Source organism: Hypomesus transpacificus, chromosome 3, assembly GCF_021917145.1.
Source record: "Hypomesus transpacificus isolate Combined female chromosome 3, fHypTra1, whole genome shotgun sequence".
Classification (NCBI taxonomy): Eukaryota; Metazoa; Chordata; class Actinopteri; order Osmeriformes; family Osmeridae; genus Hypomesus; species Hypomesus transpacificus.
In genome coordinates this window covers 6,884,940-6,953,449 of record NC_061062.1, presented here as the reverse complement: position 1 = coordinate 6,953,449, position 68,510 = coordinate 6,884,940, and the positions used below count along the sequence as shown (strand labels likewise).

At 49.8% G+C, this 68,510-nt stretch overlaps 1 protein-coding gene across 1 annotated transcript; it reads right to left on the bottom strand.

The window, feature by feature from the left end:
- Positions 1-8,136: 8,136 nt before the first annotated feature.
- On the bottom strand, positions 8,137-62,252 carry gfra4a (GDNF family receptor alpha 4a). The gene is made up of 8 exons (XM_047016972.1): positions 61,849-62,252; positions 18,956-19,234; positions 18,728-18,808; positions 16,671-17,010; positions 15,102-15,211; positions 13,816-13,950; positions 10,396-10,565; positions 8,137-9,535 (listed from the first exon to the last, which is right to left on the bottom strand). The coding sequence occupies exons 1-8, from the start codon at positions 61,904-61,906 to the stop codon at positions 9,401-9,403; spliced, it is 1,308 nt and encodes a 435-aa protein (XP_046872928.1). The 5' UTR covers positions 61,907-62,252; the 3' UTR covers positions 8,137-9,400.
- Between the last annotated feature and the right edge of the window lie 6,258 nt (positions 62,253-68,510).

Sequence of the window (68,510 nt, the reverse complement as noted above, 5' to 3'; positions counted from 1 at the left end):
TAGAACCCCACTCATGTTCTAGAACTCTTCTCGTGTTCTAGAACCCCGCTCAGGTTCTCGAACTCCCCCTTTCATGTTCTAGATCCCCTCTCGTGTTCGAGAAACCTTCTCATGTTCCAGGACATCTCATTCCTACATCCGTTTATGTTCTAGAATCTTTCTCATGTTCTAGAATCCTTACCATGTTCCAGAACTTCATGTTCCTCTCCCTCCTCTGCCTCACAGCAACTGCTCCGGGAGATGCAGCAGATGGCCAGCCGGCCTTTTGCCACCATCAACGTCGCCTTGGAGACGGACGAGGAGCCGCCCGACCTGATTGGAGGAAACGTCAAGGTGAGCGTGTCATCGTGGCCAGAGGCTGACGGCCCAGGGAGCCCTCCCTCTCTCCTCAGTCCTCTCCTGTCAGCATGTACGCTACACCACCTGAATGGGTTCCAGGGAGCATCCCCCCCCCCTGTAAACCTTGTTAGGAGCCGAGAGTGCTCGATGACTTCAGTTCGCGGACTGAGTTTCCTTCCTGTGTTTGGTCGTCCCTGTGTGAAGCTCTTCCTGTGTTCAGTGCTGCACGTGTATGGGACTTCCTGTGCAGCGGGGGCAATGAGGGTCTGTGCAGGCTCGTGTGTCTCAAGGGCTTTGGTGGACTGAGGAGTGCAGGGCCTGGGGGGGGGGGGGGGGGGGGGGGGGGGGGGCTGCTGAGGCTGTGGCAGGGCTCATGCATCTCAGGGGCTTTCGGTGGGCGGGGGGTTCTCTACAATCAGCTACCCTGTGGAGCATATCCTTCTGTGTGTGTCTCTCCCCTCCCTCTGGCTCCTTCTCTGTCCCTCATTCCCCTCCACCTTCTCTCTCTCCCTTTCTCTTCTCTCACCCTCTCCGAGTCCTCTCCCTCTCTCCCAATACCTGTCAGTCTCTCCCTCCCTCATCTTTCGGTCTCCAGCTCTCTCTCTCTCTCCCTCCCCCCCCCCTACTGTTTTGTCCTCCTTTCTCGCTCTCCTCTCATGGACGAGCGCTTCTCTGATCTCATCTGCAGTCTGGCTCCTCCGCTGCCGTGTTATCTCTGTGTGCCACCGAGGCCAAGTCCTCCATCGCAGATTAGCCTCTCTTCCCCTTCCCTTTTCTTCTTTCCCCTCTCCTCTCTTCTCTTCCCCCCTCTCCCTTTCTCTTCCTCCTCTCTTCTCTCCCCCTTCCCCTTCTTCTCCCCCCCCCCGCTCTCCACTCTTCTCTTCTTCCCCTATTCTCTTCCTCCCCACCTCTTTTCTCTCAGGAAACATCCCTCTTCCATCTCGCCTTCTCTCTTCTTCTCCTGGGGGAAGACCGGCCCTGGAGCAAAGATCCAATTTAGATCTCCTCGCCCTCCCTCCCCTCCTCCCTAATGTGCTCTATGCCATCTCCCCCCCCCCCTCCCTAATGTGCTCTATACTATCTCCCCCCCCTCCCTCCACAATGTGCTCTATACTATCTCCCCCCCCTCCCTCCACAACGTGCTCTATGCCATCTCCCCCCCTCCCTAATGTGCTCTATGCCATCTCCCCCCCCTCCCTAATGTGCTCTATGCTATCTCCCCCCCTCCCTAATGTGCTCTACTATCTCCCCCCCTCCCTCCCTAATGTGCTCTATGCTATCTCCCCCCCTCCCTCCCTAATGTGCTCTATGCTATCTCCCCCCCTCCCTCCCTAATGTGCTCTATGCTATCTCCCCCCCTCCCTCCCTAATGTGCTCTATGCTATCTCCCGCCTTCCCTCCACAATGTGGATCTCTATGCTATCTCTCCATGCCGCAGCTGGTGGAAGATCCTCCCTGGTCTGCATGTGGTCCTATCAGGAGACCCTGCCAGTCTATCATCACCTGGGATTGGACCAGGCTGTGCGTTGAGGGATGATCTTTAAAGTTGTGTTTAAAGGCTAGGAGGAGGAGTGTTGGATGTGTGATGAAGGCTAGGAGGAGGAGTGTTGGATGTGTGATGAAGGCTAGGAGGAGGAGTGTTGGATGTGTGATGAAGGCTAGGAGGAGGAGTGTTGGATGTGTGATGAAGGCTAGGAGGAGGAATGTTGGATGTGTGACGAAGGCTAGGAGGAGGAATGTTGGATGTGTGATGAAGGCTAGGAGGAGGAGGCTGCGTCGCCCACACACAGAGCTAATTCCTGGAGCTGAACCCCTCTGAGGGCCGCCTGGCCGGCCCAGATAACTCCCCCGGGGGTGGGGAGGGGGGGTGTGTGTGTGTGTGGGGTTAAACAAAAGGCCTGCGCTGAGGAATGTCATTACCACAGTCCCTCTGAAGACTGAGCAGACAGACCTCTCTACCTGGTAGGAAGCTCACAGACAGCATCTAAAGGAAGGTATAATTGAATTTTCGACGGTGTTCTATTTCATCTGTTTTCTTTCCTCTGCGAGGGACGGCGTGTCTGTTTCTGAAGGCTGTTCCTTTCTTCTTCTGTCCCTCACTACTGTCCCTCACCGTTGCCTATGTTCAGCAGCCTGCAAAAGAGGAGCATGCTGTTGCAACGTGCGTTAACACAGTTTGCATGAACGCAGGTGGATGAACACAGGTTGCATGAACACAGGTGGATGAACACAGGTGGATGAACACAGGTGGATGAACACAGGTGAATGAACACAGGTTCCATGAACACAGGTGGATGAACACAGGTGGATGAACACAGGTGGATGAACAAAGGTGCATGAACACAGGTGGATGAACACAGGTTGCATGAACACAGGTGTGTGAGAGCCTGGCAGTGTGTGATTGCTTGTGTGACATGTCAGCCTCTCTCCCCAGTGAGACTGTTGTCTAAATCTGTACTGTTCCATTTCTGAGTAGACCCAGAACACACAGGCACACACACACACACACATACAGGACAACACAAGCCGAACCCCCATGGCTTGTGCATCTCCAGCAGGTAGAAGAGGAGGTGTGTGGGAGGGGGGCGGGGGGGGGGGGGGGGAGGGGGGCAGAGACAGAACCGGTAATAAATGTGTAAATTGGGTCAGAGTTTGAATATGATTACTGTCTCTCTCCCTGTGTTCTTTCGTGTGGTGGGTATGCATGCGCAAGCACACCGGTGGGTGTGTGGGCGGTGCCACACTAGGAGCGGTGTTTGACTCCCTCCTTGGGGGGCGAGGTCACGGCTTGTAAAGGCCAGGCATGGGGGGGAGGGGGGGGGGGGGGACTGAGAGAGAGGACTGTACTGAGATGTTTGAATTCCTGTTTGTGTTTGTGTGTGTATCCTTGTGTATCGTGTGTGTGTGATGTAATGGTCAGAGGTGCCGGGCAGGCAACGCGAGAGACTTGAGAGATCAAGTCTCGATCCTGTGAACCATACACAGGATAAGAGAAGCCGTTTATACAGCCTGTTTTCCTTTCCCCTCGATCAGTCACCATGTGGAGTCACCTTTTGGGATCTGGGGTGTTTCTTAATCTGTCAAAAGCTAAATATCATACAAAATAATCACTTATTTTCTAACAGTCGAACGCTAAACTTTGACATGCAGCCTCGCCACAATTTATAAACCATGAATGCAGTCACAACAAAATTATGAACAAAATATGCAAGGATCACAATCTTTACATCTCAAGAAATCTAAAAACTCAAAGCCTGTCCACTTTCCCACGAGAGTCTGTCAAACTAAACATAAAGACCATTGGCCAGTTCATTCATTGTAGTCATTGTGTCTCATCCCCCTCCAACACCTTCAGCGCTTCACATGCACGGGGGCTGTGCTTATAGCAGCAGGCTTAGGCAGGGCGGAGATGTGACATTTAATACATTATTGCTGTGGGCCACCATAGTGTTTGTATGTATTCCCGTGTGTGTATGGGGGTGGTTATTCCTGTGTGTATCCCCTATATTTCTATTTCTGGAGGGCCTGGCTGACTGATTCTTCTCTCCCTCCAGACGGTGCCCAAGCCCATAGCTCTGGAGCCGTGCTTCGGCAACAAGGCAGCAGTTCTCTCCATCTTCGTGCGATTACCCAGAGGCTCCCGGGGCATCCCCCCCCCAGGACAGTCTGGTGAGAGTCCCTCTCCTCCCCCACCCACAAGGGGCCAAGTCATGTCCTGTGTTGATGACGTGTGTGACGTCATATCCTGTGTTGATGACGTGTTTGACGTCGTATCCTGTGTTGATGACGTGTGTGACGTCATATCCTGTGTTGTTGACGTGTCTGTGTGTATGTGATCTGCAGGCCTGGCGGTGGCCAGTGCGCTGGTGGACGTGTCGCAGCAGATGTGCGTGGGCTTCAAGGACAAAAGCGGAGGACTGAGGAGCCGCAAGCAGCAGCCCAGCGCCCAGCCCTCCACCTGCATCTGACCCTGACCCCGGGCCCAGGGAGAGGTGCATGCAGGGTCTGTGGGGTGGGGAAGGGGAGGAGGGGGATGGTGGACTGATTCCTCTCCAGCTGCCTCCACCCAGGAGAACTTGGTGGTTTTTGGGGAGGACTTCCAGCCGTGTTGGGGGGGGGCTCCTCACGCCTGAGGAGGGACGGAGAGACACACCCCTCCCGTCTCGCTCTGCGTCACGTCTCACTCTGGATGTTTAGAGACTCGACCTTACCCGGTAACACAAGTCATGTACAGAAACACAGACTCCTGTTGGTCCAACTGACTTCTGGAGGGCCTGGACCACACCCCCCTACCCCTGCTCTCTGACTCGCTCTGCATCCATGGAACCCCACAAACACACACACACCTAACCCTGCTCTCTGACTCGCTCTGCAACCATGGAACCCCACAAACACACACACACCTAACCCTACCCCTGCTCTCTGACTCGCTCTGCATCCATGGAACCCCACAAACACACACACCTAACCTTACCCCTGCTCTCTGACTCGCTCTCCATCCATGGAACCCAGACAACCCCACAAACTCGAATGAGGAGCTGGTCTCAGTAGATGAATCCTGCCCCAAATTCTGTCTCTCTGTATAGCTTCATTGTAGATACTGAGAACGTAGTTTGTTAATATGTATAATTTAGCAGCAAAGCTGGGGTTTTTTTGTAAATAATGAGAAAGTATTGTGAATGACATTTCTTGAATGGTTTTGAAAATTACGTATGGCAAACTCCCGAGGCTTTTAAAATGTGAGCACAGTACATAGCATATTTTGTAAGATGGTAAACGAACAAACATAAACACTAGCTGATGGAACTACATGTAAACCTTGAGGATACTAGCTACATGACCTTGTAATTACTGATGTACATAAAGAATGACAGAACATTTTGTCTATAATTAAATGTTATAATTCACTCCCGAGTTGTATTTCTTTACAGTGTTGTTTCACTTTAATGGCCTTGTTTAGGGAGCCATACAGGAGGTCTGCTCTGCACTCCTCCAGCCCTCCTCTCCCTCTCCTCTCCCCAGGAGGAGGTGTGCTCCCTGGACTCTCTGCTGCCTCTGGTCTCATGGCCAAGTCCAGACATCCAGACAGGGATGCTCAGACAGGGAATACTCATCTACTGAAGTTAAGTCCTCAAATGACTTTCTCCATTGAAACAAATTAGAAGCCATCAACGAACTAGGTAACATGAACTTGGGTATTCGCTCTTGTCTTGTTTTAAGGCTCGTCTGTCATTTTTCTATGACAAATTCAGAAAGAAACGTCTCATCTAATTACATTCCGGCAGCTCAGATGTGGGTTTGTTGGAGGAAGCTGCCACAGCCAATAAAGAGTGTAAATTCTCCTCAGCAGATTTTAAATATGCTGAACAAAGGTTATGAGGCAAAACTTAATTGTCAGAAATGCTGAATTTGTGCTTTCTCAAGTGGTTTGTTTACAAACTCTGTCCGCATGAGACAATCACATGAGTCCTTAATTCTCCCAAAACCACCTGCTCTCACACTTCCTGTCCTGCTAGTGGTCGGTCGAGGGGTCATACAGTCCATTAAGCTGCTCACAAGTCTGGGCGCTGGACTCTGCTGTGCCCATCTCTGGTCCAGTTCCAGTCTAACCCCACTCTACAGCACTGCGCTGGCATTCAAGATATATACTGTGATAGTGGTGAAGACATGGTTATATACTGTGATAGTGGTGAAGACATGATAATATACTGTGATAGTGGTGAAGACATGGTAATATACTGTGATAGTGGTGAAGACATGGTTATATACTGTGATAATGGTGAACTCATGGTTATACACCAAGACGTTAGCAGCCGATCCTCTAAGTCCTGTAAGTTGGGAGGTGGGGCCTCCGTGGATCCCACTTGTTTGTCCAGCACATCCCCCAGATGCTCGATTGGACTGCGATCTGGAGAGCTGTGAGGCCAAGTCAACACCTTGAACTGTCGTGCTCCTCAAACCATTCCTGTACCATGTTTGCTTTGTGGCAGGGGGGCATTATCCTGCTGAAAGATGCCACTGCCATCAAGGAATACCGTTTCCATGAACGCGTGTACATGGTCTGCAACAATCCTTAGGTAGGTGGTACATGTCAATAATAACATCCACATGAATAGCAGGACCCACGGGTTACCAGAAGAATATTGACCAAAGCATCACTGCCTTCGCCATCTTGCCTTCTTCCCCTGTGCGTCCTGGTACCATGTGTTCCCCCAGTAAGCAACGCCCACACACCTGTCCATCCACGTGACTCGTCAGACCGGGCCACTTCCTTCCATCGCTCCGTGGTCCAGTTCTGATGCTCACATGCCCATTGTAGGTGCTTTCGGCAGTGGACAGGGGTCAACATGGGCTCCCTGACTGCCCTGCAATGTGTGTTTGGATACCTTTTTAGTTCAGAACCAGCATGCACTTTTTTTTCTTCCACCCAGTTATCTAGCCATCACAATTTGGCCCTTGTCAAAGTCGTTCAAATCCTTACGCTTGCCCATTTTCCCTGCTTCTAGAACATCCATTTTTAGGACAAAATAACCTTTGTCCTAAAAAGATACGCCCCACTGGCTGATGAGTGTATACTCTGATTGTATATCACCATGTGTTCACCACTCTGATAGTGTTGAAGACATGGTTATATACTGTGATAGTGGTGAAGACATGGTTATATACTGTGATAGTGGTGAAGACATGGTTATATACTGTGATAGTGGTGAAGACATGGTTATATACTGTGATAGTGGTGAAGACATGGTTATATACTGTGATAGTGGTGAAGACATGGTTATATACTGTGATAGTGGAGAAGACATGGTTATATACTGTGATACTGGTGAAGACATGGTTATATACTGTGATAGTGGTGAAGACATGGTTATATACTGTGATAGTGGTGAAGACATGGTTATATACTGTGATAGTGGAGAAGACATGGTTATATACTGTGATAGTGGTGAAGACATGGTTATATACTGTGATAGTGGTGAAGACATGGTTATATACTTTGATAGTGGTGAAGACATGGTTATATACTGTGATAGTGGTGAAGACATGGTTATATACTGTGATAGTGGAGAAGACATGGTTATATACTGTGATAGTGGTGAAGACATGGTTATATACTGTGATAGTGGAGAAGACATGGTTATATACTGTGATAGTGGTGAAGACATGGTAATATACTGTGATAGTGGTGAAGACATGGTTATATACTGTGATAGTGGAGAAGACATGGTTATATACTGTGATAGTGGTGAAGACATGGTTATATACTGTGATAGTGGAGAAGACATGGTTATGTACTGTGATAGTGGTGAAGACATGGTTATATACTGTGATAGTGGAGAAGACATGGTTATATACTGTGTTAGTGGTGAAGACATGGTTATATACTGTGTTAGTGGTGAAGACATGGTAAATTGTAAACTATAACATGTAATAGTATATCTCTTCCCTACCACAGACAGCAGAACATGATGCTCAAGGCCATTGCACACAGAGTCCGAAATTCGTGTCCGTCAAAAAAAAGTTTGGATCGGGTTCGATTTTCTGCGTTTTTCGCATCCATAGCCAGCATTTGGATAGGTTTTTTGGCAATTCAGAGCCACCGAATGGTTGAGGCTGACGATGGCGAAAAAACGCATATGGAAATGTCGCACTCAGTGTGCAAGGGCCTTGAGACTTCTGCGTGACTGTCTCTCCACCCATCAGCTGAAATGTGGCGTGTTCATTGGCCGGGCTTGTGTCACACACGCCATCCTCAGTTCTACACCCACACAGATACCAAGGAAGAGGACTGACAGATTCACTTCCCTTTTTAATCACAGAACAAACCAGAACATGACAGAACTGGGCTGGTGTCACCCAGTGATGGGAGACCACGTTCACAGGGCCCTCAGGTCTAGCTGTAGAAGAATGTTTTCATTTAGCTCATTTTTTTTACTTACATGAGGGGATTTTAAACTGCAACCTCTAAATCTGCAGTCAAACTCTCTAACCACCGAGCTATACCCCCATTCTATCAGCCTCTGGTTCCAACAGCAGCCCTGTGATGGCGGTGAGTCAATGTGGGTTCTCACTGTGTAAAACCGGTCTCCTATCACCAGGGTGAACCAGCACATTGTCTCATAAAAAAATGTGTGCTTTTTAATACTCAGATACTCCCATGTCAGAAAAATGCTCCAATGGGGGGCAAGCTTTCTTGTCATATGATACAAGTTCATCCAGTCTTCATGGAGACACTTCCTCCCTTGCGCTGAACATGATTGGAGAGCATGATTGATGACATCATAATCCATAGATATATATATTTGGTGTGGTAAAGACCACATACATAAAAAATATATACTGTATAATCACCCCCTGGCCTGTCATTAGAATCACGTTACCTACAGTAGCGGCGCCCCAGGACACCCTTCGGGGCGACTCATCCGTCCTCGAAGCGTGGAAATCAGCACTCACGTGGGTTTGTCCTCAGAGATATCTACAACTGAAACACGACAGCGGGTTGAAAATAAAAAAAATTGTTCTGTTTTGGCTTGATGACGTGTGCCTCAGACTTTGTGTGCTGGTAGGAAAACGACTTATCATTTCATTGCGACACCCAGGAAAGTAACATTCAAATAAAACACGAGTGAAGAGAAATGCTGCCTGTGTGCGAAGGGAGCCGTCTTTGTGGCCGTCTTCACGCACCGATCCTCTCAGCCGTGTTTTCACATGGAATATCTGTACATCAAGGAATGTTCTAGAACCGAGTCCTCATTAGAAAAGAGTACAACTGCGTCTCTATTGGATAGCAGTGACCCCTCCCCTTCTGTCTGTACACCTCCAACGCCTCGCTTAGGGGATGGGGAGGTGTGTGTGTGTGTGTGTAGATGGGGCATGGTGTTCCAGGTGTTTTCCAGGTGGGCAGGTGTGTACGGTACGTCCACTGTGAGTCACAAAGAGAAAAGTGATTTAGTGAAAGGAGGGAGGAGGGGGGGGCAGGCACGTAACCCTGCCCTCTCTGTACACACTTCCCCCCTCCCCGTCAGTCCCCCGGGGGCGGGGCGGGGCTGGGGGGCGGAGTCTACAGGCCCCAGAGCAGCAGCGCGGCGAGGAAGCAGGCCAGGGGGCAGGGCTGGAGGGGCTGGGCGTGGTCCGACAGCCCAAGGGAGGGCATGGTAGAGTCCCCTTCACTCCACAGTCTGTCCTTCTCATCCAGCTGAGGAGACACAACAACAGCGGGATGTCAGGCTGGCCTCTCGCCCCACGCCTCTCCACCCAGGCCCAGGCATCTCACCACACACCACCTAGATCCATACGCCTCTCCACCACAACCAAAACCAAACACCCCACCCAGAAGCAGACACCTCTCACCAACCCAGACAGGCTGGTGACTCACTGTCCCATGCCCTTGCCTCCCCTGCTCTCCTTGTGGACAGGCTTTCTCCACTGGGATCTGTTTATACAAGCAGGCATTCACCATCAACAGTTTTAGACAGAATATGGGGGGGGGGGGGAGGGAGAACAGCGCTTGGTATCAGAGTCAGATAAGCAGTACTTCACAGGTAGAAGAAGCACCTTAGAAATATGTGGAATCAACTCTTCAATCATAAAACTCAATCTCCCAAATTTCCTCCCTGACCTAACTGGTAAATAGAGTAAATAGAGTTGCCTAGCATCATTCTTTTCATCCCAAACTGGTGCCCTCCCTCCCTCCCTCCTAATCTGCTCAAGGACTTTCTCTCCACTCATCAGTCCCTCTTCCCTCCCTCTCCTCTCTTTTTGCAGTGGGAGATGTTATCATTCATGATTGCAACCCCCTCATCTAGTCATGTGGCGGGGCTTGGTCTCTGGTCTCCCTCCCTCCTCTCCCCGCTCTATCCCTCCCTCCCCAGCCTGAGGTAGGTGCGATGAGGGCAGACCCTGGAGGAGGACACTGGAGGAAGGAAGTTAACTGTTGATCATGTACTTATCTCAGCTCTCTTGGCCTCTAATAAAGATCGACGGAGGGAGAGTTAATTAATGTGTCCACCTCGCTGTGCAGAGAAACGCTCACACGCACACAGCTCTTCTCCTCACCTGAGTGGGTATCTGTGCTCTCAGGATGCTCTGCTCGGTTTCCATGGTGACGCCAGGGTTGGTGGTTGCCAAGTGCTGGATGCGGTTGTCGGGGGCCGCGCTGGGCGTCCCTGGTTGGCTGGCTCCTGGCTTCCCTTCGGTCCCGTTCCCAAAAGCCTGGATGGCGTTCCCTGGAACATAAAAGAGCCGTCACGCGCGGCAGACCAGTGGGTGGGGGACAGCTCTGCCCAGAAGGCTGCTCCAGGGTTTGTCCAGTTTAACTGTGAGCCTTCACCAGATCACGTGCTTCTCACTGAGGAGCCGAGATCCTCAAGATGACATTCATCAAAACCAAGATGACTTACTACATGGTCATGAGGGGCCATTAATATTCCACAAACGTTCATGAGGCTAATGGGCTGCCTCACAACGGCTACTTTAGCATGAAAGTCACTCCAGTTAGACCCGGCTCAGAAGCAGGTGGAAGAAGGGTGATTCCTCACCTATCTGATGTGATGGATGTGTGTAGTTAGACCCACTGTACAATCACATGCTCTCCCTGCGACTGGACATTTCCAGAGCAACAGTCCCTCAGACTGAGGGACTATGGACTGTCCTGCCGGTTCACTCCTTCCTCACTTTAGAAAGGGGAAACGTTTGCCTCAGCAAACAGACGCCTGCAGAGATCATTGCGGAGAAGAACAAAACTCGACATCCCAGGAGGCAGTGCGTCCTGGGGCTGGCGGTAAACCAGTCAGCATTGAGATGCAGACCCACATGCCCAGACAGGAAGAAGCGCCGGGCACTAGGAAGCTGCTGCTCACACCTCATCAGAGGACAGAGGAGCAGTATATAGAGGAACACATGGTGAGAGAAGGAAGGGAGAGGTCTAGATTGAGGCAAGCAGGTGTAGAGGGAGGGAGAGAGGGAGGGGGGAGAGGTTGGAGGGTTAGAAGAGGGGAGAGGAGAACAAAGGAGAGAAGGGGAGAGGAAAGGAGGGGGGGAAATGAGCATGGCAACATGCCTGGATGCAACTGTCACCAAGGAGATGAACCGCCAATGGATGGTAAGCTTTTGCGACAGATTCTTTATCAATGTTTGGACATGGCTATTTAAGCACAGTTAACTCATCCTGCCGCACACACCTCTGTGTGTGTGGCTGTGGCGGGCGGGGGGGGGGGGGGGAGGAATCACTGCAGTAGAACTCCAGTCTTTCCTGCAGGAGTGGGACGATCGGCACAGGGAGCTCCTGCCAGCCCAGGAGAGTAAGAAGACCAGGAGAGACCAGGGAGACAAGGGAGGAGCTAACAGGAGAGACCGCGGTAGCGCAGGCGTTCTGGATGCAGGTAGATGACGACTTCTTAAAAACATCCACCCTGAAGGACGATTGCAGCTCTCTCCCTCCTCCTCTCCTACTCCCCCTCCCCTGTCTCCTCCTCTCCCTCCCTCCCTTTCTCCTCCTCCTGTACTCCTATGCCCATTGCTGTCATCCCCCTCCTCTCCTCCCCTCCTCAGTGCTGTACACTCTGTCCAGCTCATTAGCTCTGCAGCAGGAAACCAAGTTGAGCTCAATTACACAGTCATCAGAGGGCCTTGTGAAGTCCTGTCTCAGCACCCAGGCTCCACCACAGCGCCCGGGCAGAACCAGCACAGCAGAAACTGTGGGGGGCTTCCCGGCAGCTCACAGCACCAAGCTGCCTCCCAGACACGCTGGACTGTACGATCTGTTTGGGTAAGGCTTCCTATGGGCCAGTCATTTAACAGCAGCAGGCATAAAGGGGAGTAGGTGGAGCTCAGTGGTGGAGTGTTTGACTGCAGATTAAGAGGTTGCGGGTTTGAATCCCCACCACCACCGCCGCCACTTTAGTTAAAAGTGTCTGCTAAATGGACTCAGTGTTTTATTCAACCTCATTTCTCTGCCTGCAAGTCATGGTCTACTCTGAAGCAGGTTCTGTCCCAGTAACAGTGACAGTGGGCTCTCCTGCTGGGCCAGGAGCTTTACTGGAGCAGGAGGCTGTCACCTTCACAGGTGTCATCTCTATCAGCACTGCTCTCTCTATCCACAGACACGGAGAGAGAGAGACCAAGGGAGAGAGAACGGCCAGCAGAGCTGAGACTGCATGGCTCTGTATGTGACTGTATGCAAGACAAGGGGAGTTCTGACTTGTATATAGTTAGAGGCATTTAGAAATGCGCCCAGTCACATGACCCACCCAGTCACATGACCCACCCAGTCACATGACCCACCCAGTCCTGTCTGCAGACCAGGTCCAGCTTCACCTCTCTGGACCCAATGAAACTCCTTGTTGAAGCTCCACTTTGAGACGGCTAGATTAAGCCAATTTGCCAACTTGGCACTAAAGATCTCTGGTTGCTTGAAGTTACTCAACACTATCAAACTGCCTTGTTTGGAAGAATTCCACATTTTATAGGCAATTGATTGGGCGCTGAAACTTTCCAGAAGCAGCATGTTTATTAAGCAAACTTGACCAGTAACTGATTTTTCAATGCATGCACTGAATAACAAGCTTGGGTAGTGTAGTCGTTAACTAGCTAGCTGATAGATCAACACGGCTATCTTGCTACCGTTATGTTAATTACGTTAGGAAAGTATGCATTGCGGGTTGCACATTACAGCATTAGTCATGCGTATGGAACTTGTTAATAGAGCCCACAGGGCTAACTAGTTGTTGCATCGTAACACCTGTCTTGTGGTTATAAATAAGACTTAGATATAAACATATGCCCAGTTTGTTATCAAGTGAAGTACAAAAAGAAGACATTATTAAAGCTAAGACAATGTCTACATATAAGCTACTGTAAGGTTATCAAAAAGTTATGCTGCTATCTTGACCGACTATAACATTAAAGTGAGCCATTATTATTTGCTAGCTAGCCAGCAAATAGTCGTCAAACAAAAGCTATCGTGCTTACTTGTTTACTGAACCAGCGCTACCATGCTGGGTGATTTGGAGTGGGACTGGACCTGAGCTGGGGGTGGGGCTGGATCTGAGCTGGGGGTGGGGCTGGATCTGAGCTGGGGGTGGGGCTGGATCTGAGCTGGGGGTGGGGCTGGATCTGAGCTGGGGGTGGATCTGAGCTGGGGGTGGGGCTGGATCTGAGCTGGGGGTGGGGCTGGACCTGAGCTGGGGGTGGGGCTGGACCTGACCTGGGGGTGGGGCTGGACCTGAGCTGGGGGTGGGGCTGGACCTGACCTGGGGTGGGGCTGGATCTGAGCTGGGGGTGGGGCTGGACCTGACCTGGGGTGGGGCTGGATCTGAGCTGGGGGTGGGGCTGGACCTGAGCTGGGGGTGGGGCTGGATCTGAGCTGGGGGTGGGGCTGGACCTGAGCTAGGGGTGGGGCTGGACATAGACCTTGTCCAGCTCCACCCATTTGGCCCAGCAGCACCCTCTCATCCCAGCAGCTTGCGTGTGACTCACTCAGGCAGATGTTGTCGTGGAAGAAGGCCAGGAACTCAGAACACTGCTCCCGGTGGTTGCCACTGGCAGTGCAGGAGCACCAGGGTCCAACATTAGAAGTCGAGTTGTCCAGGTAGTTAGGGGTGATGGTGCTGCCTGGAAGCAGAGACAGGGAGGAGCAGAGTGGGGGAGAGAGAAAAGACAGTCAGTCCAAAAAATTGAATGACAAATTCACAACCCTAACAGGTAGCCTATGCACATTTTCGTCTCTATTTAACCAATTCCTTTTATTTTTCTACGTAGTTTGTGTGTTTTGGGCGAGTAGCTTTGAAGCGAGGGGATGGGATCTTTTGGGCTGAATCCTTACGAACTCAAGCCAAAATTGCTACGTTCGCAACGTTTTCTGATCTAGCCATATATTCAACTGTAGGTGTGTTTTTGCTACACCCAATTCAATTATTAGCAGACAATTTTATTGAAAATAATGTACAAATAGGGCATATACAGGGAAATGTCTGCGGTCTCTGGGGGTACAGACCCCTTGAAGATGGCCTTTTAAAAGGAAAACTAAATTGTAGTGCTCTGAGGTCCAGTGATTTGGCTGCAACAGTGATGTCCAAAACAGGTCATCCCTGTCGTCATCTATGTCGATGTTTCCAGAGTTCCCGAGTATGAACACAGACATTTAACAGTTATGGCTGTCACAGCCAATCACCCAAGGGTCTCTCTAACAATCTCTAACAAACACTCTCGCTCTCTCTCTCTCTCCCCCATCCCCCTCTCTAGCTCTCTCTCTCTAGGTCGGACTCTCTCGTTCCCCCCTCTCTAGCTCTGTCTCTCACCCCTCCAAGGACTGTTCTGGTACAGTGGCAGTATTTATGAATATCCCCTGAGCTTTGCCACTTTCATCTCCTTTCAGACCCCTACTTCTCTATATCCAACACACTTGTTTAGGTAGACAGTCTCCTTTCAGCAAAAACCAAGCCTGTCATCTTGCCTAACAGCAGTCAATACGTGTAATTGCTCCACTTAAAATGTCTGCCTCAGGCTTAGAAACACACCACCATTAATCAACGCCTCATCGATCAGACCTGTCATTCCAATCTTTCATTGCGTCTTTCGCTTCTTCTAAATGTGCTCGTCTCATCCCTTTCCTCCTTTTCCTCCCCCTCTTGTTGTTCTTTTCTTCATTGTTTCCCCTCCTCTCTCACTCACTCACTCTCTCTCTCGCTCTTTCTCTCTCTCTCTCTCTCTCTCTCTCTCTCATCCCTGAGGAGTTGCGGGGGGGGCGGAGCCATGGTTCTCACCTATGAGGCCGGTGTACGCCAGGAGACAGGCGGCATGGTTGTCGTGGTTACAACCGCTGGCGCTGTCCTCCGAGGGCTGGCAGTCGTACTGGAACTGAGCCCAGCGGGACCTGGAGGGCGACAACAAACCATCCATCACTACCTCGGGTACACACACACACCCAAGACCAGCCACGCTAGGGCTCTTCCCTTCTCCTCCTCCCTCCCAACCTCTCCCCTCCTCCCGCCTACCTCCTCCCCTGCCATCCTTACCTACCTACCTACCCTCCCAGGCTAGCCCAGTCTTTGTTCTGGAAGACTGACATTGGAGATGAAGTGAAGAGAGAGAAAGAGAGAGGGTAAGATAAAGCGTGTGTGAGAGAGAGCGAGAAAGAGAGCTGTTGGGCTTGGCTGTGAGAGATGTAGGAGGTAAGACAAATATATAGATTTCCCCACTCCCTACATATACATGGAGTATATACTGTGCTCAACGTATACATATATACTGTATGTCCTGCTCAAACCCTCCTTCCCTCCCTCCCACCCCCCCAAACCAACACACACACACACACCGCCTGTCTCATCTGTCTGCCGCTGTGCAGAGTGACAGTGGGTCACTGACTCTGGGAGGCAAGTCCTCATCACTGCAGTTATACCATCTGACTGGCCGGGAAGGAGGCCCTGAGGGGGCCTGGTGTTGGGGGGGAGGAGGGCTGGACACCTCCAGACTTGGTGGGGGGGAGGAGGGGGGGGGGGCAGACCTGATCGATAGCTGTGACTGATGAGAACTTCTGTCTTCCCGACATTCGAAGAGGAAGTAGATTAAACGCTGGCGACCATTTCCTGTCAGCGAGGAGAGGGGAGGCAGAGTGGAAGGGGCTCGTGAACTCCATCGCTGCACATCCGTGACGGCGATTGAGCGCTGGTTGAATTGCAATACCTCCATCTGCTCTCAGAGTGTGTGTCACTGGGACCAGGCTCCGGTCATAAATAAATGTCCTCATCATACACACACTGATTTAAGGGGCCCTCCTTCACCCGGTGGCTTCATTTCCAATAGGAGAGTAGCTTGCAGAGAGACCCGGGTCGCGTCTGGACGAGTAGCTGAATGATGCTGACAGGTAATGAGGAGGAAATGCTATGTTGTCATCAGGCCCATGATCCCATTACACAGAGCCAGGTCTGTTCCTGGTACACACAGTCTGGTCTGGTCCTGGTACACACAGAGCCTGGTCTGGTCCTGGTACACACATAGTCTGGTCTGGTCCTGGTACACACCCAGTCTGGTCTGGTCCTGGTACACACATAGTCTGGTCTGGTCCTGGTACACACACAGTCTGGTCTGGTCCTGGTACACACATAGTCTGGTCTGGTCCTGTTACACACAAAGTCTGGTCTGGTCCTGTTACACACAAAGTCTGGTCTGGCTCTGTTACACACACAGTCTGGTCTGGTCCTGTTACACACACAGCTTGGTCTGGTCCAGATCCATGTTCTCACGCTGCTCACAGCTAAACCTGCTCCCCGGTAACCAGAGTTACCAACAGGTTCAGTAAGAGGTGGACCAACGACTCCAGTCACCGTGGTTACCTGCAGATGTAGTCGGCCCTGCAGGTTCTCAGCTGGGCCAGGCAGTTGGGCTTGCTGTCGCGCTCCTCGTAGGAGCAGGCGGGGACGATGGTCTGGCGGCGGCGTTCCGAGCACGCCGTGTCCGAGCACGGGCAGAAGAGCAGCTCGTGGGTGTAGTCGGGCGGCACGCGGTCAAAGAACTTCCTGAGCGCCTTGCTGCACTTGGCCCGGTTGCAGGGGGAGCGCGCCGACGGCTGGATGCACGAGGACACGTACTCCGTGCGCTGCTTCTGACACGCCTCGTCCACGTTGCACGCCTTCGCCGCGTCCAGGCAACGGTTCACCGTCGTGACCTCCGACTCTGGAACAGAACAGGAAGCTGTTACAGCTGTGATGTTGTTAGCTGGGGCGGGGGGAAAGGGTGTTAGCTGGGGTGATGGTGTTAGCTGAGGTGATGGGGATAGTTGCAGGCAGGTGATAGTTGCAGTTGGCAGAAAGTACAATTCCAAGAACATTTCCTCTTTTGCTCCTGAGAATGTCCCATGCAAGGACATTGCTGTTTTTGTTAATGACGGGACTTTCCTACTGTAGTTTATCAACTGAATTAAAGATAGTGTGATGTTCTGAAGCCCAACCATGAATAGAACATGACTGCCGGGTGAATGCTAAATGACGCTGGGCTCATGGATATTTCACTGTTGAGGGTTAATGCACAACTTCGATGGAGCACCACTTCTAATTACACCTCTCCTCCTCCCTCCTTCCATTCGCCTCTCCTCTCCTCACCCCTCCTCCTCCCCTTTCCTCCTCCTCCACCTTCCTGCTTTCTCCTCACCCTGCCTCCTCCCTCCTCCTCCCTCCTCCCTCCTCCTGCCTCCTCCTGCCTCCTCCCTCCTCCTCCTCACGTGTAATGAGACTCAGCAGTGCCGTCTATGGAAAACAACATTATCTCCCAATCAATATTGCGATGCTGATGCTCAGGCCCTCTGGCAGGCGAAGGGCCTCGTTAGTCAGTCCTGCATGATGGAATCCTGGAGAACTCACGCTGAGCTGCCACGTTAAGTATGGATGCTCTTTGGGAGTCGCCACTGCCACACTCAGCCAGGGTGGCTGTCCCAAGTGTGCTACTGGGTCCATGTTTGGGAACTGTGACATGCGCGAGTGCGTGTGTGTGTGACATGTGTCACGTATGTGTATAAGTAGTAGTAGGAGAGCTACTTGGAGTGGAAGTACCAGGTGGAGGGGATGGATACCAGGTGGAGGAAAGCAGAACAAGCAGAGAAGGACCAGGAGAAGGTTTATTTTTATTTTTTTAAGCTTCCAGAAAACAGAGAGAGAAAATAAGCATCAATCTTGGGATGGCTGCATTGACAGACAAGCTGACAAGCCAAGGAATGACCTTCACCGTCATGAACAGCATACAGGTTTGCTAAAGTTCTCAAAAGCAGCCGCACGTCTGTGCATTACTGTGCTCTCTGTATGAAGAGCCAGGATGAAAAGGCTTGAATATGTATTATTAAGGCTTTGCTCTGGCGGGGTTGGTGAAGGAAGACTATCATTAAATAGCATGGATGAATACCTCACGTCCTGATGATAATGAGACACTTAAACCCCTCACATTCTCAGTCTCTTCACATTCCTCTGAATGGAACAGCTTCTGACTAAAACAGAAGGCCCCCCTGAACAGCCAACCCCATCATCCCCCAACCCCCCACCCCATCACTACCCCCAGAGATGGGATTCTGTTTTAGAAAGCAGTCATTTTCCCTGAAACATGGAGCTGAGCTCACAGCTGCATTAAAGTAAATAGGTGATTCAACTCTGGTCTGAGATAAAGCTGCCATCTCTCTCTGCCTCCATCCATCCATCTCTCCCCCCCTCCCTCCCTCCTCCCTCCATCCATGCCTCCCTGCTTCACTTCCTCCCCCCTTTCCATCCCTCCCTGCCCACCCTCCCTCCCTCCATCGATCCATGCCTACCTCCATCCCTCCCTCCATCCATGCCTCCCTGCTTCACTGCCTCCGTCAATCCATCCATCCATCCATCCCACCCTCCTTTCATCCGTTGAGGCTACTCACCTGCAGCAATGGAGGCCAGGCGTACATAGTCGAAGCCCCGCTCCTCCGGTTCATAGGGGAAGTTCTCCACCAGACTCAGCCCTGACAACACCCAACCGGCACAAATCAGTCACTAGGAACATCACCTGTGTGTGTGTGCGCGTGACCAGTGTGTGCGCGTGTGACCTGGTTGTGTGTGTGTGTGTGTGTGTCACCTGTGTGCGTGTGACCTGTGTGTGTGTGCCTCACCATGCAGGGCGGACTGGTGCAGGCTCCAGTAGATGCTCAGGCAGTTCTTCTCCCTCTTCATGCCTCGCTTGCACTGGCAGCCGTGCAGCGGGCTGGAGAGCAGGGCTGCCACGGCGCCCTCACACTGGCTGCGGGCCCCCGGGCCCAGCTTCACGCTGCCGTCCCCCGCCACACACTGCCGCAGCGTGCGCAGGCGAGGGCTGCACGAGTCATCGCTGGAGCAGCTGTCCCCGGCACGCAGGCAGTCACGCGCGGCTGAGCCTGAGGCAAGGGGGAGCCCTGAGGAGAACACACACACAGACACACAGACACACCAATGATTAGTCCCCTGATGGCAGCTGTTTAGAAGTGAGGAGAGTTATCGCCAGATTATCGCCGAGCAGAGATTGAGGCAAACGGAATCACACGTGGCCACAGTTTCACTTCACACTTTCCCACTGCATGGTACCAACTCGACTCTACTTTTGGGGTTATCCATTGCGTAAATCTGGTACCTAGAACCTGGTACTGGTACTTTTCTTGGAGCCTCTCCATCGAGGTTCCAAACAAGGTGAAGTGACACCAAAAGAGTGACGTAAAAACCGACTGCTGATTAGTCCATGCGTGATTAAAATGACTCATAGTCTGCTCAAACTGAGGTCAAAACCTTTATGACCCTAATTTACTTTCACACACACACACACACACACACACACACACACACTTAATCCCATTGTCTGACAGATCTGCTTTAAAGCAAATAAACGACTTAGAAAAGTAAAGACGACTCGACTGTTGTTACAATGGGCTCTGGGGATCTACTCAGTGAATGAGGGAAGCTGTTTAACTAGACAGAGGCTGTCAAAACTGGCTTGGCCTAACCAATCCTTGTCACCTGTCCCCTCGTTTCCTCCTGTGCATGGCAGCTTGCAGGGGATTGGATAATGACAAGGCTATGACAGGTGTAAACCAAGGTGAATGTCGACAATGTTCGGCTGCTCCGTGACATTCCTCCATGTGATGATGTAAACACATTTGACCCGTCTCCTGACTGACCGCTAACCTCACACCTTCACAGGAGAGATACTTTTGCTCTCTGGCCAGCTGGTCTCTCTCCCTGGCTGACCTCCCTGGCTAGTTGCTCTCTCTGTCCATACCTCCTCTCTCTCGTCTCATTTCCCGCTCCTCCATTCCCCTCTATCCCTCTCAGCCTCCCTCCCACTTGTTTATCCCACAGGTGGGACAGGCTGGTGTGTTTGAGAGTGTGTTTTAGTGTGTGTCTGTGTGTGTGTGTGTGTCTGTGTGTGCGTGCGTGTAGGAGCACCATGCCGGAGGGTTGTCGTCCTACGCTTCAAGGAAGAAGAATCCCCTGGGTTCAGCGGGGAGAATCGTATTAAAGTGCAGCTAATCCAGACTGGAGATGGGTTTGATATTTGTCTGTGAGCCGAAGCAGCACTCTAGATCATAGGAGATAACCACTAGCCTGGAAGCAAGGCCTTGGCCGACGCCAGTTCAAAGAAAGACAGTCTAAAGCAATTACGGAAAATCATTTGCCTTGTCAGTCAAATTCGTTCCATTCCATCTGGCTCTCTCTCTCTCTTTCTCTCTCTCTCTCTCTGTGTTTATCCAGTATAGGTAAACAATCCAGAGCCCCTCCTTCTCTGCACTCCACACGGGCTGGAAGAGCTACGTTAGAACCCGTCATGTGATTTATTTTACGTAACACGCAGCTTGGTGGTGGTGGTGGTAATGGTCATGTGATTGTGTCAGTGATCCTGACACTGAAACACAGAGCCTCAGTCATGCCAAGATGCTGGATCAGACAGGGTGATCTAGTATGAGTGGGATCAGACAAGGTGATCTAGTAGAAGCTGGATCAGACAGGGTGATCTAGTAGAAGCTGGATCAGACAGGGTGATCTAGTAGAAGCTGGATCAGACAGAGTGATCTAGTATGAGTGGGATCAGACAGGGTGATCTAGTATGAGTGGGATCAGACAAGAAGATCCAGTTGGAACTGGATCAGACAGGTTGAGTGTGAATATTCTGAAGCTGAACCAATTCAATTACCCAAGTCCTAGAGAGGATCTGCACAGTAGTGGGGAAATATGCAACTTTAAGTAAGCCTCTGAACACAAACACACACCAATCAGCCGGGTAAAAGATCACAACAACATCTCACTATTAACATCTCCCTTCTTGTCTCCATTTTGCGTCGTTAGGGTTGTAGGCATTGTACAATTCTAGGCCCAGCAAATTCCAACAAAAAGAAAATAAGATCATTTTTTCCAGACTCAGCTTGTTTACATTATCTAGTGGCATTGGGACCCACATATGCTTGAGCTCTTCCCATGCCACTTAAACACACAGACCATGACTCTGTTTCCTGCAGGATTAATTTCAACGGTAATCGCTCCTCCAAATACAACATTGTTTTTGTTCTCTTTCATTGATTCAGCAAAACATGATGAAACGTTGAGGAGGACGAGGAGGCCAGAGCGATCCCGCTTCTGAATACTAATGAAATCCCCCAAACACACCGAGAACTAATCCTCGACACACAAAGTCAATACATTGTGATGTTGGACTACGTGGCTCAATAAAATGGATGGCTGCAACATCAGATTGGGTATTGCATGGGAAAAAAGAAAAAACATCTCCAGTAGCGCCAACACCTGAGCTACCTGTATGGATAATAGTGTGTTTGTCAGATCACAGTTGTAATCTAACCTGGAGACTTTCCTAAATATGAAGTGTCCTCTCATTAAGCGTTCTTATTGATGTACTGTCTTGGAGACTGCATTCTGTTGGAGAAGGATTAGGATGTCCTGATTCATCCCTTTATCACTGATAGACCCATGACCCCCATGGGTGAGTGCTAGACTAGCCCTGTGTTAGGTGAGTGCTAGACTAGCCCTGTGTTAGGTGAGTGCTAGACTAGCCCTGTGTTAGGTGAGTGCTAGACTAGCCCTGTGTTAGGTGAGTGCTAGACTAGCCCTGTGTTAGGTGAGTGCTAGACTAGCCCTGTGTTAGGTGAGTGCTAGACTAGCCCTGTGTTAGGTGAGTGCTAGACTAGCCCTGTGTTAGGTGAGTGGACCGGGGTCACATTCTAATTAGGTGACCACAGAGTCTCCTGCCAGGCTGCAGTGTTGAAGAGGGAAGCCCACAGCTCTCCTTTCTGCCATCTGTCTGGCTGCCAGGAGAGATGTCTTCCAAGGTGACAAAGCTCCAGTCAGGGCTCCAGATGACTAACAAGACCTTCCTGTGACCCTGCTCCTGTCTGAACTTGGCGAGCCAGTGCTGAGCAAGCCGGCACCTAGCTAACTGAGGCTAGGGTTGCCAACCGTCCCGAATTGTCTGGGACATCCCGAATTATGGGTGATTTTAATTTGTCCCGTCAGAGACAGCTCCAGTCCCGTATTCCAATCACAGCCTCACCGGACAATAGGCTAATAGGCTACTGTAAACGTACAAAAACTCACGCAAACGTTGCTATGGGACAAGGGTTGTTGCTTGTTGGTGACAGTGTGTGTGAACTGGCCACTGGTGAGCGTTATTGTGTGTCAAAAGGAGAAACTTGTAATAATTGTCTCGACTATTACTATGAACAATACATCCAAGCGAGTAGCTAGTAGTGGTTTGCCAAAATTACACTGAAATTAGTAGGTTTATGGCTAATGAAAGCTTGTGATTTCCGTTATTATTGGTCAGTTGTTGGTGCGTTGTTGGTGTCAGTTGTCTACCCTGAGAAAGACACGTGGTTTACATGAAAGAGAAACGTGTTCTAGTCCCACAGACACAATATGGACACATGGATTGTCAGCACTTCCATTCAAACCCCCCAAACATGACTGCTAATTGCTCTGCTATATCACAGCCGAAATACTTTGGCACATCAACACTGTGAAAACTCCACGACCGGCAGAACAATTATACACATCTGTTCTGTAGTTAAGTTACACATCCCTTAAAATTGTAGCATTCTGGCTTGCAGAATTTGTGCCGACTACAGCTAATTCAGTAACTTAGACGTCCTTGACATCAAAGGATTAGCTGGGGGTAATATGGGGTTCCATTACAGCAGCTCGTCTGGAAGCTACTCAATGTTTTACTTTTCATTTCATATCAGGATATATATATATATGACATTTATTGTAAATGACCTTACATTTACATTTAGTCATTTAGTAGACGCTCTTATCCAGAGCGACTTACAGTAAGTACAGGGGACATTCCCCCGAGGCAAGTAGGGTGAAGTGCCTTGCCCAAGGACACAACGTCGTTTGGCACGGCCGGGAATCAAACCAACAACCTTCTGATTAATATCCCGACTCCCTAACCGCTCAGCCATCTGACCCCCGCACCAGTACATTAACTAAAAGGAAAAATAACTAAAATACTGTGTGGCAGTTGCAAGTCCACTTCAGAGTCCCTTCAGCGGAAAGCACAAAACAAGCTGGCGATTTTACCATTAGTAATCCAAGGTTAGGAGGTTCTGTAGATCCAGGAGGTCCTCTACCATTGTTAGAGCCCAGTGAAGCCCAGACCCGGCGATCCGGCAACCTTCTGTTCACTAGCCCGATTCCCTAACCACTCAGCCACCTGACTCCCTTATAGACCTACTGTACATAGGCTACTAATATGCTAGGATAATATTGCTTGCTGTGGTGATTGATTGTGAAAGTGGATTGATAAAATTGGATTTTAAATACTCATAATGGAATGGTTTGAATTTGATGGCAAGCCCACACAAACCAGGCTTATTCCCATACACAGCCACATTCCACCTGTTTCAGCACAGAACACCTTGTTTGTGCATTGGCTGACTTGGGGGTTTACAGGGCTCATTTCCTTTCTTTAAAAGGCTTTTCACAAATTACAACTCGTCACAAGAGACCCTGTTTCTTGTTTTTATTCTTTACTGTGTGTTTGTACTATTTTACGACAGGGTATGCTTATTATGGGATGTCTGTGTGGTGATTGCTGAGAGGATTTGCTGCTCCGGTACACATCTGAGGGGACCTGGCCCGGAGTCACTGCTCTAAGGACACTTCCTGATGTCGTCATCATCGTTGTCATCTTGGTGTTTTTTCTTGTTCTGCTTGCCCACGACTCTGGAGACCTGGTAGAGCTCGAGCAGCAATAACAAGATCTGTCAAAAACATTTGAGTGCTCTCTCTCTCTCTCTTCCTCTCTCTCTCTACCTTTTGCTCACTCTCTCAAACAATAATGCACACAAACAATAATGCGCACACACACACACACACAACCCTCCAGAGAGGCACTAGTCCTGAACCCATCCAGAGCTCAGGCAGAGTCTTCTGACAGCCCTGGCCGACACAGAGCAACGCAGCACTCTTAGAGTTTGCCTGGGTGACCTCTGCCCTCCCTGTCCCTCTCCCCAATCCCCCCAACCAACTCTCTCCACCCTCTCCCTCTCTCCAATCCTGGGGTGGAGGTAACACATTTCAACTACTCATGTTACTGTCATTAAGTCGTTTTTTTCGGGTACTTGTACTTCTATGAGTATATTTTTTAGTCTGTAATTGTATTTCTACTTGAGTACAAATTAAGCTAAGTAATCTACTTGATCTACTTTGAAAATCACAATTTTTTGCCTAGTAGCTTAGATAGCCTACAATTTGAATGAATATTCAAACGTGACCGGCATTTCAGCAGCCAATAAAGATATCTGATCATAAATGAACCAATTAAAACCCTGATATTTGGACTGGGAAAAAATCCCTTTTGCAGCAGGTTTCAGAGAGAGAGTTTATCGTAATAATCGCAGTTCATTTATGGACAGATCTAAAGGTTTTGAGAAGCAAACCAACCACATGATGGAAATGACAGCCACCATGAACAAAGAAACAGCGTGTGACGAGTGCCCACGTCCTCATCTGGAGGAGCTGTTAGCGTCGGCTGGAGAGAGAAGAAAGGTGACAGCGTGCTGATGCAATGCAATGCAAACTCTGCCATCAACGGTGATTTCGGCTTCCGAGAATTCAACCTCTAATCTCGAAAAGCACTTTACCGTTAATCAATAACGTACCTTTATTTGTTGTTAAAAGTACTTCTCATGGATCTTCGATTGTATTAAGGTTTTTAGAAAATTCTTGAAATATCACCAGCTACCTTTTTCCACCATGTTCTTTAAGTACTATCTGAGCAATTTAACAGTATGTGTACTTAATTACCCATTTTCAGTACTCGTTCCACCACTGCTCCACTTCCCTCCAACCAACTCTCTCCAACCCTCCCCCATTCCTTCACTCTGGAAAGAGCAAGACACACTTGAACTTCAGAGAGCAGAAAAGGCTTACTCCAGCAGATATTCTACCTTCCAGAGACCTTTCAAATGTGTCAATTATCCTCCCTGACAGCGTGGACATGAATACCAAGGCCCCTCGCTGTGGCGGACCATGTGACAGGAAGAGACGTGACAGACAGGTCTACGGCAGCAGAGACGCAGGAGACATCGTTAGTCTGTCATCATCACCATCATCATCACCATCATCACCATCCAGCAGACCAGCTCGGCAGGGGAGGGGAGGCTGCCACGGTAATTACCGAGCGTGGACACAGTCTAACCAGAGGCGTCATTGTTACTGAGCTTTGATGTGACGAAGCATCGAGATTGTTTAAACACGGAGGAGTTGACCCATGATGATTGGAGGGGGGGAGGTGTCGGGGAGGGCACTGTCTTTCTCGTGTCATTTCCTGGAGGATGGGGCAGCCAGCAGGTGGTGGGCTGGATTCATCTCTCACCTTCTCCCACATGTACATGATACCTGGATAGATGAATGACTCATCGATTCAAATCTCAAGATGGAGTGAATGTGGAGGTGTGGAGGGAAGCGGCTGGTGGCGTGAGAATGGCTTTCCGTTTCTCCTCCCAGTGTCGCTGATGAGATGCCGTCTGGAGACTAAACTTAAAACTTAAACTAAACATGCCTGACTTACTGCTTCTCTCCCTCCCTATTCTCTCATCCCTCTCTCCTTGTCCCTCCTTGTCCCCCTGACCTCCTCCCTGTCCTCTTCCTTTCCTCCTCCACCCCCCTCCCCCGCCCCCACCCTGACCTCCTCCCTGTCCTCTTCCTTTCCTCCTCCACCCCCCTCCCCCGCCCCCACCCTGACCTCCTCACTGACTTCCTCCTGTCCCTCCCTCCCCTATCCTCCGCTCCCTTCCTTGTCCTCCCTGACCCCTCCCTCCCCAACCACTTCCCTCCCTCTCGTCTTGCATCACTCCCTGCCCTCCCCCCCTCCTCCTCCCTCCCAGAGGAGCCAGAGGGGACATTTTAATGAGTATGGACCAGAGTGGCATGGGCAGCAGGAGAGGACGCACTGACCTGGTCCCTGCTTGGTCTGCTGACACACACACACACACTCACACACCACTGTAGAAATAAATCAGCTCAGACACAAATGACTAGCTGGGCTCTCTCTGTGTCACAAATGATTTAGTCTGGGTTGCTGGTGTTGAGGAATACACACAGTCACACACAGACTGGCTTTTCCTGCCGTCTCTCTGCCTGCGAGACTGTCTCCCTGCCTGGCTGTCTCCCTGCCTGCCAGTCTGTTTGCCTGCCTGCCAGTCTGTTTGCCTGCCTGCCAGTCTGTTTGCCTGCTTGCCTTCTTGTCAGCCTCTTACTGGAGCTAGCAAACTGAGATGACCTCGGCTCAGCAACTGGAGACGGTCTACCCCTGACTGCTGGCCAGCCTGGGGGGGAAATACAATGCTCGTCACTTCTGACAGCGTTCTGTAAACTCCCATGCCATGTGTATGGCCCCGGCTGGTCGGTCCCCATCTCTGTGGCTGTGGAAGCCTTGTCACCAGGAGTGCCACCCTAATGCCATCCTAATTTGAGGATGGCACTCTTAACTATTTTGGTGGTGTGGTTTCAGTTTGGGCTGCCCACCCCGAGAGTGTGCCAGGGAGAACATCCAGAAGACTTAACCGATTTGAAGATGAGAGGTGAGAATATGGAGATGTGCTCCGGAGCCCCCAGCCTGGCTTCAGGGGTGCAGGCTGTCTCCATACTACATGGTGTACTCGTTCGCACTTGCATTCGTGTGTGCTGTTATGTGAGTGTGTGTGAGAGAGAGTATGTACATGCCTGTTATGGTGTGTGTGTTTGCACGACTTATTGTGTGCATGTGAATGTTTGCTTGGTTGGATGCAGTGAGGACATTTTATATAACTTTCCTTTCCTGGAGTGTCTCCCAAGAGCAGACCAAAGGGCGTCCGCAGTGTTCCTGTGACTGAGCGGGGGGGACAGGGCTACGGGAGGGTGATTATAGACATCTCTGCTCTTCTCCTGCAGTACTACTTCCACCACTCTGCTCTCTCCCTGGGATTCGAGGTCGGAACCCGTGCCATTTAGGATGCATGGACCTCTACAACCAACAAAGACGCTTGTGTTTACGTCTCACCTCCAGAGAGGCAGGACCTGCCTCTGAGTCCTGATCCTCTCCGAGACACAAAGCAGCATCGAGCGAGAGGCGGCGACGGTATTGACCGGCACAGCTCCTAAACACACAGGAGGACTGTGATTGGCTGCACGCACAACAAGTCAGAGGAGGACTTTATTGCTTTTCCTTTCCAGGCATGCCCATGCTGCTCACTGGAAAACAGAATATTTATCAAAGGTTGCCTTCCTGGGAGAGAGAGAGAAACCAGCCTTGGGGCTTGCAGCTTGTGGTGGTAGTAGCAGTGTGAGTGATTCGCAGTGTCAGACAAAGATTTTGTATCCAGTTACAGACTTTATTAATAATCAAGTGTTCATTTAGCAGATGCTTTTATCCAAAGCAACGTAGAGGGAACCTCTTGATCTGCAGGAAAACGCAACTACCCCCGAGTTGCACCCAATGACAATGGCCAGTGTCAACACTTGACCAAATACTCCACCCCTTAAAACAGGACAATTTCCTACTACATCCATCCAGCAGCATTTAGCAGAGGATAAACTGACCTACAACCCAAGCTAAAAAGTAAGTACGACTTGATGAGGACTTGTTGAGACTCGCGCCAGCCTCTATCTCCCCCTACTGTTGTTAAGTCATGTTGGGATGAATCGCATTACAGAACACTGAATCAAACACGCCAGAACTTTCCTTTCTGTGGCTTAGCTGACCAAGTTTGGAGTGACACATTTAGAAGGGGGGTTAATGTGTGCAAGGAGGGAACAGTTGTGTGTGCGTGTGAGCGGGGGGGGGGGGGGGGGGGGGGGGGGTTGTGCGTGTGTGGAGGCAGTTGTGTGCTAGTGTTGTATGTTATATAAAGACTGTATTGATCTGAAATGTCTGAAGACTCTTGGTCAAAGGGGAGTGGGTTGTTAATCATGTGGGACTGGGACCGCCGGCTCAGACAGCAGCACCTGGGGGGAGGGGGGGGGGGGGGTGCCCCCCCCCCTCCACACTAGTCACCTTCCAATCCCAAACAAGGAGAACACTGCAGTTACGCAGCACTAGGCAAGGCTGTGGGTTGGCAAACTGCTGCTGTTCTTATCAACTCTGCTTACATGTGGTGTAATCACACGTTCTTTTTAATAAACTGCAGCAGGGTTCGGTATCCAGCTTTTGATGAAAATAAAAATAATACATTGCACTTACATAGTGCATTTAAAAGACCCCTCCACCCGCCACCAACGATGTGGGCGCCAAGAGTCTCCACAGTGGATAACCATGACGAGGACTGTGGGAAGGACTTCCTGTTTGGAGTGTCGCACAGGGTTTGGTTGTAAAGGCAACTTTGAATGGCGTCCTTAGACAGATCCCCTCCCTGCTCCTCATCCACCTGAGAGATGCTCAGACCAAAGGCTCGCCAGCAGCTGGTTCGTTATGGTTGTCTTATTGTAGCTAGCCGTCCTGACACGCTGCGTTACTGTGACTAGGTTCTGTTTGCGCCTCTCCGCTGGTTTGGAGGAGCACCTCGAGTCCTGCAGTTCAGAGATGAGGACGACACGTCCTGCTGACAGCAACAGAGGCCTCGGCTCCTCTTCGGCGTCGCTTGAATACCGAATCATAAAACACCTGCCTGTTAAGACCTTCTCCCAAACTCAGCCCAACTCCCCTGTAGTCACAGGGTTCCCTGTGTTGGTGTCGGCCTATTCAGAAACTAAGTAAGTGGAGTATTTCACCAACACTGATTAAACTTAAAATCTCCCAGATACAGAACCACACACACTGAGAAGTCTACAGGAGCAGGTCAGCTATAGCTGTTGAGGCATAACAGGATGATCGGTGAGGGGGAAACTCTAGCGCAACAAGATTGTTGCTGTGCTAATTATGTTCATCTGGGACTGTAATTACTCCTAATGTCTGTCTTGAAAACTATTTATCACCACTGTAGCAGGGCCTCTTTTAGAACCATCTATTCAAACAAAACAATAATCTGAGGGATATATTTTTTTGTTTGGTTAATGTTTTATTTCCCATGTCGTACTTGTGTTATTTTGTTGCAGAAGTTAAGCCATTGATAAATAAGAGTCTACTGTTTGATGCTTGTTGACAACCCTTCATATTGTAGCTATGTCTTTATGCTTGTGTTTTCCGGGGTGACAATAGCGTTGTGGTCAACTAACGCTAATGGTCCACAACACAAACAACTGCGCCGCTAAACATGAGCCCAAAACTCATCATTATTGCCTCGTAAAGACGTAACTGGCATATCTGACAGTAATACAAACACACAAAACATCGTTAGTGTCTAAAGTACGATAACAGAGACGGAGTTAGTCACATAGCTTATTTATTTACAACATCACGACCGCTCAGCCGCAAAACTGCACAAACACGTCCATTTTAATTTCAAGAGACGTTCATATATTGTACAAAATTGCGATTCTCCTAATACGTCGTCACAGTTGTGTATCAAATTATGTCACTTTTTATCGGCGTCCTAGTTAAGCTGGCGAAAAGCACACTGCTATCTTCCAAACAGGGAACGCTGCACTTGACCTTGTCTGTTTTCATCACGGCTGCCCTCGAGCCCTCGTCAGGGGGCTTGTCCATAGTCGTTTCCCTGATACGAGATGCACATCCATGTTGCAGGAGTCTTGGGGCGCTGCAGCGTACGTGTGAGAGGAGATAGGTAGAGAAGCACGGGTGATACACTGAGAATATCGTCGCATGCACCTCTACAGCCGGGTTCCTCATTCAGAACAGGTTTTAAAACAAATATAAAGTTCAAAAGGCTTGGATAGTTCCTTCAGAGCGCGGCTTGACGTGTGGAGGGGATGGTAGGCCTATGTGTTCCCTGTTCACCAACCTTATACCCATATCAAATGGAGGGTCATGAACATTTCAGCCTGTTCACATTGACTTTGATAAAGCTCGAGCCCGCCGAGTAAGACGTGCAAGGGCTATTCATCTGGTGAACGGGAGGTCAGTCACGTTTAATCACACCGTCTCATTTCTAAAGAATACATTGCGCAAACCCTGAATGAGAGGAACTCTCTTTTGGCCGCAGAGAACGGATTTTAATTAAGGTGTGCAATGCAAATCCAAAAAGGTCATCGCGGACTCATCTAATCACATGCCTTTCAGACTCTTGCTAAATGTGAAAACTGTCCCACCGTTCGTGGCAAAGTCACTTCCTACATATGCATTTAAATTAAATATCCACGGTTCAATTGTCACATACATGCAATGAATCAGGCACATGTGTGCCGCTACTTAATATCTTCAGTTCATGAGGAGTGAGAGACGGTGTTTAACTGGAGGTCTTCTCCCAGAGCCCTCATCCCTACAGGTGGTGCTGACGCCTTCCATAGAACCCAGAGAACACAGCCCCTATAGAACACAACTTGTACAGAACACAGCCATATAGAACAACCTCCACAGAACACAGACCTAGAACACGGCCTCAATAGAACACAGAACACAGGCCCATAGCCTGTAGAACACGCAGAGAACCCAGAGAATCACATTTCCGACACTCCAATGAGTATCGAAATGAATTGACTGATGATTCAATCGACCTGGGTTAGGTTTCTTTGGTGTACAAATATCGGACTAATCTGAACAACTCCCGTCGCGCGCCCCAAAGCAGCATGAACGGTACGATACGTCTGAATGAGCTCTCTGAACAAGCCGAGATCAGGAGATCTCTCCGCCGAGCAGCCGTGGGAGGTGAGGAGCAGGGTCTGCGATGGCTTCCAGATATGTGTGGAACCAGATAACCCACGATCCCTCACTAAGCCCCGACACTAAAGACAGATTTATGACTACATTTCAAACATATTACCCCCATCCACTCCCCCAGATCTTTACACACCTGCTGACAAATAACAGATAACCTTCTGGCTGAGACCTCATACAACACAGAAGTACGAGGTGATTTATAAGAACCCCCCCCCCCCCCCCTCCCCCCCCCCCCCCCCCCCGGTCCCTCCCTCACTCCCAGCCCCACAGCGCCCACAAGCATGGGGATATAAAACACGATTACAATAGATTCTGGCTCCTCAGGGGACACGTTCTCCTTGTTCTCACAGAGTTCCAGGGGCGCTCACATTTTGCCCTCCAGCTCTGCGGGTAGTCAAGAGTCGTGGTACGGTGGTAGGTACCACCGTTATGGAGGTACTGGAGTCCAATCTAAATAGATAGTTCTGTTTCATGTTGTGTGGATTGAGAGCGTCTGTGTCCATGCTGATGTGCTCAGAGACGCAAGACGTGTTATCAGAGTGGGTTCCTGCCCTAATCCTAGAGTGTGGACAAGTCTGGCAGAGAGAAGCTTTCATCAGGTTTAAGTTATGTTGAAGAGAGGAGGGGGAAGAGAGAAGAGCAGGAACGGTGGGGAGAGGAGAGGTAAGAGCGGAAAGGTGGGGAGAGGAGAGGAGAGGATGAGAGAGAAGGAGAGTAGAAGAGCGGAGAGGGGAAGAGAGGTGGACTGCTTTCAGGAAAGGAGAGCAGGGGATAAATCTCCTCTGTCATCTGGGCTTGAGAACAAAACTGGTGTTGAAGAGAACATCCCCGGCACTGACACTGCAGTCAAGAGTCCCTGCCCCCCCGCTCCCCTCTCCCATTCACACACACAGGCACTCGTGCATGTGCACACACACATTGTTTGACTGTAGTGATGTGCTGAATTGGATATCAGAGTTTGGTGGACTAACCATATTGTTAAATTATTTAACTCTGGCTGTGTGTGTGTGGGTGTGTGTGTGAATGAATGTGCAGAGCTGGCTGTGTGTGTGTGTGCACGTGTGTGTGCGTGTATATGGAGCTGGCTGTGAGGCTGGCTCCAGCAGAGCCTGGCTCTTTTCATGGCCAGACACATTTTTCAATTATGCACACGAGGGAAGGTATAAAACCCTAATCCCAGCCTAATCTCTAAACAAATACATCTATGGCCTCAGTTCCCTGAGTGGCTAACACCGCCCCCCCTCCCTGATCCCCCCCCCAGTGCCCCTCTGTGCCCCACCCAGCACTGGCCTTCTCTCATTAGCCCCCTCCTGTCCTACTCTTTCCCTCCTCTCCCTCCCCTCTCCTCCCTGATCTTCCTCTCCGAACCTGATTTACATCCTCAGATTACAGTCATTAAAACCAACTGGCCCTAACCATGGTGTTTCAGTTGCAGGCCATTTACAGGAAGATCAATGGCAGTAAGTGAATCCATCTCTGAAAGACTGACTCGCTCGTCTGCGTTCACAGGAGCAGGCGCAGACGGCTGCAGCGCTCTCTGGTTTAGAGAAGGGTTTGGGCCCATCCTGGCTATCAAACAGGAAGTGAGATGTCCCTGTCGAGGATGTGAACAGGCAGCCGAGACAGGTCCACTGGACACCGGGGATACAGCAGAGGAGAACGAGCGCTGGTGCTCCTCATCCATCTATCATGATGCTACAGACCGTCACCAGAGGACCAAAGGCGATACGGACGTTTCTGTCATCTCCATTCTCATCTTGACCACGCACCTACATCTGCACATACTATCACACAGTCACACACACACACACACACGCGCGCACAGGTCCCTAGCAATAGCAATTCTTTATGATTCTGTTCATGAGTGTTTCCAGTCAGACGTGGAGGGTCAGATCTTTCTCATTTCCCCTCCTCATGCAGCCGCCAATCGATTCCTCTCAGACAATACCGCGACCCCCCTTCGTCACCCCCCCTATCCACACACCCTTCAGCCAGACTCCCCTACTCTCAGCCTTCCCTCACCGCAGCCACTGCATGCAGGATGAAGTAGAGGGAGAGACAGACAGGCACAGGAAGACACAGACAGGTACAGAGAGACCATGGAGAGGGAGACACATTGAGGGAGACACACATTGAGAGAGACAGGTATAAAGAGAGACAGACAGGTACAGAGAGAGACCCGGTCTGTTAATGCAGGGTGCTAGGTAGGTCGGGCTTTCCAGAGCTAACAGCCTTAGTTGCTTGGTTTCTTGTGTTTTGTAAGTCAAGTTACACCACTTCACAAGGACTCAGGACAGACTAATATGATACAGTATTTCAACATTTTCAATAAGTACTTTGCGTTGTGTATAAACCATACACACAACATTTTACAGCAGCAAAAGTCATAAAATGTTATTGAGGGTTTACAAAAGGAGGCCAGTTCCAGAGATAGAACAACAATAGCCCAAATACATCATATTGTTTTATTCAGTAAATAATGGAGGAAAAATATAATACCTTCTCACAATGCTGACAACCAGCATTACATTTACATTTAGTCATTTAGCAGACGCTCTTATCCAGAGCGACTTTCAGTAAGTACAGGGACATTCTCCCCAAGGCAAGTAGGATGAAGTGCCTTGCCTTGCCCGAGGACACAACGTCATATGGCACGGCCGGGAATCAAACCAACAACCTTCTGATTAATATCCCGACTCCCTAACCGCTCAGCCATCTGACCCCCGCACCAGTACATTAACTAAAAGGAAAAATAACTAAAATACTGTGTGGCAGTTGCAAGTCCACTTCAGAGTCCCTTCAGCGGAAAGCACAAAACAAGCTGGCGATTTTACCATTAGTAATCCAAGGTTAGGAGGTTCTGTAGATCCAGGAGGTCCTCTACCATTGTTAGAGCCCAGTGAAGCCCAGACCCAACATGCTGACGACCAGGTACCTCATCATCACCTTAAAGGGCCAGCGCATCCTTTCATAGGTAAGGCCTGAACTTTTAGTACTATAATCAAGCTGTCAAAGAGTCCAGGGAGAGAGACCAGAGGCCTGTTCCATAAAGCGACATTACCTAACAAGCCAGGCTTATGTCAGTTAGTCTGACTCATTTTCCAGTTGATTCTGTTCCATAAAGCCAGTTTAATTTAGTTCAAGCTCAGTTACCATGGCAACTTGCTGCAACGTTCTTTCAGGGCGAGAGGTAACGTGGCCATGAACCTTGATTTTTTCCATGGTGGATTGATATGATCCATGTTTTACCTCTCAGGATGCCTAAGAATAGCGTGCACTCGCAATTATCTTGACTACTTGAACCTGGCTTGAATTAGTGGGATTGCATGAACTAGAATAGGGCTTTCTGGAACCGTTTTAGCCCCAAATTGGTTTGTTTGGTTAACTCAAGTCAGGTTTGGGACTTTAATCATAACTTTTTTGAGCAGGCTTTAACAGGCCCCAGTGAGAGACCAGGAGATTGACCAGGGGAAGACAGGGAAAAGACCAGGGAGGGAGAGACCAGGAAAAGACCAGGTGGAGACAAGGGGGAAACCAGGGAGAGACAAGGGACAGATACCAGGGAGGGGAGAGACCAAGGAGAGAGAAACCAGGAACATGGAGACAGGTACAGATCTGTCTGTGCCATTGCACTGGACTGTGGAGGGTAGATCCATAGTCATAGGATCCCGCAAGCAGGAGTGTGAAGCTGCATGGATGATGTAACGCTTGGGAAAGCAACACCGTTTAAGAGCTTATCTGGAAGACAGTTGCTACGGTGTGGCTGTGAGCCTGGATGTGAACAAACGCAGATTCAAACACCTTTTACATTTACACACAAATGGGATTTCATAGTGTCTGTAGATAATGGACTAACAGTTTTTCCGAATAAATAATAAATTGCATTTCATCATGGCTTGTTTTCACAAACCCAGCGGGGCACTCTTTGGAAGACCCACCGTGTCCAGAGGGTCAGGGTAGCATGCCCCCTGTCCAGAGGTCAGGGTACGCAGTGGCACAGGAAATAGACTGCAGACTCCTAATCAGCCGTCAGCTCCAATGTGAACATGTCTCTTGGCCAGCCAGCAAACCTGCCTCTCGCTCCTCACCAGCTTTAATACGTTTCCAGGGGACTAATAAGAGATGTGTTCTTAGCCAGCGCCGGCTAAACTGAGATCTGAGCAGGCAGCACAGGAACCAGACCTGCAGGCAGAACAGCTTCCCTGAGCAGCCTGCCTGCCTGACTGACTGACACAGTGCCTGTTTGGTGAAATCCACACAGTTAACGGTGGACTAGTGAAATGCTGTTTAAAAGCGATATTTCGGTGATCGTATATTTTTCTTGTCAGCTAAATCTCTGAATGGGGCTGACGTCCAAAGGTGATGATGACTCAACAGGCGCTGAGGGACGTGTGATCAGGAACCGTAAAAACAGAAAGAAATGGGTTTGTAAATCTCCCTCCTCATCTCCTCACTCGAGCCGGGTAACACTGTGTAAAACCATGTCAGGGGTTTCTAGTTTAATCATTCCACTCCAATGGTCCCATTTTTGTCCAAATGACCGCATCATGTCACCCATAAGGTCGTGACATCCTATGAACCATTTAATGGACTTGTTCATAACCCTATTATCATCACCATCATCATCACCGCCTTCATCATCATCCTGCTGAGTACAGCTGGCCCAGAAATCCTCTCATCACGCTCCACTCCACCAGGAGAGAAAGAGACATCCAGCTCAGACCAAAGCAATCGATTGTGACAAAAAGATTAGAGAAGCATTTGAGTGATTCAGTTATGTATTGATTTTGATTTAAACATGAGTGTCTCATCCACTCCTGGGATTAGATATCAACACAGCTCTAATCAATGCTTCCTCTCACACAGCCTCCATCATTAGTGGTGATGTGGTGGTCACTGGTGTTTGGGGCAGAGGAAACACCTCTGGTTACCATGGAGATGCCCAGACCACAATAACCCCAGGTTACAAAGGAGATCCCCAGAGTATAATAACTGCACATTTCCAGGTATAAAGACCATAATACCAGACTACGTTACATGGGATCACCCAAGACTGCCCATAGGACACATGGTAGGTTGCCCTGTACCCCCAAGCCCTCCTCCGGGGTGACTTAACTGATCCTGTCCTACGGGGGCACTTGTTTTGACTCCTGACTGCAAGGACGCTGGAGAGGGGTGGGAGGGTAGACCTGCAGACAAGCGGGGTGGGAGGGTCAAGGACTTGAAGCTGAGAGGCTGATAGGAGCTGAGAGCTGCCAGTCTGGGAGGGGATGGGGGTTGACACTGCACGACTACAACACTGCTGATGGCACGTTTGCGGTCGCCAAGGAGACAAATCCACTGGGATGGCGGCCGTACTCACGCACGCGTGTTTGTTTTTGTGTGTTTGTGTTTCCAATTTTCTGTGTGTGTGTGTTTTGTTTACCTCTCTGAATGTGTGCATGTGTGTGTGTTTGAGCAAGCTTGCTTATAATAATAATGGAACAATATATCGCAATACCAAACTTTTACAATATATATCGTAGAGTTATGGCAGACGTCCGTTTGATCTTATTGGTTGAGCTACCAGCACGCGACCTACTCTGCACCTGCGTCATGCGTGCATTCACTGTTTTCACAGAAATCGCATGAATTGAGTTTATTAAATTGTATGTACAACAAAGAAAATTATTAAAAGAGTTAAATGTTTTGAAAATAAATCTGTGAATTGAATTTTAGTTTCATTTAAAATGTTGTTCAAAATATCGTAATACGTATTGTATCGAACACCCAGTATCGTAATACGTATGGTATCGTACACCCAGTATCGTGATACGTATTGTATTGTGAGCTGAGTATATCGTTACAGCCCTAATAATAATAAAACACACACACACACACAGGCACCGTTGTGACATGTGTGATTCCTGGAGGCCGACAGGCAGCAGATCAGTGCCTTATTACTGATAGGCTTTGGGCAGGGGCTGTGGGCGGGGCTAGTGATGAGGAAGCATGATTGGCCAGCAGCACATATCATCATAAACATCAATCAGCCAGCCAGACAGGATGAAGTGCCTCCCAGCTCCTGACCCACTCACCCACCCTGCTGCTGTGGCTGGAGGAGTTCCTGACCCACTCATTACTCTCAACACAAACGCCAGCATCAGAATGTTGGGATGTGAGAGGCTGTGAGAGGCTGTGAGAGGCTGTGAGAGGCTGTGAGAGGCTGTGAGAGGCTTTGAGAGGCTGTGAGAGGCTGTGAGAGGCTGTGAGAGGCTGTGAGAGGCTGTGAGAGTGTGAGGATGTTAGAGGATGTGAGAGGCTGTGAGAGGCTGTGAGAGGCTGTGAGAGGCTGTGAGAGGCTTTGAGAGGCTGTGAGAGGCTGTGAGAGGCTGTGAGAGGCTGTGAGAGGCTGTGAGAGGCTGTGAGGATGTTAGAGGCTATGAGGATGTGAGAGGCTGTTATAGGCTGTGAGGATGCGAGAGGCTATAAGACGATGTGAGAGGTTGTGAGGGGCTTTGAGAGGCTGTGAGAGATTGTTAGAAGCTGTGAGAGGCTGTGGCGTAGACTCCATAGTTATTTTGTCATTTCCAAACCCTTGTGGACATCGTTGGAGAGTATCAGCCACGCTCTGTGATTTATCGACCAGCGCCTTGCGCTGCCCCCCGTAGGACCCTGCCGGGCCCTGAGCTCTCAGAGGGCCGCAGTGCAACGCCAGGATATTCCACAATGCCTAGTGGCAGGCTAAGAGACATTCACCTCCTACAAGCCTCTCACTCTCTCCATACACACCAGAGTGTATTGCGGTTCTCTACTCTGACAGCACATCAGTAATGTTTCAGTTGAGCTGTAGTTACTGCATGTGCAGCTGTCTCTATCACGGACATCACACAGGCAGGCGGCCATTTTGTCAACATCAATGAGTTGGCCCGCAGCATGACTCAGCAGAAAGCAGAAAGCTCCATGAACAGCTGAATCCAGCATTAGTGTTTTAGTTGCTTGGATGTGCGGAGCTGTGGGGCTGCATCTCTCTCTTCCTCTGTGGTTCACAAGGACAGCGAGTGGCAGAACAAGGACGTACATACCTCCTTCTTGACTGGAATCTTAACTGAAACTACACCTCCCCCGACTCACCCTCTCCCCCTTCACCTCCTCATCCTATTCACCCGTCTCCCCCTTTCCTTTCTTCTCCCTCCCACCCTCAAGCAGAAATGAGTATGTGTCCCTATGTTTGCAATGTCTGTGTTGTTGAGGACCTAGGTGGGAGGAGGCTGGGTGTTAGGTATGCATCCACAGCTCCATGGCAACAGGAGGAACAGAAGGCCAGGTCAAATCTGTGTTCCTCAGCACCCCCCGTCCCCACCCCCCTGCCCCCCCCGTCCACACCGGAGCCATGCTTTAATCCGTGGGTATGAATAACACGAGTACACCGCCCCCCCCCCCCCACCTCCCACACACACACACATACATACACAGTCATACACAGGAGACTGGGCTGGCCAGCCTTGAGGAGCGGAGGCCAGGTATTCTCATTCAGGGCAGTGGCCTCTGCAGCCCTACGTGCTCTGACTCTCTGGGATGGAGAGTCAGAGCACAGTAGCCCAGCTAGCATTAGCTTCAGTAGCCGCGCTAGCAGCTAGCTTTAGCTTCAGTAGTCCAGCTAGCATCTAGTGTTAACTACAGTAGCCCAGCTAACAGATAGCATTAGAATCAGCACCCTTGCAGCTAGCCTTAGCTTCAGTAGCCCACAGCCGGCTAGGAACTAATGTTAGCTTCAGTAGCCCACGTTTGCTAGCAGCAGTGTTCCTTTGGTCTGCAGGGGGGGCCTGGGCGGCATGGGTGTGGGGGGGCCTGGGGCTATGGAGGTCAGGACAGAGAGGGGATAGTTCCTTCAGGGCTTCATGGCCTCTGTCCCCCTGCCCCCTGGACTGAGTCTCCCCTACTCTATCCTACTATTCCTCCTGAATAGTAATCACCTGAGGAAAGGTCCCAATTATATCCATCCAAATCCCAGAGAAGCAGCCTGACTATCAACTCCAGGAAGAGAGAGTGGACAGAAGGGGGAGAGAGAGCGGGAGGGAGAAAGGGACGCCCTTACCAAAATAAGTATATTAAAGTATACTATATGTGTACTAAAATATGGAAAGTATACTTTTAATTCACTTTTGATATACTTTTAAGAAGTATGCCTAGAAAATAGTTCACTTTTGATATGCTTTTAAGAAGTATACTTAAAAGATAGTTCACTTTTGATATAATTTTCAGTATGCTTTGAAAATAGTTCACTTTTGATATACTTTTAAAAATTATACTTAGAAACAGAACACATTCTTCTGGAGTAGGATTTACTTTTTAAGCATACAGCAAAACAGTCAAAATACTTTGAAAGTACATTACAGGTAAAAAAAATTAAAACCATCTTGTATATTCAAATTATTAATGTTTAATAATTATTAATAGGAAAATCTATTATGCATTGCACATTGAATCTTTTTTGGTACTGAAGCGGTAACCTTAATTACTGCCAAAACATTTTGAAGCCCTATACTCTTATACTAATAATTATCAATTGGAGTATTAATGGGAAAAACGAAAAAGCTACTTGAGAAAGAAGCAGACAGAAGGGTTGCATTATGCATTTGAAGGTTATACTGTCAAACTGACTGAAGAATGAAATACAGCGTAAAAAAATTAAGATAGCATTGGCTCATTGGCTGGTCAATTCCCATGATGGAAGGCGGTAAATAATGTTAACATTTGCTGTAAAGTTTGTCGTTTGTTCGAAATACAAATGTAACTTCTTGAATTTTGTTTTTTAAATGTCTGCTTTGGATGTAGTGATTTTTGGCATGGTAATTGTCATTGTTGTGCTGGTTTACCATTGTAACCATGAGTTAAATGACCGTTACGTTTGATCAGAAGAGCTGGATTTTTACAACATGAGTGCATACACAGTAATTAGGTTCTTTCAGCTAATAATCTGCAGTGTCACTTGGCGAGGGAGCCTGTTCTCGTCAAGTAACGCAAGATCGTCGGCATTTGAGGGGCCCCCTAAACATTTAAATATATTAATAAATTATAGTAAATGGACATTCATTAAGTTTACTTCTTGAAATAGGCTACTTACATTAATTGAAAGTGCACTTTAAAGTATCCCAAGGTATACTTTGGGGTACTTTAGGAAGTATGCTTCATGAACTGAAAGTGCACTACACAGGCTACTTTACAGTATTCAAAAGTAAACCGTCAAATACACTATAAGTGTAATTTAAAGAGTAAATTACCTAAAAAGTGGGCCAATTCAGTTTACTTAGTACCAAAATAGTATATAAATAAGTACACTGCTAGTATACTTTAAATACCATGATAATAGTATACTTTTTACAACTAATTTAATACTTAAGTATACTTACAAATTAAACTTGAAGTATAGTTCTTTTTTGTAAGGGCAGTGAGAGCAATAGGGAGCGAGGCAGCCAGGGAGAGAGAGACATAGAGACAGAGAGAGAGAGAGAGAGAGAGAGAGATGGATGGATGGATGGATGGAGGGAACATGTGAAGATGAGTGATCCAGGAAGGATCTTTTAACTCATGCCGTGATGCTCTGTGCACCCCCTGCCCTAAACACACACACACACACACACACCACTATTAGGTTATCACCCCCACATCCCAGAGAGCGGGGGGGGGGGGGAGCTAACCAGGATCTGATGCTTGGCTGACAGACAGAAGGAGGAGGGGGGTAGCCAGGATCTGATGCTTGGCAGCTAGGCGGGAGGTCCAATGGTGATGGTGTTACATGGCTGATTGAGATGAAAGATGTCGTGCCTGGAGAGCTCAGCTGTTACTGCTGGGGAATGGAGGAGAGGACTCCTCTCCTCCAGGCAAGGAAAGGATGAAAGGAGCAGAGGAGGAGAGGTAAGGAAAGGAGGAGAGAAGGAAAGGCAAGGAAAGGAGGAGAGGAGGAGAGGCAAGGAAAGGAGGAGAGGAGGAGAGGCAAGGAAAGGAGGAGAGGAAGAGAAAGGAGAGGAATAGAGAGAAACATTAAAGAGGCAGAGAGACAGAGACAGACAGATGGATAGATGGATGGATATAGATGGATGGATAGCTGGATGGATGGATGGTTGGATAGATAGATGGATGGCTCCTGTGCATTTGATTGTGGTTGTGCTGAAGATGAGCAGGTACAGATCCACAGCAGGTCATATTTTACATAACAGTACCCTATTACCACAGATAAAAATACCCTGCAACAGGTTAGTCGGTAGATAGATAGATATATAGGTAGTGTACAATAAGAGACAGTATTTTCACTGTTGAAGCTTTCCATAGAGGTGTCTTATACTGCAGAACTGTAGCCTGAGGCCTTGGACACGGGAGAGAAGAGTAAAGTAGAGTAGGGTAAATAGGAGACGAGAGGACAGAAGAGAAGAGAAGGAGACGAGAAGGAGGAGAAGACGGGGGAGGGGAGGAGGAACAGGAAGGAAGCAGAAGGAGGAGAAGACAGGGGAGGAGGAACAGGGAGGGAGGGTTCAGCCTGCTAGCGACCAGCAGGATAAGCTGTGTTGAGCTCTGTGGTACGTTGAGTATGCATGAAGGAGACTCAGCTCAGTGGAGCACCTGTACCTCCTGAAGCAGCCCTGACCTTGCTCCTTAATATGATCCTTTTTTACCCTTGATAATACAATCTAATCCCTCCAATCTGGCTCCCAGGTAATCCTTTCAGTGTGCTGCCGTAACTGCAAAGCACTGAAGCCTCCTAATCCATAGAGACTACCAACATGGGGATTATTTTGTTTATTTTTGTTTATTGTTTGTTCTTGTGTTCGAGTCAACCCGGCCTTGGCCAACTGTACAACTACTTCAGCGCACAGTTTACTCTTTCTCATGCTACTTTTTCTGAAACTCAGGAGATTACCAAATCGTCACCAAGCATTGGGTTGTCGGTAGAACACTGCACGCCCTTTTTACGAATGATTTCTCCATCCGGCCTTTTTGTCAAATTGTCAAAATGAGGTGTCTGAACTGAAAGGTTCTCCAGATAAAAGCTGAGATAAGGTAGAACCCAGGTTCTCCAGAGAGGCAAACAGCAGGGAGCAGGTGGAACGAGGTTCCCCCGAGAGAGAGCTGGGAGCAGGAGGAACCGTTTCCAGAAATGCAGACAAGCTGCGGGTCCTGGATACTCTGCAGCAGAAGCATGGTTGGCCTTGTTAGCTGGTGCCTCTTCCTCGCTCCTCTGCCCCCCCACCTCCCCATAACGCTCTGCTACTCTGATTACACAGAGGGGAACTGGAATCCTTGGATTCTTCCTTATACACACAGCAGCGCATGAGCTCATGCATAAATCTAAAACATGCATATAGAAATCTCTCTCTCTCACACACACGCATTTTGATGTACATGGACAGCACATATACCTACATATACACCCCCTCAACACACACACACACTCTAACCCGCACATTTACATGCACATACACACTCGTGTACACCTACCTACACATACACACCACACACACGCACTCACATGCATTCACACACATACACCGACACATACATGCACACAGGCAAAGCTGTACACACCTTCCATTACAACTTCTCCATGGCAAAAACTCAAGTCCACATCTACTCTAACATTCTGACAATGCTAACACCCACACACATACACATACACACATACATTCAAGCACACACACGCATACAAGCTATCAAAATGCATTGTGTACTCACAGCTCTGCCTGCACCAGGGAGGACTGCTGGATGCTCTTTTGTTTCGATTACAGTATTGATTTAGGAGAGGCGTTACATCACCCTCGAGACTCACCCTGTATGGCTGTCCTCTTATTCTCTACTCCATAACAAGGGAGGTGGGGGGGTGGGGGTGGTAGTAGGAGAGGTGGCAGGCAGGAGTGAGGGGAGGGGGGGGGGGGGACTCCAGAACAGCACAACTCCAGTTCTAAACCTCTTGTCAGCTGAAAGCCTCAGTCCGCTGGCGCCCACGCCGGCCCCAGGGCTGCAGGCTAACAGCTATCAGTGGCTTGCACGCATCATTAGCGAATGTACCGACCTTTTACATTGACAAACAAAAACGACAGCTTATTCGGGTCAAGCCTTCTTAAAAAGTCTGCGCAGCCGCTGTGAGTTCAATGCAGTGACAAGGATGATGGATAACCGGATACGGGCGGGCGGAGCTGCAGCCGCGCTTGGCTGCCCCGCTCCGGGTCCACTGGCCCGCCCAGATGCTCCTGTCCTGGTTCTGGTTCTGGAGGAGCCAGATGCAGTGGTGGAGGGCGGGCAGGCTGTGAGCACCTTGGTGATGTCAATGGGGAGGGGGGGGGGGGGGGGTGTAAGGGGGGGGGGGGGGGGGGGGGCTGCTAGGATGTAGTATGAGGATTTAATAGAGATTTACAACCCCAGACTTGAATTGGGCTGTTTGGCCGGCGGGGGAGAAGCCCAAGAGGACCTGGAATGTCTGGATGAGGACCAGCAGCCTGGAAACACAATGACCTCCCGGACACAGACCACCTACCCACACCTCCACCCCAGACCACCTACCCACACCTCCACCTCCAGACCACCTACCCACACCTCCACCCCAGACCACCTACCCACACCTCCACCTCCAGACCACCTACCCACACCTCCACCCCAGACCACCTACCCACACCTCCAGACCACCTACCCACACCTCTACCCCAGACCACCTACCCACACCTCCAGACCACCTACCCACACCTCTACCCCAGACCACCTACCCACACCTCCAGACCACCTACCCACACCTCTACCCCAGACCACCTACCCACACCTCCAGACCACCTACCCACACCTCCACCCCAGACCACCTACCCACACCTCCACCCCAGACCTCCACCCCCCGGGTAGCAGACACATTCCCCAGGAGCACCACATCCCTCTCCAGCTTTATGAGCATCCCCAACAGATCACAGTCAACTTCACAGCTGTTGAAGAGACGGCTGGCAGGTCCATGCTGCCTCTATGGATTCCCTCCAACCGAGCAGCAGGCAGGAGCCAGTGAGGAGCAGCACTCCCCAGGACGGTGAGGGGTAGAGGCGTGTGCGGCATGGCGTGCGTGGGTAGGGGATGTGACAGTGCGGTGACAGGGCTCTTATCAGCGGCAGTGGGAACCTGGCCCATCCTGCTCGTCGCCGCAGACCAGAACCGTCCTGCCTGTCTGGGCTTGTGACTGGAAGAGAGGAGCCACAGCCTGTCTGGGATTGGAGCAGAGGAGTCCCAGCCTGTTTGTGATTGGCGGTGGGGGAGGGCCTGATGCGATAAACACTCCGTCTGCTGAGAGGATGTGCCTCGCTAACCTGCAGAATGAGCCGTGACAACAGGGGCCTGTGTCTGTGCTGCTGTGCAGAATGCATGAGTGTCTGTTTGCCTGTCTGTGTTTCTGCATGCCCGCATTTAAATACTCCAGATTTCAAATTCAGTATGTACAGTATATAGTGTATACAGCTCTGGAAAAAAATAAGACCACAGCACCTTTTTCTTTCCTTTCCAAATCATTAGACAAGGAAAGTTTGGAGTGAAGAAAAGAGGCCACTGCAAGGTAAACCCTTCTGTTCCTCACTAGTTGGAAAGGAAAGAAAAAGGTGCTGTGGTCTTAATTCTTCCCGAGAGCTGTATATCCTATATAGTTTAGGTCTATATATAAATATATATAAGCCTACTTGAGTCTATATTTAGTTAGTAAGAGCATTTCTACGCTCCTGCCTCGCTGTGTGCCTGTCAGCTTGTGATGGATGCCTGGCATATTTCTGGAGCGGATCTGGGGACTGCTGTCCCCAGGGAGCGAGGGATCCTTTCACCTCCCCCCCTCCCTCCCTCCCCCCCCCTCCCTCCCTCCCTCCTCCCCCATCCCTCCCTCCCCCCCTCCTCCCATCCCTCCCTCCCCCCCCCATCCCTCCCTCCCCCCCTCCTCCCATCCCTCCCTCCCTCCCCCCCATCCCTCCCTCCCCCCTCCTCCCATCCCTCCCTCCCTCCCCCCCCTCCTCCCCTCCCTCCCTCCCACTGGGTCTTCATCCCACCACTCTGCTCTGCCCAGGGGCAAGCCAACATCCGTGGGATCTCTCTCATTCCTCTGCCCCCCCCCCCCCCTCCACAAGACAACCAGGAGAGAACGTTGAAAAGGTGGTCCGTTAAACATGAATTATTTGCAGACTTCAGATTTCAGCTTCTGAGAGGGAGGGCTGCTCTAACCTGTCCTGACGTGTTTGGGTGAGGCGGGTGAGAGGGAGGGTTCATCTGACCTGTCCTGACGTGGTTGGGTGAGGCGGGTGAGAGGGAGGGTTCATCTGACCTGTCCTGACGTGGTTGGGTGAGAGGGAGGGTTCATCTGACCTGTCCTGACGTGGTTGGGTGAGAGGGAGGGTTCATCTGACCTGTCCTGACGTGGTTGGGTGAGAGGGAGGGTTCATCTGACCTGTCCTGACGTGGTTGGGTGAGAGGGAGGGTTCATCTGACCTGTCCTGACGTGGTTGGGTGAGAGGGAGGGTTCATCTGACCTGTCCTGACGTGGTTGGGTGAGAGGGAGGGTTCATCTGACCTGTCCTGACGTGGTTGAGTGAGAGGGAGGGTTCATCTGACCTGTCCTGACGTGGTTGAGTGAAAGGGAGGGTTCATCTGACCTGTCCTGACGTGGTTGAGTGAAAGGGAGGGCTCATCTGACCTGTCCTGACGTGGTTGAGTGAGAGGGAGGGTTCATCTGACCTGTCCTGACGTGGTTGGGTGAGAGGGAGGGTTCATCTGACCTGTCCTGACGTGGTTGGGTGAGAGGGAGGGTTCATCTGACCTGTCCTGACGTGGTCGCGTGAGGCGGTCCAGAGGGGAGGGAGGGGCGCCGGCTGGACGGGCCGTCTCTCCACCTCGAGTGCCACGGGAAGGTTTGTGAAATGAGCAGCACTGCTCAAGTGGGTCTGGGCTCCTCTCCGGAGCAGCTCTGCAGTCCCAGTCAGGGCTGTTTGAGATCAGTGGATGACGGAGGAGCGCTGTCTGCATTGAGCCATCAGCATGCAGGCGGGCGGGCTGCGTCGCGAGCCGGCTGACTGCCTGATGCTCCCTGCGTCGCCATGGGGGAATCAGCCCCTCAGATTGCCTCCGAGTGTTTTACAAAACAACAAAAGGATTTTCTAACAAAGGCCCCGTCTTAATTATTCAAAAACAACAAATAAGTCCTCTTTGTCGTGGAGCCCCTCCGCATCGCAGGGTTAATAATTGAACGGGTGGTGACGTGCCTTCTATGATATGTTCTTATAGAAAGCTTTCATCTGTCACCATGTCTCTGGCTGTCAGCTTGCATTAAACACAGAGCCTTTAAACAGTCCTCTGAGCGGCTGGCCTTGGGGCTGGAGGGAGGAGAGAGGAGAGAGGAGAGAGAGAGAAAAGTGCGAAGAGAGAGGAGAGAAGAGAGGAGAGAGGAGAGAGAGAGGAGAAAGAGAGGACAGAGAGAGGACAGAGAGCGGTGAGAGGAGAGAGGAGAGAAGAGAGAGTGAATAGAGAGAGGAGAGAGAGCAGAGAGAGAAAAGAGAAGAGAGAGTGAATAGAGAGAGGAGAGAGAGCAGAGAGAGAGGAGAGAGGAAAGAGAGGGGAGAGAGAGGAGAGAGGCAGCCATGTTCCACTGGTGGTTATCGTCAGCTGTTATGTGATATTCATACTAAATGATGTTTTCAGCCATTTCTTTATCTGGTACGCTCTGAATGGCCAGCTCAGAGTCCCCGTGGACACTCTAACATGTCTGACCCTCAAGCTGTAGTTGGTATAAAGACAGACCTCAAACTTTGGTTATGGACAGCATTCCCTCCAGATCCAGTATGTATTACTTGTTTGTTCTTATATTACAGTAAAGAGGAGAAAGAAAGAGAGGAAATAAGTGTGTGTGTTTTGTGTGTGCATATTGTAGGGGGTTAAATATTGGATAAACAACCAAAACTAATTCCCCTATGGTTTAAAGGAAGATAGGAAACTGAACAGTGTATTAGCATGAACCAAATAATGCCCAAACCATTGGGATTACAGTTATTTGACTATGGGTTAAATCAGAGCAAGAATGGTCAAAGTAAGGTTAAATGAAATATACATTTAATAACATCACAAATGAATGAAATCAATTACAAGGCAAACATGTTATAAAATGAAGGTCAACTCTTACCTACGCAACCATGATTATTGTAAAACCAGAGATAGAAAGCAAGATTTGAGGAAGGAGGAGTAGGACAAGCCAGAGCTGAGGAGAAGGTCTCAGGAGATGAAGAATCCACAGATCAATGCTTCACAATTCCTTTTATACACAAGAACAACCACTTCAGACCACTTCTTGACCCTTGTCAACATAAGACTAGCAATGCACAGTAAGTTACACAGTGGGGTGTGAGAGCCATCCAGTTGAGACCCTGTCGAGCACCTGAGGGCATATGAGGGGGGGGCAGGGTGACACCCAGCCTTACAAGATGTACAGTACATGTGTTCGTATGTTCGTAGGAGAGTGTGCTTGTGTGTTTGTAGGAAATCATTTGCGTGTTTGTTTTAATGAGAGAGTGTGTGTGTGTTCGAATGAGAGAATGTGTCTTTGAATGAGAGTGCGCTAGTGTGTTTGAATGAGAGTGTGTGTGTGTGTTTGAATGAGTGTGCTTGTGTGTTTAATGACAGTGTGTGTGTGAGTGTGTGTGTGTGTTTGAATGAGTGTGTGCTTGTGTGTTTGAATGACAGTGTGTGTGTGTGTGTGTGTGTTTGAATGAGAGTGCGCTTGTGTGTTTGAATGAGAGTGTGTGTGTGTGTGTTTGAATGAGAGTGTGCTTGTGTGTTGGAATGAGAGAGTGTGTGTGTGTTTGAATAAGTGTGTGTGTGTTTGTTTGAATAAGTGTGTGTGTTTGAATAAGAGAGTGTGTGTGATGAGTGGATGGGGACTTCAAAGGAGGTTTTCTAGCCTGCGTAACTGTGATCCATGTAATCATGGTCCTCTAGTCTAGATAAAAGTCTGTTCAGATCCCCCACACACCACCCTGTCCACCTGAGCCTCACACACCACCCCCCCCCCCACACACACACACACACAAACGCGCACACACACACACCACCCCACGCACATAGTGAGCTGGTATATGCTGATGTTGGTTCTGCTTATTTTACATTACATTCCTTTGGACTGTTATTTAACATTTAGCAGCCAACTGTATCCAAAGAGACGTACAATAGTGCAAGTACAGCAGAAGATCATGGATCAATGGTGCCTAGTTCTAACAGTGGTGCCTAGTTCTAACAGCGGTGCCTAGTTCTAACAATGGTGCCAGTCATGGAACGGTCTTGTATCTACCAGACAGTGCAAAACAACCACACCTCAGCTGCCAGGAGCAGTGCAACCATAAAACAATCTCAGCTACAGTGTCACAATAACTACATCTCAACTACAGCATTACATTGCACGGTGTAATAGAAACAACATCATATCTGAAGTGCCACATCAAACCATTTCCAAGGGTGCAGTTTCCGAATCCACTCTGCCCATGCCACTGTCCACAGGTCATTCCCGGGTGAACAGGGACACGTTGAGTTGGGAGAGATCATTTGGCTGATAGAACATAAAGGTCTGTTAAAGTGCTCCCTCATCCAAACAAAGTGATTCGGCAATACAGAAATGACGATCACATTTCATGTCAGTAATCAGCAGATGTCTTTGTCATTACCCCGCGAATGCCGATGCGTGCCGTGGTTATGAAAAGGATACATATTGCGTGTTGACATTGTGTGTCTGCAGACGCAGCGTGGGTTTTCAAAGTCACAGAGCAGAGATCGCCACGGAAAGCCCCTCCGCCACCGCGGCCTGAAGGACACGGCTGATCCTGCAGACTCCCTCCCGGCCAGGGGTAACAAGTCTGGGAGAGACGGCAGGAGGACCAGAGGGGAGGAACCTCGCAGCAGCTCAGGAGGAGGGATGAGGAGAGGGGGGATTACAGGGGGTGACAGGCTGAGGGAAGAGGAGGAGAGGGGGGATTACAGGGGGTGACAGGCTGAGGGAAGAGGGGGAGAGGAGGACGGAACAGCGGGCGCCAGGGGAGGGGAGGGAGAGGTGAGGAGAGGACGGGGAGAAGGGAAGGAATTTAAAGAGGGTTGAGAAGGAGAAAAAAAACGAGAGGGGACGAGGGGGGCAGGAGGGGGGGCAGGAGAAGGATGATAGTGTGGAGGTTTAATTACAGTTCTGTCCCGAGCTCCCCCGGGTATCCCATGATTCACAGCTGCAGGGAGCGCTGGGCAGCGTGGCCGGGGCCGGCGCACTCCACATCACCTTATCAGAGCTTCCCTCTGACACCACCCACACCTTCTGTAAATAACCCTCTCTCTGGGAGCACGGGGACACACACTGTGGATAACCCCTGAGGGGAGAGAGAGGGGAGAGAGAGGGCGAGAGAGGGCGAGAGAGAGGGCGAGAGAGAGGGCGAGAGAGGGCGAGACAGGGCGAGAGAGGGGGGCGAGAGAGGGCGAGAGAGGGCGAGAGAGAGGGTGAGAGAGAGGGCAAGAGAGTGGGCGAGAGAGGGCGAGAGAGGGGGCGAGAGAGAGAAATATGGGGCGATACAGGGACGAGAGACTGAAAAATTGAGAGAGTAAAGGGGGGGTGGGGGGAAAGAGGGGGGGGGGGGGGGGAGAGAGAGGGGGAGAGAAAGCTTGGGCTGTTGTGACCTGGGATCAGACAGACTGGGCAGTGGTCATGCATCACTGTAGTAATATAGAAGCTCTAACTGCAGCAGGTACGCCGTAGCAGTGAGGATGCAGTGTCCTTTACATGACTTTACACCAGGAGACACATGGACCAGTCTCTCTTCAAAAGAAGTCTAAGACACTCCGACACAGTCAGCCTTTTTACTGAAGCCCCTATGGACTGAAGACAAAGCATGATCAGACGTGTACATGGCCCATACTGTCATGTGGCCTGTCCTTCACACTTCCTGTCTGACTGTAACCCAACATTGTCCTTCCTGTCAACGTAAGTGAAAACAATGTGTGATTTTGTGAAGTATAAATGAAAAGCCATTTGGTTTTTCTAGTATTGCACCATTACTCTTTTTTGGCAGCTATTTAAAACTGTGTGTGAAGTATGAAGTATGAGTGTGTGGTGTGTGTGTGTGTGTGTGTCTGTCTGTGTCTGTGTGTGGTGTGTGGGCCTGTGTTGGTACGTGGATGCGTGTGTGTGGTGTGTGTGATGATGTATGTGTGTGTGTGCATGTGTGAGTGTGCGATCCGTTTGTGTGTAAACATATAGCGTGTGTGTGTGTGTGTATGAGGGTGTGTGAGTAGCCTAATTAGCAAAGACATTATCCATGCAAAAGCTGTAAGCTACTGTACACAGAGTCTCTAATGCTGCCATCAGTCCCGATCAGCGCTAGCTTCATCATGGCACACTCTCTCATGTGGCTCTCAGGCTGTGGAACCATGCGCTGTGTGCTGAATGTAAAGCTTACTTAGCTACAAGGGCTTTACATTTGATTCAATTTAACTTCGAAGGAAATCAATTATCCAGAACGGGATCGACTGCTGACCGCCCCCTGGCCCCCCACAACCCCCTGGCCCCCCACAACCCCCCCCCCCCACACACACACACACTCCAACCCTTGCCTCCTTCGCCACCCCCCCAAGACCACAACCCCCCCACCCCCTCGCTTGAAACAGCAAGCCGTCGTGTTCAGGAGAGGTCGTTATGTCTGCAGTAACAAAGAGGGGAGTCTAGAAGGCTCTAGAAAGAAAGAGGAGATAGGTAGGCGAGCGGGAGAGAACCCGCGGGAGGCGACGTTGAGGACGCGACTGCTGAGGCCGACAGCTTCTAGAGAGCTCTGCCATCACTTAGAGAGCTCTGTACAGCTCTGCTGCTCTTCACATGAAAACACACAAAGTAGGACGTTTTGAACTGTTAGAAAGACTGAAGGCAGAGAAACAGCTGGTTACAGCCCAGAGACACACGGAGAGACAAAGAGAGAGAAAGAGGACCAACAGACCTCGGAAGCGAACAAGAAACCAAAGGTTCTGACGCACCAGCTAAGGTTCAGGGGCAGCACTTGCAAAATGACAGCAATGTTGTATATTTTTCACTCAATTAATCCGGAAGTCCTCCATGTGGGTGGAATAACTGCAGAATTGAGGAAATGTCTAGTGGCTATAATCAGTTGTGCAACAGTTCAAAATGTGGGGTTGTGTGAAAAGATGTCAGGAGGTTAACTATGCAGAGATGGACGCTTGCCAAAGCTGAAATTTTGAATCAGAAAGGCATTTTCATGCAGCTAAATATTCTTTCCATTACAACTTGGAAAGTTGACAGCATTGAAGAGGGAGACTTCAGCACGGCGTGATGAACCAGGTCTTGAACAATCATAGTCTTCCATCATCCTCCTGTCCACAGCTCGACTATGGTTAGTTTCAAATGTTGTATTTTTAAAAGAATGCTGTGTTGAGCCAATACAATAGACATGAGGGACTTAACCTTGTGTTGCAACAACCGGAACACTTAAACAATGGAAACCCTTGAATTGACATGGCTGATTGCTCATAAAAAAAATCTGGGTTCTTGCTTGATTGATTGATGGCTTTCCTTCGAATTGTGGTTTTGGAAATATCTGATGTGATGTAGAGGCGTGGTTGAAGGAGGAGCAGCACTGCTCTAATGTGTTCGCTGGCCTCTCGTCTTTCCGTCTCGCTCACACATACGCAGTCCGTCCCCTCTGAACCTGTCAACCACCCCCTCATATCCCCCTCCGTGCCCCCATCTCTCTCGCGTGGCCCCTTCGGGGGGGCGTGTTTCCCTGGGCCGGGACAGTGTAGACAGCAGGAGGGGGGGGGGGGGGAGCCCTCTGGGAGCAGACACACGGTGGAGCGTGTCCCTCTTCACATTTGCGTTCTCACTGCCTCCTTCAGCACGCTTCCCTTCTCCCCTCCCGCTCCCGCTCTGCTCACACCATGTGACGCCAACCTGTCTCACACGGATCTCTGGTGGGCCTGGAGGAGGGCCTGCCGGGTGACAGCCAGGAAGGGAGGCGGGAGGAAGGGGGGAGGAAGGTGGGAGGAAGGGGGAGGAGGGCGGGAGGAGGGAAAATGGGAGGCGCACGACCAAACATTTCGAGCTGGTGATTAAGCTGTGTTGCGAGACCAATTTGTACCCGACAGATCAATGTTAGACAGATCTACACACAGAGCATCCAGACACATCTCTGTTTGGGGAGATTGACGCGGATCTACGTCCGGCAGATCTTTGCCAGGCAGGTCGATGTCGGCCGGCCCTACGTCAAGAGAGATCTACACTTTCCAGATCTACGTCAGAGGGGCGCCCGTGGCGAGCCGTGCGGCTGACGCTCTGGGAACGCCGTGGAGCTCGTCGCTTGTTAGAGAGCGGGGAGGAAGACGCCACGCCCAGCCCTGTCAGGCCGGCAGAATGGAAATACAGTAAGCAAGAAAATAGAGCATGAATAAATAAATGACAGAATGGGTTTCTATTTGCGGGAGGATCTCAGGAGAGTTTAGTGAGGAAGCATCTACTGTATGTAGAGAGGACGCTCAGGGCTTGTTTTAACATGCGGCCTAACCTTGAATGTTCCCACATCTGTGGTCCATTAACTCTACTCTCCAATAGGCTGATAGCATTGAATTTAACATCGAAGGGAATCAAGCATTAGTAATTAATGGTGTTGATCTTTTGAAGATTTCCCAGAGGGTCAGATACACAAAGTCTTCTCATCCCCTGGTACATTGTTGTTGTTTAGTGTTTTGTGGAGTAAACAGCGCTAACTAACCGATTCCATAAGGAGGCAATTACAGGATTATCCCGACCCAGAGCATCCAAGCCTAAAGAGACCAGCTGACTACGGCCCACCCAGGAAGCAGGAAGTACCTCAGGAATAGGTTCCTCAGGAACTAGGAACAAGTCTCAAGTTGAAATCGTATTCCCACGTGACCTAAACACTCAAGTCGCATAAACAATATCAGTAAACCTTTCCACCAGAAGGGAGGCAGGTATCTTCATGAAGCATGCAAGGCATACGAGGCAGCAAGCAGCCCTCTCTATCCCTCCTCTCTCTATCCCTCCCTCCTCTCTCGGTTTGTCTATCCCTCCTTTCTCCATGACCCTTCTCTGTCTTGCTACCCCTTCCTCTACCCTTCATCTCTCGTGTCTGTCTGTCTCTCTATTCCTCCTCCCTCCATGGGACGGCAGGCATGGATCACTGGCCTTGGTAACAAGCCACACAGAGACAGCTAACAAGCCTGCGACGATAGACCAGACAGCCAATGTCTGTGAGGAAGGGAGGGAAGAGAGGGGGAAGGAGAGAGGAGGAGAGAGGGGGAAGGAGGAGAGGGAAGGGGGGAAGGGGGAGAGGAGGGAGGGAGGGGGGAAGGGAGGAGAGGGAGGGAGGAGAGGGAGGGAGGGGGGAAGAGAGGAGAGGGAGGGGGGAAGGGAGGAAAGGGAGGGAGGAGACGGAGGGAGGGAGGAGAGGGAGGGAGGGAGGGGGGAAGGGAGGGAGGAGAGGGGAGGGGAAGAGGGAGAGGAGGGAGGGGGGAAGGGAGGAGAGGAAGGGAGGGAGGAGAGGGGAAGAGGAGGGAGTGAGGGGTAAGGGAGGAGAGGGAGGGAGGGGGGAAGCTCAGTGTAGCTGAATGTGTTGGCCCATCACTACAGGTCCTAATGGTGGAACAGGGATCAGCGCAGAGAAGGTTGTGACACGACTGCTGTTGAAGGGTTTACTGTCAGAGAAGGCACACGGACAGATTTATCTTCAGAAAAAGCACAACAGGGATCAAGGCTATATACCAGCAGGATCATAGGGGCAGCAAACCATACACTCAACACACACACACACACACACACACACACAACAACCACAGTCCAAAACACATCCACAACACTTACACACCGAGATAAACACTGGAAAAACACAGTCACACACACACAGCTCTGAGAGGGAGAATACCTACCCACCAACACACAACGGAGTGCCAAATAAACCCATTTGGATGGTTGTGAAGGAACAAAAGGCCACGTCTGCGACAGGGTAATGATTCGACGCCATGCATAGGCAGGCCAAAACCTACAGAGACGGATATGTATCCAGAGGGTTATGGTGATAGTGGAGGTGGTAGTGATAGTGGAGGTGATAGTGGAGGTGGTAGTGGAGGTGATAGTGGAGGTGGTAGTGATAGTGGAGGTGGTAGTGGAGGTGGTAGTGGAGGTGGTAGTGGAGGTGGTAGTGGAGGTGGTAGTGATAGTGGAGGTGATAGTGGAGGTGGTAGTGGAGGTGATAGTGGAGGTGGTAGTGATAGTGGAGGTGATAGTGGAGGTGGTAGTGGAGGTGATAGTGGAGGTGGTAGTGATAGTGGAGGTGATAGTGGAGGTGGTAGTGGAGGTGATAGTGGAGGTGGTAGTGATAGTGGAGGTGGTAGTGGAGGTGGTAGTGGAGGTGGTAGTGGAGGTGGTAGTGGAGGTGGTAGTGATAGTGGAGGTGGTAGTGATAGTGGAGGTGGTAGTGATAGTGGAGGTGGTAGTGGAGGTGGTAGTGGAGGTGGTAGTGGAGGTGGTAGTGATAGTGGAGGTGGTAGTGATAGTGGAGGTGGTAGTGATAGTGGAGGTGGTAGTGGAGGTGGTAGTGATAGTGGAGGTGGTAGTGGAGGTGGTAGTGATAGTGGAGGTGGTAGTGGAGGTGGTAGTGGAGGTGGTAGTGATAGTGGAGGTGGTAGTGGAGGTGGTAGTGGAGGTGGTAGTGATAGTGGAGGTGGTAGTGGAGGTGGTAGTGATAGTGGAGGTGGTAGTGGAGGTGGTAGTGATAGTGGTAGTGATATGTATCGCTGCAACAAATGTTAAATAAACGGTGTGCAACTGAGGAGCCCACTGCGATAAGGCCAGCACTGGGGATGAAAGCGTGGCCGGGCGTATGAGTGTGAGATGGCTGCCACGCGCGGTATGCAGATCTCCCCTTCCGGCTCCCTGGTCTCCTGCAGCGCCGTGGTCACGTCCCTGACACAGTCCCTTTGTCGAGCGCAGCATAATTCCCCGTTTAGCTGCCGAGCTGATAGTGGGATGTAACCAGCGTTATTACCGAGTGAAGAAGTTCCGGAGACTATACCTGACTGGTGACAGATACTAACACTGCGCCTCGCAGAGCACTGAGCTCCAAAGCCCCTCCTCCTCCACCTTTTTCTCTCTATCCCTCCTCAGCCTTCTCCCCCTCCTCCCCCTCTCTCCTCGTCCCCTACCCTCGTCCCTCTGTAACAAAGCCAGCCTCCTCTACCCCCTCTCTCCCTCCACCACCCCATCTAACACAGCTGTCGCATGTGGCAGTGTCTTGCCCCCAGCAGACTGGAGCACCCTCCAGGTCTGGGGCACCCTCCAGGTCTGGGGCTCCTCTGGGTCCCTGGCCTGCGTTCACCTCAGCACCGTCCATGGGTGCACTCTGTTAGCTCCCTAACGCTGATGGAGCCTGGAGTAAGTGGAGCCTGTGAAGGCTGCAGGAAGCTAGTGACTGCTCTCTGTGTGGCTCAACAGACTCCAACTCATCTAGGATCTTTCAGTGCCGTCCTTTCCCACCAACACCCCCCCTCACAGCATCTTGTTCTCAGGTGGTTAACACCTAACCCTGGGGTCTGGCAGGTAGCCAATCACAAGCGAGGTCACTGAGCCTTTTGGCTGCCTAGAAGAGCCCTGCTTCCAGACGCTGGAAACACTTTTGTTTTTACACGGCCACTTTTGGCCTCTAACTGATGGAGTGTACCTGCTAGCTCCAGAACAGTACCCGCTAGCCTCAGAGCAGTACCTGCTAGCCCCAGAACAGTACCTGCTAGCCTCAGAGCAGTACCTGCTAGCCCCAGAACAGTACCTGCTAGCCTCAGAGCAGTACCTGCTAGCCTCAGAGCAGTACCTGCTAGCCTCAGAGCAGTACCTCCAGTCCCTGGCCAGGCAGGACCAGACCATGGTGAAAAAGGGGTGGACCTGTTTAAACACTGAAAGGTCAGGTTGGTGGAGATCAATGATAGAATACCAGGTCATACTTCAGAGGCTGGGGAGGGGGAGGGGGGGAGACGACGACAGATGGACAGAGTTTAAAGCATCTAATTAAACATAAATACGGTGGCTTTAAAGATGGAGGTTGACTGAAGGGATGAGAGCGGACCCGCCGACTGAATATTTCTCTTTCACTCTTGCTCTTTTTCCATCCCCTTTCTTTTCTGCTTGCCATCCCTCTCTATCAGTCTTCCTCCCTTGGTTGTTTGATCTTTCCCTGGCCCCAGTCTCCAGGCAGACAGCCTCTACATCTTATATTCACTGTTCCACCAGAAGGAGCGTGTCTAAAAAAAGTATTCTCAAATTAAATGAGCTTGACTGCAGGCAACACAGAGGAAGGCTGAGACCACACCGACTTTGCAACAGGCAACTGGAATTCGATTTGAAGAAAATAGAAAGCGATTGCGTGTGTGTGTTTGTCTGCGTGTGTGTGTGTGTGCGTGTGTATATGCGCGTGTCTGTCTGTGCCTTCTGTCGTTCTCCTTCTGCTCCAAAGGTCCAACTGGATTATAACAGGTGCACACCCCCGAATAATATTTGTCCCTGTTGTTCATCCGTTCCTCTGCCCTCCTTTCCACTTGCATACTGCTTGAAAGATTTCCAAAATAAATTGGAAATAGTTCAGAGGAGACATTTCTACCACCCACTATATGGTCCACTGTATGGCAGTCCCGATTCCTCTTTAAGAACCACATGGACACCTTCAGACGCCGTGCCTTTCAGAACCGTGATATTGGCAGTAATTCGCCTTCCTGCCATATGTGCCTCTCATGTGAGACTAAATATATTCATGATGAAAATGCATAGATCCAGTTGAGTGTAACCCACTGTCCGCCACCAGATATATGTATACATTCACAGGCAAATATCTCATGGAATACAGTATGTTGTCCAGGAATACGTTGAGGGTTAGGGCGGAGTAAATCAAATCTAGGAATGAAAGCATGTTGATCCATTAGGAAGCAGGAACACAGCAGTAATAGAGGGACTGTTAGCTGTACGAGCTCACAGTCTGCCGGGGGGGGGGGGGGGGGTAAAGCTAGTAACTTGTAACATGGCTGGTAAATACAGACTGTTCCTTAACTCTGACCACCAAAATACTGTAGAATTACGCACTTCTGATCCTTGATTTTCTGCTGTATTTTCTACCTACACTATTTATCTTGTGAATTAATGAATGTAGATTGTTGTAGAGTCAGTAAGTGAGTTTGAACAATTATATCAGCAAACATCGAGTCATTCAAATCTCCACCTGGTTCTGCTGAACGAATCACTCAACTAGGAAACAAGCTGTTTTATGTTTTTATTCGGTTCTCCTGATGGTGTAGACTGAGTAGGCCTGCAGAAACATCAGGGTAATATGTCTTACCATGATATACTGTATAATTAATTACATCATATTTAATATAGCAATCTTAGTAATAGTAATACTGCGCCAAAGATGTTCTCGTTTGACTAAGTTTTCGTGCTTACTTACTTTCATACCTTTTGAAATTCCATGGATTTCTTATTACAAGGAAACAGAGCCTGTGCAATCCCAGGAGAGTGTGTGATGCTGGGGTTTATTCAATCAGCTGCAGCAGACTTCCAGAGATGGCCCAGGACTGCCCCGCAATTACACACTAACAAATTGTTTTTACTTCACGCTTTTCAACTTCCTCTTTATAGAATCCTAAACGTCTAACTGTTTTGTCTGCGTGCTCGGAAGCACGTAACGGAGTGAATCTTGATCAACAAGGAGAGAGGCAGATCTGGACTCGGACCAGTGACTGGAGATGTTGACCGTCGTAGCGTGCAGAACACCGACACTAAGTAATTAGGTCTCGCCAGCCCCGTTGTCCATGTTTCTGCTGAGGCCGGGTCTGAGGCAATCTGCCTACAGGAGAGCAGTCCACTCTCACCAGAACCCACTGACCACCAGAGGAGGGCGTCAGGACCAGGAAACCAGGACCGGAACCAGAACCAGAACCAGAACCAGAACCAGAACCAGAACCAGGATCCATAACAGGATAGGTGGGTGGATGTGTGTGGTGCTGGGTTGTCATGATGGACCAGATTGTCTGCCTGTCTAACTGCATCCTTTCTGTCGGTCTTCTGTCTGTTTGTCTGTCTGTCTGCCTGCATCCTGTCTGCCTGTCTCTCTGTCCACCTGTATATCTGTAAATCTTTTTGCCTATTTCAAACATATCTGACTGTGTCTGTCTTTCTGTATGCATCCTATCTGTCTGTCTGTCTGTCTGCATCCTGTGTATCTGTCTGTCTGTGCTCAACATGTCTCTTACTAAAAAAGTCTCTGCGCAGAGAGATAATTGGAGGCATTTAGACTTTCTCTCTTTCTGAGATTCAATCACAGCAGACCGTTTGCAGGCTTTTATTTCGTCTCGGGAACACGCGTGGAACTAAATGCCACATCCTTCTCGTGCTGCTCAGCCAGGGTAATTGGCTCCCAATCTTTTCTTAACAAAAGACCGAAATGGCAAGATTCAACATAAAAGGCCCGCTGTGGTTCCTGCTCTCTCGTGTGGACCTCTCCACAGGGTCCATGCTGGGGCTCCGTCCTGCCTCCCAGCTTCCTCATCTGCCTCTGCCTCTGAGCTCTCTCTCCCAGCCTCGTCTGGTAATTACTTCCATCTGCTTTTTCCACGTACGGCCCGGCAGCGACCCGGCGTTGCTGCGAAGGCCAGGGGGCTGGCGCAGACAATGCACTGAAATGTCACCGCTTTGCCGGCGTGCGAAGAAGTCAACGCTGCCTGGTTTTTCCTGACTGCCGGGGTTCGGCTTCCCTCCAGACGACGGGCGAAGCGACGTCTGAGCCCCTTTGCTGAAATCAACTCCAGAGTACCATTTTTCAAGATGTGCTTCTTTACCCTGTCTCAGGCGTGGCCTTGACACCCAAGGCAGTCCACTCAGAGCAGTGACACATGACAAACTCAATCAACGGATCAATCCCACATCGTGGATTGCATGTTCTAAATGCTGAGTACAGACCGGAGCAGCAGACTGGAGGAAGCAGAGACGGATTGCGTTCTGTGTGGGCTCTCTCCCACACCCTCACTCTGGGTTCCCTGAAGCCAAAGGTGACCCACATTGTAGCAGAGAGGAAACATCACAGAAACGGTGTTCTGCTGGAATGGAGCTCTCGAAACCTGCACTGATAACCAGGCCAGTGGTTTCCTTTAGAAGGAAGTCTCCCTCTTCTCGGTGTCTCAACCAAGGAGCCACCCATCAAGAAACCTATACTACACTCACCTGTACTACACACACCTCTACTACACACACCTTTACTACACACACCTCTACTACACACACACCTATACTACACACACACCTATACTACACACACCTGTAAACACACCTATACTACAATCACCTGCCATACACACACCTGAAGTACACACACTTGCTACACACACACACCGGTACTACACACCTGCATTAATACACACCTGCACTATACACACCTGCACTATACACACCTGCACTATACACACCTGCAATACAATCACCTGCCATACACACACCTGAAGTACACACACCTGGTATACACGCACAGCAATAACCAGGGAAAAGAGAGAAGGGAGGTGAAGGGGCAGGGTGAGCAGGAACATGGTAGAAGGCCAATTTGTTTGAATAAATGCATAAAGTGCTGGAAATCACAGCAGGGCATAATCTGACCAGGTTTGATTCAAGGCTAGCCTGTAAACATGGGGTTTGCAGTTCCTTCCCATTTTTGAGTGTGTGATATTTACCATGCGGAAGATGGCGATAGAAGTCATTAAATGTTCATGAAATACATGCAAATCCCATCTCCTTGTCCGTTTCATTTGATTAAACGTACATTCTTGGACCAGCTAAACAATCCACCTGCTCTGTGATGTTATATCATGTGATAGACATCCTCAAGATGTCTATCCACTGTCCTGTGAGGTGATAGACATCCTCTATATCTCCACCGTCCTGTGATGTTATATAACGTGCCATCCTCTGGGTGTTGCCACCTGCGTCTGGATGCAGAGTGTTCCAGAGTCTGGATGCAGAGTGTTCCAGAGTCTGGATGCAGAGTGTTCCAGAGTCTGGATGCAGAGTGTTCCAGAGTCTGGATGGCGTCCCAGCTATCTGACAGACAGACAGGAAGATGAGACCTTCGCTAAAGAGACACTCTGCTGTGCTGACGTCCCCTTGACAAGGTGAAAACAACATCAGAGGAAGACTATGGCCAGCTGTCAGCATACGCATCCCCCCCCCAGCCTGCCCCCCCCCCCCCCCCCACCCCTCTGGTGGAGCGAAGAGCAGGTGACAGGTAGTTAACGTCTGCCATGACAGGTGCTTACGGACCAGGCTCCTCGGAGCTCCACCCTGTTGAAACAGGGGCAGGAGTCCTGGCTGGATGAGTCTGTCTGTGGGTGGCGTGTGTGTGCGTGAGTGTGAGTGCGTGTGTGTGGTGGCTGTAGTGTGCGTGTGAGCCTGTGAGTGGTGGCTGTAGTGTGTGTGTGCGAGCGTGTGAGTGAGTGAGTGTGTGGTGGCTGTAGTGTGCGTGTGCGAGCGTGTGACTGTGTGTGTGGTGGCTGTGGTGTGCGTGTGCGAGCGTGTGACTGTGTGTGTGGTGGCTGTGGTGTGCGTGGGGATGTTCTGTAGGCGGCCTCCAGAGGCAGCTATAGAGAGCAGTGACGCGAGAGTTGTAGCTATAACGCGGCGGGTGGTAAACATTTACATTGACTGACATACACACACAAACACACCGCATGCACGAGCGTGCATACACACACACAAACACACTACTAGTGGCAAACAGGGAAGCAGTACAAAGAGGGACAACTTGTTCCAGCAGTATCAGCGCATCAGACAAACACAGGATTACAGAGCAACATCTTCTCTGGGTTTGGAGTGGTTTGAATCTCAATGTGACCCTGCCGCATGGACATATACAGTATGCTTTGGTTCACTATACTAGGTTGTAGACAAACATGCGTTTATGTTAAACAGATGTTTGATTTTGTAAGAATGCATAAAACGGCATGGCATCACATGCAAGTCCATAATGAAATTGCTGCTTGGCGTCAATTCACTCTGTTAAATTAATCTAGGGATTAATTAAAAGAGATGCAGAATTAGTTGCAGTTCTTAATAACATTGAAGGAACATGAGGTTTTGACCTCACATTCAGAAGACCAAACGGACTCACTGATCCTTATTTTAAAATTAAGAAATGCATTAACTCGGGCAAGATGTGGTTATTTTCCAGGTAAGCAAGTCTGAATAAGGTCACAAAGACAACTCATCACTGGCACTGAAACAGTTCGATCGCTGTAGTCATTATATGAGCATAACGTCCCCGCGGAGTCATCAAGTTGACATACATTGACAATCTGCATTATCCCTAATGGACATTACCCTGCCTGCACGCTCATAAACCAGGACAGTCGTGTTCAGGGAAACCGGAATGATATCATTTCTCATCGTTATTACTTGTCTAAAGCATGAGAAGGCGGCATGTCGGCAACACTCCAGCTCGAGTTATTCTGCCGTCTCGATGCGGCCAGGTGCCCGTGCGGAGCAGCACCTGTGTCCGCACCGATGTGAGGGACAGGGGCAAAATAAAACTTACAGTTTCTTCATCACAGTGCTAGATACAACTCTTGGTTCCCAATTACGTTGACACGTTCTACTGAAAACTCACTTCAGTACAAGCAGACATACAAACCAGTGCAATGTTTTAACGTTTCAATTTCCTATATTTGATTACTCACCAATGAGCGCCAGCTGTAGGAAGTATAACCCGACGAGGTCCATTCTGGAGTGCGACATTAATTCTGATGAAAGCAATCCTGAGCGCTAGGAGAAATGCGAATAATGCCCTATGTTTGTAGAAATTGACACCCTAATGTGATAAAACAATAAATCTATCAAATAGGCTAACAATTATCCAGTTACGTTGACGCCAGATTCCACAACACGATGTGAAAAAACAGCAATATGGAAATCATCCTTTTTTTTACCAGTCAAACTTTTACCATGGAATTTAGGCTACAGTTGCGCAAAGTCAACGTTTGATTAAACGAAATAGAGGTTTGGAAAAACTGCACTGACACGCAAAACAAATATCTTGTGTTGGTGAACGCGACTGCACTGCTTGATCATCCCCTTGACTCGATCACTTCATCCCACCGACTTGATCCTCTGTGCTCCGCGTGCTCTGCTCGCGCACAGACAGTGTGAGAAATTGCGGATGATTCGTCTCAACGGGTGCGAAGCCTCGCGCGCTCCCACCAGCTGGTTCCAGAGAGCAAGCAAGGTCGGTGATGAACAGTTCAGCCACACGTTGACCACTTTGACTAATATTAAAACATTTAATATGAATGTTACTTAAATCACATGTTCGATATACCACTATAACTCTTTTGTCAAGGTCATTTCATCCTACCAAAAGGGGTTTGCGAGTAGAATTGAGAAAGTAGCCTTATGTGGGGCACCACAGCCATTAAACGATGCTTCTGCAATTCCCCCATTTCATGTTGCCTTTCGTGAAGCTTGTGCAGTTTGTGTTTGTCCGGAAGGATAATGATCTTGGTTTTGGTCTCTCATACAGATAGTGACTAACATGTCCTCTCACTTTACACTTCTAACTGTTATTTCTGTGATTGTTTTCCTTGTCAGGCACATGAGTGGTTCTGTGGTTTTGCATTGTGTGGGGACTCTGGGGAGGTGTGCAGTCTGAGTCCTTGTCTAACCCCAGGCTGTTCTCTCCTCACAGCCCATTCTCAGCTTTATGCACAGACACAATACGTTTGCCATCTACAATATGAATGCACATTCCCAACCAGCATTTCATTGTGCACAACAATGTGCACAACTACACAACACAGTAGTCAGACCATCTATGCAGCTGTTTGTGTCGGAACTTGAGCTGAATTCACCCTAAAACCCCCAACCTTTAGCTCATAAAGTGTTTCCCAGTTTGACGGCTGTATCGAGTGTTGTTTTGTAAACAGAGAAACACCTGTGCTCGATAACACAGCCTCCTCCTGTATATCTACCGCTGGTCTGCCGTCATCTGGGCCCGGACGCTCGGAGCTCTGCTGGTCATGTCTGACAGCCTCCCTTCCTGTGGTGGATCCCACTGACGGTGGTGGATCAGCTGAGCCCCCCCGGGGTGTGACAGGAGGAAAGGCGTCTCCGAGACTCTTCTCCATAAATCATGGCCGTCCTGTAAATAGTTGATATTTGCAGATGTTGTGCGTGTCGTCTTCTCAGAGCACGGACCCTGGAGCACTGGGAGAGGAGCAGCTCGCTCAAGATGCCGCCGTCAGCGAGGGGAAGCTGCTCACGTGGAGGATGAGCGGACCTCTCTGTGGAACTGACGTGTGTGGAACTGACTCTTCTGGGGAACTGATCTTAGGATACAAACTTGTCTGTGCACAGTATTGGATATCCCATGTAACTGACCTCTCGGTACAGTAACTGACATCTCATGAAACTGACATCTCTGTACAGTAACTGACATCTCATGTCACTGACATCTCTGTACAGTAACTGACATCTCATGTCACAGACATCTCTGTACAGTAACTGACAGCTCATGTCACAGACATCTCTGTACAGTAACTGACATCTCATGTAACTGACATCTCTGTACAGTAACTGACATCTCATGTCACAGACGTGTGTGTAAAACAATGTGGGCCCCAGAGTTCTTGGTTTACTCAGAGTGTTTGGTGTTGACGTCACGAGGCTGAGAGCTTTCGGAGGCTGAGGCACTGCCTCCCGCTGCGTTGCCATGGAAGGGAATCAAACCGCCAGCGGAGGATGATTAAGAGGTGTTAATGTGCGGGTATGAATGCAAACCCCTGGGCCGCTCCAGGCTGCTGCAGAGGGACGGGGGCATCCAGACGGAGCCCTTTAATCTCCCTCAGGTAGAAGGGTTACCGTGACAGCTGACAGTGGGGCCAGGCCTAGGCTCCTGCAGTGCAGTGTCACACACAAAGGCAGGGAGATTCACAGAGTCTGGGACTGCGTTGTTCGAACAGGAAAGAGCCACACACACGCCAGATCCCCCCCCCCCCACACACACACACACCATCCTTATCAAACAGCAACGTCAGAAGGCCTTACCTGGGCTTAGATGATCACATGGAAACAGCCGAACGCTCCGCTCTTCTCATCTCCCACTGGGCTCAAGCAGGCAACATCTGTGTGGACACAGGAAGGAGCCTGTGTTTGCTGAAGCAGACAGTGCTTTATGGAGGCGCTGTAATTAGAATCTTATCTGAACGTCACAACAGGCAGACATGTCCAGCACGAGTGAACCAGAAGTGAGGACCAGGCCCAGACCCAGTTGTCCTCCTCGTCCAGGCCTGCCGGCAGGTCGGACGTGTCTGCTGAGGCAGAGCTCAGATCCACGGCACGGAAGCTGGTAATGGAGACATCACTGGAGCCATCTGGGGAAGAATCACCATCTTTTAGAATAAAAGACGCCTACTTAATTGTGTCCCACACGTGTCCTACAGTATCCACATATGGCGAAGGAAGCAAGTTGTTTTTCATCGTTGTGGTTCATGTTCTCATATTTAGCCTATCCGTTTTTTACCGAGTATGACTGAAACGTGTTTGTGTTGTGTGTGACACGTGAAACCCTCTGATCCTAGACACTCTGAAACCATCATCAGCACTCTGGTGATGATGTAGAGACATCTCAGCGCTCTCCTCCCAGACCACACCCGAGCACTGGAGAGACAGTACTGAACTGAACCACAACCCTGCTGAGCCAGGAACCACAATCCTGTGCTTTCCTATTGAGATGCCAGTCCTGACTTGCTGTCTGGCAGACTGACTGGCTGGCAGGCAGGCTGGCTGACTCGCAGGCTGACTGACTGGCTGGCAGACTGGCTGGCAGACTGACTGGCTGGCAGGCTGGCTGACAGACTGACTGACTCGCAGGCTGACTGACTGGCTGGCGGACTGGCTGGCTGGCTGACTGGCTGACTGGCTGACTGGCTGGTTGGCTGAGCCCCTCTGTGACTGTGTTACTGTATATTGTTTGAGAATACAACAGAGCCTCATGGTTATTGTACAAATTATTATGATAAAGGAAATTTACACACACACACACACAACCTGTACATATACAAGACACAAGGTTTTGAAAGGCAAAATCAAACACACACATTCATATTCACTCACACACATATGCATGTTATCAAAGCCACGATCACACACACATACACACACAACCCTGGAGAGATGAGTTGGTCAGTTTCCTGCTTGGCGTCTGGTCACGCAAGGCTGCTTCAGCATCTCCGGCCGCCTCCAGTCGTCTCCCCGCACTAAATCAAACACACCCTGGGCCAGCCAGGCGTAACGGTGACTCCTTCCAGGAGTCTATAGGATCTCGATCTCCTAGGACAGTTACCTGTACCATTAGTCTATAAGAACTAGATAAGCTAGACCAGCCACATGAACCATGAGTCTATAGGATCTACCACTGAAACACTGCAACATTTAGCTGCTCCCTCTGTGAAGAGACTCATTATGCTAAACCAGAAGGCTGACAGTTGGACACCCATGGTAAGGTTGGCTGTTTGTTTGATAGATGATGTTTCTGCTTATCGCTCTCCCTTTCTCACTCTCTCCCCCCTTCTGTTCCTTTCTCCTTATTCCCCTCTCTCTCTCTCTCTCTCTCTCTCTCTCTCTCTCTCTCTCTCTCTCTCTCTCTCTCTCTCTCTCTCTCTCTCTCTCTTCCCCCCCCCTCTAAGTCTCTTCACAGATATGTTTTTCTATTTGTGCCTGTTTCCCCCTTTCTCCCTCGCACAGGCGCCAACAGAAAACATGACACAAATGTCAATCACTCTGACTTTCAATGCTGCGCGTCTGCCCTTCCTGTTGGTGGTGGGAAGGTTTGAACTGCAATGCAGCACATTCCCGGCGCAGCGGTCCACCCTCAATAACAGGTCCATGTACCCCAGAGGACAGGAGCCCCACAGCTGAGAGAGCGAGAGGACCTCCTCCCTCTGTTCCCTAGCCCAGACTGAGTCTGGTGAAAAACACTCACTGAAATGTCAGTGAGCAGGCCGTCCCTCCAGACTAATGGAAGCTGGAACAGATGGTAAATTGCATTAAGAAGGGGAGCACAAAGAACCTGTGGACCCTGGAATGGCCATTCTGGCTCTTCTAGAACAGTACCTCCATTGACAATCTGGAACACAAACACCTGGATAGACATGCATGAAGGTATATTGCTTGAATAAATACTTTGCACCCAGATATTATTATTATCAACTAACTGCAGGTGACTTTTTTTTTTTACATATGAATTATGTAAGTGTTGTCTAACCCTAATATTTCATGTTACTAATGTTCAAGTTCAAGTTCAAGTCTTTTATTTGTCAGGTGCACAGAGCAACACAAGGTTAGACTGGGCACTGAAATTCTTAAGACAAGACAACGCAAGCACTTGGCATAACATAACATATAAGTACACAGAACAAATTTACATCTATGCTGAGCTCAGATAAGTGAACTTCCTAAATATACAGATAGCAATAAATAAACGACTATACTAACCCTAACACTAAAACTTCCTAAATTACAGATAACAATAAATAGTACGCTATACTAACCCTAATACACAAAAAAAAAAAAAAAAAAAAAAAAAAAAAAACCTGTTACAACCCGAAAAAAAAACTAATCTAACCTAAATGGAGTACAGTGCAGTAGTGCAAATTTACAGATCAGTGACTTTGTCAATGACCAAACAGGAGCCTGGTGGCGAGGTACAGTAGTGCAATGTTACTGAAAAAGCAACCAGTAGCTGAAAGTGACAGTGTATAAGTGACTAGTGTGCAGTAAAAATGTCCATATCAGTGTCCATTGAGAAGCCTGATGACCCTAGGGTAGAAACTGTTGTCCAGTCTGCGTGTGCGCGACCGGATGCTGCGGTACCGCCTGCCAGAAGGCAACGGGGTAAAGAGACTGAAGGATGGGTGGGAACAGTCTCTTAGAATCCTGCTGGCTTTCCTAAGGCAACGTGTGTGGTAGGTGTCCTGTAGGGCTGGGAGCTTCCTGCCGATGATGAACTCAGCAGAACGGACCACACTTCGTAGGGCCTTGCGGTCCCGGTCTGTGCAGCTCCCATACCACACTGTGATACAACCAGTCAGAATGCTTTCTATAGTGCATCTGTAAAAGTTAGTAAGGATGACTGAGTCCATACCAAACTTCTTCAGTCTCCTCAGGAAGAAGAGGCGCTTACGGGCCGTTTTGACCACCTTGTCCGTGTGAACAGACCAGGTGAGGTCATTGCTGATGTTCACCCCGAGGAACTTGAAGCAGCTGACCTTCTCCACTTCCGATCCATTGATGAATAGGGGTGCATGCTCCTCCTCCTGCCGCCTCCTAAAGTCCACAATCATCTCCTTGGTCTTGCTGATGTTAAGAGAGAGGTTGTTGTCCTGACACCATGATGTCAGGGTGTCAACCTCCTCTCTGTAGGCTGACTCGTCACTGTCAGAGATGAGGCCCACGATGGTTGTGTCGTCAGCAAACTTAACGAGGAGGTTGGAGCTGTGCGTAGCCGCACAGTCGTGGGTGAACAAGGAGAACAGGAGAGGGCTGAGCACACAGCCCTGGGGGGTGCCTGTGTTGGTGATCAGTACAGATGAAGTGCGGTCACCGATTCTCACCACCTGTGGCCTCCCCGTCAGGAAGTGGAAGATCCACTTGCAGAGGGAGGTGCTTAGTCCCAGGTCCACAAGCTTGGAGACCAGTCTGGAGGGGATGATGGTGTTGAATGCAGAGCTGTAGTCAATGAACAGCATCCTCACATATGTATTCCCCTTGTCCAGGTGGGAGAGAGCGGTGTGCATGGTCAGAGCGATGGCATCGTCTGTAGACCTATTGGACCGGTATGCAAACTTAATGGTAGCAGGAGTAGAATGTTATGTCCTGGGAGAGTCCATCAGCTGACATTTTGCCATCACACGTCATCAGATCCATCACACGTCATCAGATCCCATCACATGTCATGAGATCCCATCACGTCATGAGATCCCATCACGTCATGAGATCCCATCACGTCATGAGATCCCATCACACGTCATGAGGTCCCATCACATGTCATCAGATCCCATCACACGTCATGAAGTCCCATCACATGTCATCAGATCCCATCACATGTCATGACCACAAACACGTGCACATGACTTCTCTACTAACACACTCCTTTTGCCCCCATATACCCTTCCCCATGCTTCCCCCCTCCCCTCCCCACCTCTCCCTGGCTCCTAGTCCCGGAGGGTCAGGCTCCTGATGTCCATGTGCTGGTGTATGTGAGTGTAGCAGTTGTTGGTACTCCTCCTGCGTTGAGGATTATGCCACCAGTTTGTAACAGACGTGGTCTTGCTCTGTCAGAGGTCTA

Coding starts and splice junctions, on each gene's coding strand:
- gfra4a (XM_047016972.1), bottom strand. CDS start 61,906: ATGTCGCACTCCAGAATGGACCTCGTCGGGTTATACTTCCTACAGCTG. Junction 19,235..61,848: donor CCTACAGCTGGCGCTCATTG/GTGAGTAATCAA, acceptor TGTTCTCCTCAG/GGCTCCCCCTTGCCTCAGGC. Junction 10,566..13,815: donor CCACGACAACATCTGCCTGA/GTGAGTCACACG, acceptor TTTATGTTCCAG/GGAACGCCATCCAGGCTTTT.